Source organism: Amphibalanus amphitrite, unplaced genomic scaffold, assembly GCF_019059575.1.
Source record: "Amphibalanus amphitrite isolate SeventyFive unplaced genomic scaffold, NRLGWU_Aamphi_draft 000121F_arrow, whole genome shotgun sequence".
In the NCBI taxonomy this organism is placed as follows: Eukaryota; Metazoa; Arthropoda; class Thecostraca; order Balanomorpha; family Balanidae; genus Amphibalanus; species Amphibalanus amphitrite.
This window is the reverse complement of record NW_024881616.1, coordinates 953,336-1,021,554: the sequence shown is the minus strand read 5'-3', so window position 1 is coordinate 1,021,554 and position 68,219 is coordinate 953,336. Positions and strand designations below refer to the sequence as shown.

At 51.4% G+C, this 68,219-nt stretch overlaps 6 protein-coding genes across 17 annotated transcripts; 5 read left to right on the top strand and 1 right to left on the bottom strand.

Moving 5' to 3' along the window:
- Positions 1-1,393: 1,393 nt before the first annotated feature.
- On the top strand, positions 1,394-4,631 carry LOC122381485 (probable glutamate receptor). The gene is made up of 5 exons (XM_043365708.1): positions 1,394-1,474; positions 1,908-2,093; positions 2,564-2,759; positions 4,117-4,295; positions 4,626-4,631. The coding sequence occupies exons 1-5, from the start codon at positions 1,394-1,396 to the stop codon at positions 4,629-4,631; spliced, it is 648 nt and encodes a 215-aa protein (XP_043221643.1).
- Positions 4,407-5,955, top strand: LOC122381530. Its single transcript, XM_043365806.1, has 3 exons — positions 4,407-4,780; positions 5,043-5,308; positions 5,570-5,955. Exons 1-3 carry the CDS (start codon positions 4,631-4,633, stop codon positions 5,916-5,918), a joined length of 765 nt encoding a protein of 254 aa, XP_043221741.1. The 5' UTR covers positions 4,407-4,630; the 3' UTR covers positions 5,919-5,955.
- An 8,650-nt stretch (positions 5,956-14,605) lies between these two features.
- Positions 14,606-57,940, top strand: LOC122381526 (DNA-directed RNA polymerase I subunit RPA2-like). Of its 4 annotated transcripts, none has more exons than XM_043365791.1 (24): positions 14,606-14,862; positions 16,195-16,349; positions 16,765-16,902; positions 17,245-17,439; positions 17,727-17,846; positions 18,267-18,386; positions 18,731-18,900; positions 19,102-19,263; positions 19,602-19,731; positions 20,008-20,137; positions 20,589-20,831; positions 21,126-21,292; positions 21,806-21,907; positions 22,318-22,515; positions 23,187-23,378; positions 23,705-23,806; positions 24,111-24,233; positions 41,564-41,679; positions 47,667-47,808; positions 53,563-53,719; positions 54,019-54,144; positions 55,428-55,555; positions 56,594-56,758; positions 57,136-57,940. In XM_043365791.1, the coding sequence occupies exons 2-24, from the start codon at positions 16,248-16,250 to the stop codon at positions 57,361-57,363; spliced, it is 3,456 nt and encodes a 1,151-aa protein (XP_043221726.1). In that variant the 5' UTR covers positions 14,606-14,862; positions 16,195-16,247; the 3' UTR covers positions 57,364-57,940. The 4 variants fall into 4 exon arrangements, with proteins under 4 accessions (XP_043221726.1, XP_043221728.1, XP_043221729.1 ...); XM_043365793.1 differs by having other exon boundaries at positions 14,849-14,895; XM_043365794.1 differs by having other exon boundaries at positions 14,861-15,170.
- On the bottom strand, positions 24,980-36,640 carry LOC122381529. 2 transcript variants are annotated; one of them, XM_043365804.1, is made up of 3 exons: positions 36,458-36,640; positions 26,438-26,593; positions 24,980-26,121 (listed from the first exon to the last, which is right to left on the bottom strand). In XM_043365804.1, exons 1-3 carry the CDS (start codon positions 36,513-36,515, stop codon positions 25,898-25,900), a joined length of 438 nt encoding a protein of 145 aa, XP_043221739.1. In that variant the 5' UTR covers positions 36,516-36,640; the 3' UTR covers positions 24,980-25,897. The 2 variants fall into 2 exon arrangements, with proteins under 2 accessions (XP_043221739.1, XP_043221738.1); XM_043365803.1 differs by having other exon boundaries at positions 26,426-26,593; positions 36,458-36,613.
- On the top strand, positions 42,697-47,432 carry LOC122381525. Its single transcript, XM_043365789.1, has 2 exons — positions 42,697-45,913; positions 46,163-47,432. The coding sequence occupies exons 1-2, from the start codon at positions 42,818-42,820 to the stop codon at positions 47,141-47,143; spliced, it is 4,077 nt and encodes a 1,358-aa protein (XP_043221724.1). The 5' UTR covers positions 42,697-42,817; the 3' UTR covers positions 47,144-47,432.
- A 521-nt stretch (positions 57,941-58,461) lies between the features above and the next one.
- On the top strand, positions 58,462-67,733 carry LOC122381527 (protein disulfide-isomerase TMX3-like). 8 transcript variants are annotated; one of them, XM_043365799.1, is made up of 10 exons: positions 58,462-58,479; positions 61,595-61,670; positions 62,052-62,100; positions 62,445-62,648; positions 63,496-63,760; positions 63,988-64,131; positions 64,507-64,664; positions 64,937-65,132; positions 65,642-65,834; positions 66,265-67,733. In XM_043365799.1, the coding sequence occupies exons 2-10, from the start codon at positions 61,634-61,636 to the stop codon at positions 66,291-66,293; spliced, it is 1,275 nt and encodes a 424-aa protein (XP_043221734.1). In that variant the 5' UTR covers positions 58,462-58,479; positions 61,595-61,633; the 3' UTR covers positions 66,294-67,733. The 8 variants fall into 8 exon arrangements, with proteins under 8 accessions (XP_043221734.1, XP_043221732.1, XP_043221733.1 ...); XM_043365797.1 differs by having other exon boundaries at positions 58,471-58,511; XM_043365798.1 differs by lacking the exon at positions 58,462-58,479 and adding an exon at positions 58,947-59,001.
- Positions 67,734-68,219: the final 486 nt, after the last annotated feature.

Below are 68,219 nucleotides of genomic sequence, written 5' to 3'. Positions count from 1 at the left end.
AATGCCAGGGACGTGGCCGGATGTCACGTATACGCGTGTGTGTATGAGGGGGAGGTAAAATTCGTTTTAATTATGGGACAGCTGTGGAAAGTGGGCCAGCGGAACACCCATCACGCGGTATGAGGTGACACCCGGCCGCTGTTTTTAAGCCCCATAGGTAGTGAGTGCGTCCAATGGGAATTTGGCTAGGATCGATTGCTACAAGTCTGAGCCAAATGCAACACTTTTTATCACTATTTTTTGGTCATAGAGTGGCACAATTGTTACAAAGAGAGCACACAAAAGAAAATATGCTGCACTTTTTATGGGAATTATATTATGCCACTGCCATGGCAACAAACATCTCAAAGTGGTAGACTACGTAATAGTCCGACACACTACCTTATTATATAAAACGCTTCTTATGCATTGCATACATACCTAATAAGTGCCACATCGGACTAACGACGGAGCGATAATGCGTGGTTAGGTTAGCCGTCGCACAAAAAAAAAAAACGTTTGCTTGCAGCTCTCTGAGTTCTGACATTGGAAATAATTAATCTGCCTACTGTAATTACCGTAAACAATCCAGAATCCTTGGCTAACTAGCTCTCCTGGTAATTTCTTTATTCAGCCTCCTGACTGGCTGAAATGATTAGGTCTCAGTGGTCTCTATGGGGATAATTGCTGTCCGACGTGTCGTGAAAGTCTGGGTTGTAGCACACACACCGATCGACGATATCAGTGAATCCGATCGGTCTGCATTGGGGAGTTGGGTGTTCGCCGATTGTTGCGGAAGGGTCCGCAGAGGGTGAACGCATCGATAGTAAATATACAAAATGGGCATTTATTTGGCAAATAATTTAAAATGCGTCTTACTTTTAGTTTCAGTTGCTACAGAGTACGGACCGACATGCAGTACCTCCTTCAAACCTGGCCCTCGCTGACCGACGGAATGTGAGTGCTCTGTTCGCGATTTCTTTTAGTGGTTTAGCCCACATCTGATCCATGCTGCAAGAGTAAGTATGTTTCAAACTTTCCCGCTAGATGGCAGGCAGCGTGTGCGCCTGTTTGATGCTGCACCGCATTACAGTGTACTGCGGCACAGCATAGCGCGCGACGACCGCAGCATACAAAAAGAGCACAATAGGTAGCCGGCTTGATTTTCCATTACGGATAATGGAAGTGGCATGTAACTCATAGTAGCAATGCCGGAAAACAATGTAACACATCAGGCGATCGATGGCTTCTCTAATTGGTCAGATCGGTTCGTCTGTCGGTATATGAGCGGTGGCTCGTCAGAACCCGTCGGTAGTTACGGTTGCGGGAGACCGGCCGTAGCTCGGGGTTCCACAGTGCAGGGCAGTGGTGTTCTTTGCTCTGAGTGTTTGAGAGCACAGCACAGACCGATGTCATGGCACGCCTTCTGAGCATCAACTGGACGGCGCCCGACTCGGAGGATGCCAGCGCGGTGCTTCGTGTAACGGGAATACACGTAAGTAAGGCGATCATTTGCGTCCTTCGGTTCCGTGATCACATGACAATCCTTACCCCCTAGTCACATTCCATTGTCAAATTTCATCAATTGCACCGACTGTAAGAAAATACGACCAGCTACAGCTGTATTGCCTCACTGAATTTCACAGGCACGCCATATAGTTCGCTGTTTGCAAATGCCCAGGCTTCCTAAAAAATGACCCCGCCTACAAATCGACAAACGTGGCGAAATCCGCAATCATCTCTCTCTCTCTCTCTCTCTCTCTCTCTCTCTCTCTCTCTCTCTCTCTCTCTCTCTCTCTCTCTCTCTCTCTCTCTCTCTCTCTCTCCCTCTCTCTCTCTCTCTCTCTCTCTCTCTCTCTCTCTCTCTCTCTCTCTCTCTCTCTCTCTCTCTCTATCTCTCACGTCATTTCCGCTCACCCCTCCTCCAGAACCCCCCGTTCTTCATCGTTGGCTCCGACGGGGTCAGCATCTCGGGCTACCTGTGTGACATCTGGCGCCTGATCTCGGACCGCCTGGGGCTGCGGTACCAGCTGAGCTCGTTCAACAGCTCCGACTACGGCACGCGCCTGGAGAACGGCAGCTGGACTGGCCTCATCGGACAGGCCGCCAATAACGTGAGACCAGCTGTGAATGGGTTACCTGTGTCATGCAGGCTGTGTGTCACACTTGCCGTATGGTTTATTGTTTATTCGGCAGTCGGCAGTCGGAGGCAAAACTCATTGACAGCTGAGGTAAAAAACGTTCAGTTTTATAACAAAAAGGACTGAATTTCTCGTTTTAGCAAAAACTATGCATTGAAATGTTCTGCAGAACTTGTGAATGTAAAACGGATTCCATTATAACGCTTTTTAGCAAATAGCATATTTACATCGTTGTGCCGTTCAAAAGAATCGAGTCATTTTGTTGAAGCTGGCAGTTTTTTGCTTTCATTTGGCCTAATTTAGGCGGAACCCGGCTCCTTTTGATAAAAACAAACTTTTTATTTCTTTTTAGCAAATGCCTGATAGTGTTTGTGATGATATATATTGTAAATAATTGTAAATAACTATCAATATCGTCCACTCACAATTGCCTCTCCGGTCAGCGGGCGGACGTGCTCCTCTCGTGGTTCATGCACGCGCCCGGCCGCGGCGAGGTGCTCGACTTCCTGGACGCCGCGCCCGTGGAACAGACCGAGTACGCCTTCTACCTGGCCGAGGACAGCAAGGCAGTCTCGGTCGAGTGGGCCTCGTTCGCGTCACTGCTGAAACCGCTGCACACTGCATCGTGGGTCGTTCTCCGTGAGTGTTTGTGGAATGTCATTCAGCGGGTTGATGAGCTCGAAATAACTTCCTAGTGTTTCCCAGTGTTTACAGTTTGTGAGATCTCAAATGGCTTCATAAGTTGTCAATTTCAAGAGCTCAACATCACTGTCCCGGTCTTTATTTCTCATGAATACGTTTTGATTAGTCATGACTCCTGCACGTTTATTTAGGGCCTGCAATATTTTAACCCTCGCACGACCAGGCCAATTCTCATAACACGAACGACCAGGGGGGGGGTTGTTACGACCCCCCCCCCCTGGCGTTTCGAAACGGAAGGTCGTAGAGCTTAGCGGAAAAAACCAACGGATTGCTCTCAACGAGATCTCATGATTGGTGGTATATTTTTTTGGTCCTAGGTCAACATTTGACCTACTTATGACCGGTCAAAGGTCAAATTTTCCGAAGAAATCAAACTTTTTCAACTTTCTGCGGCGATTGCGGCAAAACGGTGGGAGATATCTACTTGAAATCTTCACTATCGTGTTCCTTGATCAATTCTCTATCGTTTGGTATGTATTTCGTTTCCCTAGCTCTAAAAATGGCGCGTTGGGAGCGCCGGAAGTCGGCAAGGTCACAGTCGGCGGCAGAAATTCGAAAAATCAAAATTTAAATTTTTGAAATCTGACTGTATTTTTGGATTTGGGAGGTCCATTTGCTCCCTATAGAAGCTAATATTGCTGCATATTCCCATTGAGGTGACAAGAATTAGCAAAATAGTGGTTCGGGCGCTTTTCAAAAATAGTACCGGACGCTGTTCCTCTTGTGACGTCATAGCTCCGTGACCTGACCTGACCCGGTCAATTTTCTTGCACCACACGATAGCCAATGCTTGCCCCAACATGCATGGGAAGTTTCATCATGATCCATCAAACAATGTGGGTATCACCGGCAGAAAACCTAGGGATTCGGCGCACACGTTTGGTAACTGTCGGCCGGAGGCTGTACCTCTTATGACGTCATAACTCCGTGACCTGACATGACCCGATCAATTTTTTTCGGCAAAAGATGCGCAAAGGTTGCCCCAGAGGGTATTGAAAATTTCAGCCCGCTACGACAAGCCGTTTAGCGTGCACTTCGAAAAAACCTCAGGGGGGGGGGTTGATACAACCCCCCCCCCCCCTAGGCGTTCTAGGGCTAACGTGATGCGTCCTTTCGTCTCGCTTAGCGGCGCTGCCAGTGTATGTTGCTAATTAATTCATGCAATTATGGTGATTTGAATCTCAGTCTCACTCATTTCACGTCTCCACTCTTTTTCCGATGTGCTGCTACCTATCATCCCGACGCATCAGTCTCTCCATCTGTGTTCGTTGACCTGTGTTCCGTCTTCTTTCAGTGTTCACACTGCTGGTCACGGCTGCTCTTCTCTGGTTCACGATCCACTATAACCACTCCTCGGCCGAGAGCAGGACCACTGTGCGTCAGTTCGGACTGGCCGACTGTCAGCTCGCTACATTTATGGCGCTCACCGGACAGGGGTGGTCGGTGGCGCCCGACTCGCTGGCAGCGCGCACGGTGGCAATCACCGCACGCTTTCTCGGTCAGTTATGTCGAGAAGAAGTCTCGAGTCGTATCTGTCACATGCTGAGTCATTTTGGCGGGAATGTGCACAAAACTCTTGCGGCTGAGCTTTACCGATTGTTAATTTAGCAAAGTCGGTGTTGTCTCGTTGAAGAAGATTGATGTTGTCTTGGAAATTAAGCACATTGCCACAATTTGTGCCACAATTTCGTGAAATATGACTACCTAATTGTGACTGCTTTTCTCCAGCTTGGGAGTGTCGGACGATATTCTCGTTTTATATTTTGCGAGGCGCATGTCATTTTCCTGTTGTCCTGCACTCAGGTCTGATGGTGACGTTTCTGTACACGGCCAACCTGATCTCCTCATTGACTGTGAGGGACCACCCCAAGCCCCTCACGTGCTTGGACGACTTCGCTCGTAGAACCGACTGGAAGTTCTCCACCTGGAAAGAAGCGCCGGCGTTCGATGTGTGGAAGGTCAGCGAAGAATGATTGAACGTTCATCATCAGAGATATGCCGGATGGTAATATCTATACGATTTCTTATCCCAACACATTACGACAGAAGCCAGCACTACTTAAGATCCGGTAATCAGACATTGACATGGCTATTTCGACTGAAATGTCGCAAATTCTAACCAACGAATCGATACAGGATCGTAAAAAAGAAACCAACCAAATTTTCAAAAGAAGTAGTATAGATGCTGACTCCTCCTTTCCAACCCGACGGCCGTTTCAGAAGAGCGACAACCCGAGCGAGCGGCACCTGTACCAGATGCGAGAGGCAGGCGACCAGTTCCTGGATATTGACGGCAGCGAGGAGTCGCACCGGCAGTGTCTGCGACCGCGCGTGCTCTGCTACTACGACCTGCGCCACTACTTTATCGCCACTGGGGCGGACGCGTGCGTGCTGCAGCCTCTGGAGCAGCAGCGCCCCTCGGTCACCAACAACTACATCGTGCTGCGGAAACGGCTCGGCACGCTCCGACAGAGGGCCAACGCCGCGTGAGTGGCCGCGGGAGCCGGGAGGTGGTGAGTGTCTGAGGGTGTCTGAGAGTGTCTGAGAGTGACCGTATTCACTATCCAATAGACGGGTGGGATGTGAATATAGCTGAATTAGTGTCTGAGGCGCTCGTGACAGTCCTCACTTGAGCTCGTGAGCGTCCCGTCAGTCATGAGTGTTCTGTCTGAGTGAGTTCCCCGCTTTACTTTACGAATGCCTCGGTGCTCTCTGACCCGACCATTCACTTCTCCTCTCGTCGGCAGGCTGCTGCGGCTCCGTGAGACGGGCGTGCTGCGGCACCTGTACCAGTTCTGGTTCGCCGACTCCCGGGTCAGCTGCGCCGCCCACTGGACCGAGGGTCTGCCGATGTCGGCCGGAGACACACAGGCCGTGCTGATGGTGGCGCCCCTCGGATGTATCCTCGGACTGCTGCTGCTGCTGCTGGAGCGGGCTATCGCCTGCCGACGTCCCAGCCACCGGCCGACGCGGAGATTCCACCCGCCGAGTCAGACGCAGGGAGACCGTGTGACTCCGGTGGTCGTCAACGACAAAATGAGCTCGATCGGTGCTGCTCTGGTTTTCCAAAACGATTCTCGGCCAGCGAGATTTTAGCTGTGAATGACGATTATGAATACATATGTGTAAACAGGTCACCGACCAGGATAGCGACCAGGTCATTGACAGGGTAGTGACCCGACCCGATCACTGACCGCTTACATTAACCCTATTAGTGGCAGGGGGGGGGGTGTTTTTATCCACCACTCAGGTTTTTCGGGAATATCTCCGAAACAGCTGAACCTACGATGCTGAAATTTTCTGAATTTTCTTAAAACTAAATTGGGCACATTCCCTGAAAATTTCAAGTTCATAACTTTACCAGGGGCGGCTCCAGAGCACTGGAAATTGGGGAGTCCTATTCGTGAAGCGAGTCATTTGGGCGAAGATCACGATGCTGCACCAGTTTTACGAACAGTGAATGAAAGGTATCATGTGATAACATATACAAAGTTATTGTGCATCCTCTTTTGACACGTTTTTGCTATAATAGGCGGATCCAGGCGTCCAAAAAAGGGGGTTATTTTTTACCTCCCAACATAGGTGCCCTGACACCGCCTATGCATGACCAATACAATTTTAGTCGTTCTCTCATAAGAAAATTGTAGGGGAGAGCGGGGCCAGTTGAAACACGGGGTCAGATAAAACATGGCTTAATTTTCAACAGTATGCAACATATGGCGTTGCCGACACCACTGCACATCCGCGCTCGACCACTTCATTTGTCAACGGCGTTTGGGCGGCAAACGGACGGTAATTTTGATTTGACACTTGTTTTTGTGTTTTTGAGGGGCGTTTGGGAGAAATCGTTCTGATGAATATTTTGTGATATCTCATATACCTTTGTTTGCTGAAAGAAGAACTCCTGGCTCCGGAATAACACCTTATTTGGCCCTTCATTCAGCATGATGCCGTCCCTCCAGCTCGTTTGACATGTGCTTTACGGCGCGTGCGAGATGGCGGGAGCGGATGGGGTCAATTGAAACGCTTTTCTGAGGGTCAGTTGAAACAGGGCCACAGGCCGTTTCAATGGACCCCGGTGACCTTTGCAATGGTTATTGTTCAGGGGCTGTAAACATTAAAGGAAATAGTCCACCTTTGAAATGAGCTTTTAAACTGAAATAGTAGTTTAATAGAGCTCAATTTTTGACCCCTTTCTCTCCAGCCTTTTGCTTGAAAGCACACTATAGCCTGAGATGTTTCTCATTTTTCTCATCCGCCCATTTTACCATAGTCTATGTACTTTATGTCACCTATTATGAGGAACTTTGCACTTTTAGCTTTCCAACGACCTATTGAATGTAGCATTTGGAAAAGTAAACCGGACAAAATATCTCCTTAAGAAAGTGGCCTTAAAGAGGAAAACATCCCATTGTTAAGGATAGGTGCAATTGACCCCATGGGCTGGTTCAATTGACCCTCGCATCGGGGTCATTTGAAACGGGCGTAGAGCTGTTTTATAAGCATGCGTTTGGCAGCAAAATATGTTTGAAACATAATTTAACATATCTTAAAATAAAGCCAAAAGAGCATATTTTTTCATGGCATTGTGCATTTTTCGATATGACAACTAGATCTCGCTGTGCATGTCAACATATAAAAAGTGGTTCAACTGGCCCCGCTCTCCCCTAACATACCTAACAAGACCATTGCCACCCTTTTTAGAAACAGTACCAACAAAAACCTTATTTACTATACTTTTTGTGTACCCCCAATCTCAATGATCTGTATCCGCCTATGATTTTTGAAAATGCATATTTTTAGGATCCACGTGAATTCCTGGTTCATTCTCTATCGATCGGCAAAAGTTGCGTTAAGATTGGTTCAGAAACCTGGCCGTAATAAACAGTCTAAAATGTATCTGCAATTTGCCCGTTTTTACCCCCCTCTACCCCCCTATTGACATTTCTTAATTTTATTTTTTTAGAAATGTAGATCTCGTTGAGCGAAATCGAATGCCGTTTGAATTTTGAAAATCGGCCCGTTAGATCTCGAGATATCAAGGGGGGGGGGGTCGTAAACAGCCCCCCCCTGCCACTGATAGGGGTAGCCAGGAGCCTGCCACTAATAGGGTTAACCGATCACTGGGCCGCTGAATGATCGGTGAACAGACGCAGTCGACAACCATCGACATTATTTAGGCACATAAATACAGTGGCGGCAATGCGGGGCAGTGTTCACTGGTGGCACCGGTCCATAGGCGTAGGAACGTTTTCGAAAGTGGGGGGGCCAAGGTCCCAGAGGTCCAAAACCTAACCTACCCCCAAAATCCGATTTCTCCTCGGATTTCGGCCACTTTGTTTTCGCAAACATGATCAGAGATAAAAAAAAAAATCGAGACAAAAACAAAAACAGAATTTGTTAAAATTTCAGGGAGACTCTCGTCCATAAACTCAAACTGATGGACGCGTTCCCCTGTCCTCCGCAGCCTTTGGCACCCATGCAAATTCCAGAGGCATCCAGCAACTTTTCATTACGACTCGAGCAAGCGTGAAACGTGCAAAGCGAGTCTTTTCAATATACCTATAAAAATCAGCATGAACGGCCCAGCTAGGCTCAGCCAGACCTATAACGTTTTTAAGAGGTTTTATATCAGCGACCACTGCAACTGGGCTGATTGACTATCAGAGGCCGGTGTGGGACTTTTAGAGGTCGGTCTGGGCCATCAGAGGCCAGTTTAACCCTCGCCGGACCGGACCTATAGGTTTTCTACATACGCGCCGGCCGAGGGGCCGGGGGCGGGACCGGGTACGACCCCCCTCGCCGTTGCGCCCCAGGTTGAGCTAGCGCGTCGCGGAAAAACGAGCGTGTGCGCCGTTACAAGACGCAGAGATCGATACCCGATTTTAAGGTTCTTGGTCAACCGGTGACCTCTGAGGTCAGGTCAAGTACCTCAAGGCACGGTTCCGTTTTTGTTGAATAACTTCGCAAAAAACGGCCGCAGAGCCGCGATTTTGCTAGCATCGTGTTCGCCTCTCTCAGGCGCGTCGAATGATGTACTTTTTGTTTGGGTGAGGTAAACTGAGGGTGTTGACCACGGGTCACGGTCAGGTCAGCGCCCCCAGGTCACGAAATTGGTCGAAGGAGGTCATGTCGCATATCATTCGATTCGGCAGGTCTTCCTGAGTCCATTGATGGCTTCCCCGACTCGCTAGCTCAATTTGATCGGTAGTTATTGACGACAAACTTATATGACCCTTATAACTTCATAAATGACGTCGCGCAAGGTCAACATTGCAAAAGTGACGCATCGAACCTTGCAAGGAGTGCATGAAAGATTCAGTGTGCTTGAGATAGTTGAAGATCGTTTACGGCGCCAGAAAAAGTTTTCAGTTTATCCCCATTGACTTGTACCTAATGGTGAGGTCACGAAAATGACCTTAGGAAAAATCCGAGATGTACAAGTTGTGAGACTCCTAATGGATACTAGGTCCTCCAAGGTTCATTTCCCTGTGAAATCTCCTCTGGCAGTGAGGGCGTTGCGAAGTTGCGACATCTGAAGACCGTGCAGAGGTTCACTTATGACCTCATGGGTCAGTGACCTGATCTGACCCGAAAATGCGGTTGGTGTCAAAAGATCCGGCTTGATTCAAAGGTCAGGTATGCAAAGCTTCAGCTCTCTATCACCGGCGTGTTCGGAGCTATCGCGAAAAAAAAACTATGGAGGGGCGGCATCCCCCCCCCCATCGGCCGGTGAGGGTTGAGGCCCTCAGAGACCAGTACAGGGCCTGCAAAGGGCAGGATGAGACATTTAGATGCCGACTTGGGCCATCAGAGGCTGATGTGGGCCCTTACAGGCAGACTTGTGATCAGCTCAGTTGAGCCGGCTCAAAAATCAGCTCAGCTCATGAGCCGGCTCAACATTTTGCCAAATTGTTGAGCTGTGAGCTGAGCCGGCTCAGTAATGCATTGAGCTGAGCTGCTGTCTGAGCTGAGCTGAATGAGCTTGAGCTGAGCTGAGCTGAATGAGCTTGAGCTGAGCTGAGCTGAGCTGAGCTGAGCTGAGCTGAGCGAGCTGAGCTGAGCTGATTGAGCTGAGCGAGCTGAGCTGAGCTGAGCTGAGCTGAGCTGAGCTGAGCTGATTGAGCTGAGCTGAGCTGATTGAGCTGAGCTGAGCTGAGCTGATTGAGCTGAGCTGAGCTGAGCTGAGCGAGCTGAGCTGAGCTGATTGAGCTGAGCTGATTTAGCTGAGCTGAGCTGATCCAGTTCTAATTCTTTTCAGTTCATGCTTGGAAATTAACTCAGGATTTGATGCTTCAGCTATGAGCTAGCTATGGAGTGAGCAATTACACTGCCTTCGTGATCGCACTTAAAAATATCAAAACTCTAAAGAAATCAATATTAATCACTAATCAAGCTTAATTTATTTCATCCATATTGCATGGAAATTGGAAGACCAGGGTCTTGGCCAATTTACAGGCTAATAGGTACAGCCAGTCTCAAGTTTCAAGTCTGACTGCAAGATGAATACCTACTGTCAGGCTTTGATGCTTCGCCTTGACACTCTGCTCCGCAATGTACAATTCAGCATTCTTCACTTTGTTATTTAAACAGTTATTTAAATTAATTTTATCGATAAGGTTTCTTACCTCTGCATAAAATATTTACAATTAGGAATTAGCAAATAATGTTCCTCTTCGTTGGTTGAATGTGGGCTAAGCAACCATATCCTATTGAAAGTGGGGTGGGGCAGAGGCGCTAACTGGAACTCTCACCTTCTGATGTCCATAATATGGGAAAAGCTCCCTTATTCACACGCCGACTATGAATTCTAATTGTGTTGACATTGCCTTGGTTGAGATCAGGGTGGTGTTTGGTTTCACTCAAGGTTTCACTGGACACTGATAACAGCACGCTGCTATCACACGTGTCAAATGGGGTTTCCATGGAGATATAAACAAACTCTTATCTCCAAGTTCCAACACTACCCCAAAATGTAACGTCAGCTCCTGGCAGGGTGCCAAGAGCGGATGGCGGCGCCCACGCGCTGCTCTCGGCCGTGAAACACCGCCTAGTTGAGATGATTCCATGGCGTTTTTTTCGTCTAGCAGATTTTCGTCCGACTTTTCTTCGTCTGGCATTTTTTCGTCTGTACCTTTTTTTCGTCTGTAAACTTTTTCGTCCAGACTTTTTTCGTTCGTATATTTTGAACTTATATGTTATGTTAACATCGCGGGTGCACACTCTGATAACATGTGATAACACTGCCAAGAACAGTCCATTTCATGTAACTATAGTCTGAGTCCAAGTAGACGCACGACTCGCAAAGTCTCAAGGTCTTAATGAGCTTATCTCTTTTGCCCATTGTGTAAGTTGCCTCGCTCCTTGTTAGAGGAGACTTACTTATGCGCCAAGAGTTGGTCTGTTTTTTAACCCTCGCCCGTATTGGTGTTTTTCCAGCCGCGAACGTATAAGGGGGCGGGGTCCGTTGGACCCCCCCTTGCCGTTTCGTCCCCATGATCGAGCTAGAGCTTCGCGGAAAAAAACGAGCGTGCTGCCCGCGACGAGAGGAAGCCGATGATACCCAATTTTAAGGTCCTAGGTTATCGGTTGACCTTCCAGGTCAGGTCAATGACCCAAAAGTCGGGAAAATCGGGACCTGTTAGAACGTCGTAAAACGTGGCTGCTATGGGGTTTTTCGGGGTGCTGATCACGAATATCATGTTAGTTATGATCACTGATGATGTCTTTATGCATTGAGGCCAGGTCGGGTCAGGTCAGGTCAACCAGTAAGGATTTTGCCGGGTATTCGTAGTAGCCTCTGACAGCTTCGTAACATGTTACGAAGGCACCAAAACTGCTTCGTTAATGTTCAAATGGTTGCTAAATTCGAATTCAGCTCCAAAAACTAGCCTAGAAACATCTAAAACTCGAAAAAGTGAACCGAGGTCATCAAAGGTCAATGACCTGACCTGACCTTCCGTTGACCTTGACACCCACCCTAATGCATGGGAGCAACATCATATCCCATGTTTGAACACTTGAAACCACAAAAAGACTGCTAACGCGCGGCTAATGCGAGCCGACATACGCCGAATCGCGATTCCGGCCAAACATGGTCTCGAAAAGTAGGTCACAGGTCAAAGGTCATTAGGGTCAGGGTCATGAAATTTTCAGGATAGGTGTAAAATTGATTATCGCGAGGGTACTGAAAGTTTCGTCGCGATCGGCCGCTTTTTACGCGAGTTATTCGCGAAAAACAGAGGGGGGGTCCGTTCGACCCCCCCCCCCCCTATACGGGCGAGGGTTAAGCATGTCCGATCTAAAAAGAACGACTGAACGATCTAAGCGTGAATTTAACTGAGCGGAAACTGAGCTAAGCTGAATTGAGCGGAAACTGAGCTGAGCTGAACGGGAACTGAGCTGAGCTGAGCTGAGCGGAAACTGAGCTGAGCTGAGCGGAAACTGAGCTGAGCTGAACGGAAACTGAGCTGAGCGGAAACTGAGCTGAGCTGAGCTGAGCGGAAACTGAGCTGAGCTGAGCTGAGCGGAAGCTGAGCTGAGCTGAGCTGAGCGGAAACTGAGCTGAGCTGAGCTGAGCGGAAACTGAGCTGAGCTGAGCTGAGCACAGCCGGTTTGAGCGGAGCGTGAGCTGAGCTGAGCCGTGCTAAACTGAGCGGGAGCTGAGCGGGAGCGGATAAAACGGAGTTGAGCTGAGCGAGCTCACTTTTTTCTTGAGCTGTCACAAGTCTGCTTACAGGCCAGCATGGGCCCTCAGAGGTCAGTGTGGGACCCTAAAATGCCGGCATGGGCCGGTGTTGGACCCCAGAGGCCAGCAGAAGGCCCTAAAAAACCAAGATGGGCCTCAGAGGCCAGCATCGGGTCTTCAGAATCCAGTGCAAGGCCCTCAGAGGCTAATGCAGGTCCTTACAGGCCTCATGGGCCCTTAGAGGTCAGTGTGGGGCCGTAACAGACCGGCATGGGCGGGACCTGGAACCTAGAGACCAGCGGAAGGCCCTCATAGGCCAAGGTGGGCCCTCAGAGGCCTATGCGAACCCTTAGAGACCGGCATAGGATCTTCAGAATCCAGTGCGGGGCCCTTAGAGGTCAATGTGGGACCCTAAAATACCAGCATGGGCCGGTGTTGGACCCCAGAGACCAGCAGAAGACCTTCAAAAACAAAGATGGGCCTCAGAGGCCGGCATCAGGTCTTCAGAATCCCGTACAATGCCCTCATAGGCTAATGACGGGTCCTTACAGGCCAGCATGGGCCCTTAGAGGTCAGTGTGGGGCCCTAAAAGACCGGCATGGGCCGGCGTTGGACCTCTAAGGCCAAGATGGACCCTCAGAGGCCGATGCGGACCTTAGAGGGTTAGTCTTGGGACCCCAGAGACAGAAATGAGGCCACCAGAGGCCGGTGTGAGGCCCTCAGACGCCGACTGGGCCCTTGAGGCCGGTTTAGGGGCCCTCAAATGAGGTCAATGTGGGTTCTCAGCGGTCAATGTCGGCGCTTGACCGCCACTGAAGTGCCCTCCAAGATCAGTGTAGGACCCTCAAAGACTGGCTTGGGAGCTGTTAATAGCTAGCGTGGGATTCTTGAGCCTCGTGACAATCGAATAAGGGCCAGAGCCCCATACGCCCATGGGGGCCCATTGGTTGTTTGGGGGGGGGGGCAAATGATATGATGGCCCCCTGATTAGCCTTTGGAGGGGGAAGGGCATGGCCCTGATCCCCCCTCTGCGACCGCCAGCGCCACTGCACTGAAAGTGGAAGGGAAGGGGCAGATACAGACATTGCTGGCCCCCAGCCTGTTTGAGCCGAGGCGGGGGCATGGTCACCCTGGCCCCCAGCTAGTACGCCTTTGACGAACTATGCCGACCCCAAGCAGATCCGGTCAAGCGTTGGTCGCTTGTATACGCATTCTCCTGCACCGTGCTAGTATTGTCTTATACCTTTTCAGTGCTCGCTGCCCCGTGCCTCGTATTCAACAAAATGCTGTCACTAGGACCCACAGTCTTGTCTCTGATATGGTTTCCTTCATTGAGTGAAGGAAATTGCGGTCAATAATGCTGTAGAAACAAAAGGGAATCTTCATTAAAGGGCAAGCTGAATTGTTGTCAAGTTACCGGGTGGTAGCACTGGTACCTAGGTACAGACAGACACTTAAGTCAGCAAAAAGTGGGGGGGCCAGTTAACATTGCTGGCCCCCCCACCTCCGAAAGTGGGGGGGCCATGGCCCCCCCGGCCCCCCCTGTTCCTACGCCTATGCACCGGTCAGAATTCCCTACCGAATTCCATTCCACAACCTACCAGTAGGCATTGAATGTCCCAACGGCGGACAAACACTCGCCCGATCAGCAGATTCGGCGAATATCTCCTTTATCGGCAGCAGCTTCGCGAATATTACTTCTACCACGCGTCTCCACTGCGTCTCAAGTATCGGTCCGAATATGCTACTATAGTAGCCAGTAGGCAAACATTCGGCTCGGCGAATCCGCTGCCGGCAGCCGGTATATTCGGGGCAGGCGAATTCTGAATCTGCTGCTGAGTGCTGGTAAGTATACAGACTTTCGGCGAATCCGCTACCAGATCAGCATATTTTGCCTGGCCGAATGTCTGACTTACTGCAGCAGATTCGTGAACTCGCGGCATATCACAAAACTACTGCAACATTGATTCGCAGCAATTAAAATTTCGTAGTCGCTTACACGGCCCCGTTCACAGTGATCTTCCATTTCTTGCGCAGCTGTGACATACAATTACGTGTTCTGTAGGTACTGAAGGTATTTATAGCATTTAACACTTTCAGTCTTTGTACTTTGTAGCAATTTGAATTCATTTCTCACAATTTATTTCTGTTTTATGTGCTTTTCGTCTTTTGTTTGATGCTATCAAGTGTGAATAAAACGCAAAATAAAGCGTCAAAGTCAAAATCAAACAGGCTTTGACGTCATTTTTGTCTATACTGCTATCGCGAGCCGTTGCACGCATGATAAGAAAAATTGTGACTTCCGACCACTGGCACTGAACCACATGTGCCTAAACCCAGCCTAAACCACGCGTGAGAAATAAGAGGATTCTATATCGATATATAGTAATCCCTGTTGTGTTTTTGTCGCGTTTCTTACCATTTAATTTTTCTTTCATCGTGCTGATTTCATGCCATGGCGGACAGTGAAAAGTTTTTATTTAGTTCAAGATTAGTTAGATTGCAGCCTAGCTTTTAAATCAATGAAATGCCCGTCCCAGGGGCCATCCACTTCAACTTTCACTTTGTTGCCCACATGGCCTGCTTGATTTTCTAAATTGTTCCAGTTCATCTGGGCCCTGTTCAACTTTTAAGTGTCTGTGGTCGCCACGGCTCCCAAGGTAAAAAAGGTGGGGCTAAATGGCCAATCAGCCCAGGTGACGGACGCTGGCGCTTGATTCCCTCCATCCCGATTGGCGGCTACGGGCTACCTAGCTAAGCCCCCGCCGTTTTTACCTCAGGAGCCGCACATCTGCAGACACTGTGTGACACTGAAGTTGATTTGCAATTAAAGCTAAATTGGGTGCCAGCTGGGTACCTAGTATTTACATTAGGTTGGCTGTGCTTCATGTATGTCAAGATGGCAACCATGATCAGTCATAGGCATATGAGAAGGAGACATGCAGAATTGACAGGATTTTAAGTCACAGATAAGGAAATTCCAAATATCCAGGCCTCAGGGCGATATTGCAATGCAAAGTATGGAAGCGGATATGATGAGCTGCAACAGCCAACAGGTCAGGATGAATAACTTGCATTAGTCTGCAACAAAAAGGCTTACCTACAAATTTAAAAGAGAAGCGATAGATTTTACTTCCAAAAAGGAAGAAGGCTTTGAAAGGTCATTAATCCCACTTCTCTGGATGACCCATTGTTTGATTATGTTTGTAATTTTCTGGGACAATGCCATGTGTTCAGCACAGTGCAGAGCTTAAGCTCACTCAGCTCCAAACAAATCCACACCGCCTATCGTTAAGTCTTTGCTGATTTTCAATGTGCTCACACTTACAACACCTGGTTGACATTAGTCTGTCCCAGATATTTTGAATATTCATTAGGTAGGTACTAGGTAGTAATCAAAGATTTAGAGTTCTGGACATTTCAGCTGTTGGCAGGACAGGATCTGCATTTTTTATGAGAATTGAGAATTTTGAGATGGGTGGGTAGTTGTATTTTTAATGTAGGTAGTAATGAATAATTATAAATTATACATTGCTAATGTTTTTGCTTATATCATGTATATATTCTGAGTTATAAATAAGTAAATTTAAGGTAGCAAGTCAGGCACTGCTTTTAGGTTTTATATTGCCTTTCAGGAAGGTAAAAGGTTCTGCTGGTTTTGCTACTTACAAGTGTTCTTTTCAGCCCAGTTGTTGCTTTAGCTGTCAAACAAGGTCAGCTGTTCAGGTGGCTCTGCCATGGCTCCGGGGCCCACACCAGAAGTCTATGTGCCTCCAGCCAAACCGTCACTGGAGAATCTCACAAAGGACTTTGGCAAAATTAGCAAAACTCAGAACAAGGTATGACAGTGATGTTGCATATTCATTTGCCTTAGTTTTAAATAATTGCTTCTTTATTCTGAACTTTTTTCTTCAGTTATGTATTTAGTGATCTATGCTAGAAACTAGCAGACTTTTTGTAGTACCTAATGATTAAAATGAATATATAGTGCTAGTGTAAATGAACTAAAGGTATGCCAACTACCCATTTTGTGGAAAAGATATAGCACATGTTGCGTTGCTCCTCTGCCCGAGAGTCGAGACAGGTCTTCTGTGCCACTTCCCAGCGGCAGACCCACACGATACCTCCAACCGAGTAGTCCCCGTCGCCACGTCCCTGCCAAACGGGCGTCCAAATGCCCCGAGCGATCACTTGGCGGTAGTACATACACTACTTTGGTGTGCATTTCTTGACGCTCTGTTTTACGTTTTCCAGGTGCTGCGGGCTCTGTCGCAGCCTCACATAGAGGCCTATAACGATGTCGTGGAGAGGGGCCTCACCATGTCGCTGGCCTCCATACCGCCGGTGCAGTTTGCCCTCCCGGACAACACCAAGGTCGCTCTGCGCGTGCTGGTGAGGCGGCGGTGTGAACTGTGGCAGAGGATAGCTGGTGTCAGGCAGCTGCCTCTGTAACACTCTGCGATGAATTGACCAACAAATTCTGAGAAATTGAAACAAAATTCATTTTTATTGAAGCAAAATAGAATCCATCGATTACCTGCGGTCAATGTTGTATTTTAGTTATGACATTTATTTCGTCTAGCCTAACTAGAGCTCTTTTTCAGTCAACCACTATCAATTGTTATTGCAATCACGATAAGAGACATTCTCAAATCAAATCGTTGTGACCTGCCCAACTCCTACTCGTGCTGTTGGACCAGCCCGTCTCTGTGACTACCCCCCCCCCCATTTCAGGGTGGCAGGATCACCGCCCCGCGTGTACCAATGTCTAACGTGGGCGCCACAGACGCCCGTGTATTCCCGAGCGAGGCACGCACCGGTCTGAGGGACTACACCGGGCAGCTGGTGGCGCACTTTGCCGTGTCGGTGAACGGGGCCACGTGCATCGCCATGGACCGGTCCCTGGGAGAGGTGCCCGTCATGGTCGGCGTGAGTTGGACGGAGGGGTGGATGGAGGGAGGGGAGTCACGGGAAGGGGTAAGGGGAGGGGAGTGGAAGGGAAGTGAAGAGGCGTGGTATTTGTGTGCCATCTCTGTGTCTGAGGACGGTGTTCCAGTGTGCAGAAAATTGCGCGCCATCACGTCATTTACGCTGTCTTTGCTTGTCCCACGAAAAAGGTGTATTGATATTCCATTCCTCTAACGACTCTCATTAGCTTGTGTTTGTACATTACCGTTCGTCTCTGACGCCTCACATTGCCCCGTGTCCCTCGCCAGTCGAAGCTGTGCCACCTCCACGGCCTGTCTCCGGCCGAGCTGGTCCGACGCGGAGAGACTGACTCGGAGTTCGGCGGCTACTTTATCATACGCGGACAGGAGCGGCTGCTCAGACTGCAGGTCAGTTAAAGAGGAGATAGTTTTCCAGTTTGGTTTTATTTAAAACCGGCTCGGCCTACTCAGGGATGGTCAAACTCGAACCTGTAGGAGAAGGGGGCAAGGGATGTGTTTATGTCGACGAGTAATTAGATTCACAGTCGACTGATTTCCTGTGTGGAGTCGCCGTGTGCATACATTTCAGTTTTCAGCTTTTGCTTTTGTGTTTATTTTGATGTCTGGATGGTGCCAGTGTGCTCGACCGTTACGTATTTATGCATGTGTATGATGCCGCTGCGTGTGTGTTCTTGCAGTATTTGACTTTGCCGACCTGGGATGTTTCCGACCGGACGTGTCTCTGCCTGTCCCTCTAAAGTATGTGTGTTTCTGTCTCAAATCCGTCTTTCCTTATCTGACCCGTGACCCCCCCCCCCCCCCGCTCAGGTGGCCACCCGGCGCAACTACCCGGTCTGCCTGACCCGCACCTCGTACAAGAGCTACGGCAGTCTGTTCACCGAACACGCCGTGCAGATGCGCTGCATGACAGACGATCACTCGCTGGCGGTGAGAGGGGGGATAGAGTGAGAGGAAATTACCGGGAGAAGGGAAAGAGTGTGAATGTGATGATAGTGGGACTGGTCTTATAGGGCGCTTGGACTGCATTAGTCATGGGCAAAAAGAGGAGCACTGTCATGGTGATCACTGGTGCCTGAATGGTGACGTTGCTTTTGTGAAATGATTGCAATTCTTGATGCTTCACTAAACTGTCCTGACGTTATTGTCGCTTTGTTTGCAAGTCATTTTTTTTTCTGCGTGGATGTACGTAAATTTATGTTGGGCGCACTGAATATGTTTGTATGCGCTGTTGCATGGAATTGACACACGCCACCCTCCGTCGCCGCCTTCAGATGAACGTGATGCACTTCCTGAGCAACGGCAGCGCCAAGTTTATCTTCCGTTACCGCAAGGAGCGGTTCTGCATATCGCCCATCCTGGTGATCCGGGCCCTGATGGACATCACCGACAGAGACATCTACCGGCGGCTGACCGAACCAGGCGACTCCGACTACTACAGAAAGTCAGTGAACGCTAAGTCGTTACACAATTGATGATTTATGTATTTGTGTGTTCGTGTCCTTAGAAATTGATGTTCCCCCTAGGAAGCCGTTGCACTACATGCTAGCATTCATTAGGAGGTAAAATCAAGCTATAAAACAGACTCTTCTTTACCACATTTCTCCTCACGACTGGCTCAATGACTGTCACCTCCCTTCGTCAGCTGTATCGCCACAATGCTGCGGGACGTGCAGTCGGAGGTGGCCACTCCTCTCACCAGTCAGCTGAGCGTGCGGCGCTACCTGGGAGCCATGTACCGGGGAAAGCTGCTCGGCAGGGTACCCGACTGGGAGCCCGATGAGGCCGTCTGCGACGCGCTGCTGCAGTGAGTGGCGGGCAGGTAGACGGTTTCGGAAGTTGAGAAAGGGTGGTGGGATGCCGAGCACATAGAAGGTACCATATGGAACGTTTAACGTCAGTTTAATGGGAGTTTAAGGACAACGAATCTCAGTGGTACGACTAACTCGGCTTGTTTACCCGTTACTAAACTCGCTACATTTTGAAGAAAAAAATGTAATTTTGATTCGATTACTCTGCTGACCTTCAGATGGCCTATACTGTCCTTGGGTGACCCACCCTGACCCACTCTGACCCCGCAGTGACCCACACTGACCCGCCCTGACCCCCTGCTGACCCCCCGCTGACCCGCCCTGACCCCCGCAGTGACACGGTGCTGATCCACCTGAACTCCGGCGAGGACAAGGTCAACGTGCTCTGCTTCATGATCCGCAAACTGTTCGCCTACGTGCGCAAAGAGTGTGCTCAGGAGAGCGCCGACAACCCCATGCTATGGGTGAGTTAGGAAATCCGCGACTGACGCGTGCTCGTCTTCTGAAAGTTGGACTGTGTGGTAGGTCGTTAGTATAAATACAGGACATGCATTTATTGGTTACCCTGGTTGGTTTTCTTATTTGTAGGCTGTCTTGGTTCATGGTTGCATATAAAAAACTTCGTTATGATCTCATGAACGTTGTCCAGCATGTGACCTGACTGACCCACCTCTAACACATGAGTTGCCACGGGGCTCAGTTGTGCTCTGACCGGTGACGTTCTGTCTGTGCCATCACAGGAAGCGCAGCAGGGCAGCTACATCTACCAGCAGGTGATCAAGAACAAGGTGCAGATGTTCTGCAGCAACTTCCGACTGGTGATGGTGAAGCGCTACAACAAGAACCCCACCGAGTACAACATCACTGAGAGTGAGTGGATGTCAGCGGCAATCAGTGTCCCGTTTTGGGCCCTTTTCAGGAAACCAACGTGATGATTGTTTCTCTTTATTGGTTCCCTACTTTCAACTGTGGACGGCAATATATTCACGACGCTTATTATTATTGATTATGGTTATGGTTCGGATATTCAGTGTTCTAAATTGTCACATGAATTTGTAAGTAAATCATCACGGGTTTGTTTTCCATTAAAATTGCGAGCCTAGTTTACTTAACCAACCTTTCGTTGTGACGGGTGCCAGTTAGTAATATGACTGAGTGCTGTCCTTTTATCAGTGTCCCCGTCACCACAGTCATAGCACGCCCGCTCTAACACACCTCCCCACCTGGCCGCTTCGCACAACCCTGCCTACTTACATTTACCCACCCTCCATCCTGACTCACTTAGGATTCTGACCGTCCCCCTCCCCCCCCCCCCCTGCAGTGGAGGTAGCCCACTGTTTCAAGCAGCTCAACCCGATCGGTGCCATGGTGCGGTCATTCGTCAGCACTGGTAACATCCCTGCTCTGCCCAACATCATCTGCTCGGACAACGTGGGCCTCTCGGTCCCGGCGGAGAAGATCAGCTACACGCGCTACATGTCGCACTTTCGGACCATCCACCGCGGCTCGTTCTTCTCCACCATGCGCACCACAGCGGTGCGGCAGATGCTTCCAGAGGCCTGGGGTGAGAGACGGGACGAGCCGATAAGGAGACGCAGACGTGTCATGGAGTGGGATGTTCTTTATATTATTATCCACAGAGTGGACATTTTGAAGAGATTTTCCTGTGATTAGCAGTCTATTTGTATACAAAATAATATAATATTTTCTTGCTTATCATTTTCACATTTTCTTCGGCTCAGCCGAAAGTGTTTTTTTTTTTTACGCAGCGAATTGTGTCAATAATCTCGATGCCACTACACAGAGGCCCTAATAAGTACGAGGCCCATCTGACCGCTATGCCGCCGGTCTCCATCAGGTTTCATCTGCCCGGTACACACGCCGGACGGCGCGCCGTGCGGTCTGCTCAACCACCTGACCACCACGTGTCACGTGACGGCCGGCCAGCCGGACCGCGCCGCCATCACGGCCACCGTCACGGCGCTCGGCGTCACGCCCGTCACGCAGCCGCGGCCCGCCAAACAGGTGCGTCACGGTGACACTGGGCTGTCACGGTAGTCATGGTACTGTCGAGTCGTCACGGTAGACACAACACAAGATAAAGCCGTATGAGAGCACCATTGCCTGAATATGAATGAACGAGGATATACCGTGCGCTCCTTTCGTCCTCTCAAAGTGGTCACCGTGTAGCATCTCGCTTTGTTCCGTCTGATCGCAGTGTGTATCAACATTGCTCTTCAAGCATTGATGTCGCTGAGGTTCCCGTGTGTAATCACTGTGCTATCCCGATTGGTTGATAATGGGCGCAGCCCCTTCTCTCGCCATGCTGACATTGACCCGCAATCATCTGATGTCCCTGAAGCTAACTTGTAAGTGTGGTGTATTACTTGTAAGTGCGTTCTCGTCTGCCTTCGCCACGCTGGAAGTGCCCAGGGCCATCAGCTACCTGAGTCGGCAAATGCCCTCGTAGTCATGTGAGCTACACGGTGCGTTTCAGTCTACGGAGGCGATCTGACTACCCTCGCCCTATGTCGGCAGTGTTACACGGTTCTACTGGACGGAGCCGTGATTGGGTTCGTCAGCCACGCCGCCGCGCCGCGGCTCGTCAACAAACTGCGGCACATGAAGTGTCACGGAGAGGTGAGAGCGGTGAATACGGAGGCGGGACGCGCGCGCGGCGCTGTGGTTCACTCTGGGGTGTTCGTGCTGTTTGTTTTGCCCGTTCTCTTCATGACTAAAGCTGGAGTGGGCGAGATGGTTTTCGCCGAGAACGAGCGTCGCGCGGCAGTTTAAGTAATTTCTGCCTGCTGTACGTAATGCGTGTGAGTAAAGGACAACTGAGAGATAAGTTTTGGTGCCTTGCCGTTTTCATGTTAGCCTCGTAAAATTTCTTAGAATCAGCTCTTCCGCTCTACATCCCCTGGCGCGTTTATACGCCGCGCCGTCCTGTCTGGTCATCGGTATCCTCTGTTATTTAGCGTAGCAGTACCCTTTGTTGCCGAGTATTGCGTCCGGTTACGTGTGCTGACGTACCCCTCTCCCCTCACCAGGTGTACCAGTACCTGGAGGTGGCGCTGATCCCGGCCCGCGGGCCCGGCGGACAGTACCCCGCTCTGTACCTGTACTCGAGCGACGCGCGCCTGATGCGACCCGTGCTGAACCTCGCCTGTCAGAAGGTGGAGTACATCGGTACACTGGAACAGGTGTACATGAACGTGGCCGTCAACCTGCGAGAGGTGCCCACGGAGGTACGTAGAGCGCAAACGGGTACCTGCTGGGATGGGAAGAGTTCCGTTTGTAATGAGCCAGAGACATAACTGTTTTTTTTTTATACAACCCTCCAAGCTGATGCACATTTCAAAGCATGTAATGTATAACCTGCGTCGATGACTTCACTAATCGTCTAAGGTTGTCTAGTGTGTACACTGTGCGCCCTACGTTAGACCTGACTGACCTCCAGGTTTAACCCCGTACTCTAACCTCCACTATCACCGTTCCATTCTCTGACGCCATACTGTCACCATGTGGCTGTGTGTGTATTGCGTGTGGTCTGACCCTCCTCTATCATCACCCCTCCAGTCTCTGGCGCTGTACTCTCACCATGTGGGTGTGGCTGTGTGTGTATTGCGTGTGGTCTGACCCTCCTCTACCATCACCCCTCCAGTCTCTGGCGCTGTACTCTCACCATGTGGGTGTGGCTGTGTGTGTATTGCGTGTGGTCTGACCCTCCTCTACCATCACCCCTCCAGTCTCTGGCGTTGTACTCTCACCTTGTGGGTGTGGCTGTGTGTGTATTGTGTGTGGTCTGACCCTCCTCTACCATCACCCCTCCAGTCTCTGGCGCTGTACTCTCACCATGTGGGTGTGGCTGTGTGTGTATTGCGTGTGGTCTGACCCTCCTCTACCATCACCCCTCCAGTCCCTGGCGCTGTACTCTCACGCGGAGCTGGCGGACACCTCGCTGCTCTCCAGTCTCGGACTGCTGGTGCCGCTCTCCGACCTGAACCAGTCGCCCCGAAACATGTACCAGTGTCAGATGAGCAAGCAGACGATGGGCACTCCGAGACACAACTGGCCGGCCTGCAGCGAGAACAAACTCTACCGGCTGCAGGTCCGTACCGCTGGGACGCTCATTGGGGTATGGATGGATTTGGGGCAAAGTACCTAGTAGTACGTCCTTCTGTCTTCTAGCAATCTTCTTAGTATAGTTAAATGCTGGCCTGGGGGAACTCTGTACGTACACTATGTCTTTCAGCCAAGCCTACTTTTTGAAATTGTGCTTTTTCGATAAGACCCTGCTTTGATCTGTTGGTAATTCGTTTCCTTGGACATGCTACTCGCTCCCGCGCCTCCGACTTTGCTACCATTCTCACCACACTGAAATGCCTTGTCCATCCCGTCGGCCTCCGCCGTGACCCCGTACCACTGTGTCCCCAGACGCCGCACGCGCCGCTGTTCCGCCCCACCCACCACGACGCGCTGGCCATGGACGACTTCGGACAGGGCACCAACGCCATCGTGGCCGTCATCTCCTACACGGTGAGTACAGGGCTGTGAATCTCCGATGTCGTGCAGCTAGAATGTTGCAGTCAGTGACTCTTGGATGCTGCGGATAGTCAGTGGCTGGTGAAACTAGCATATCACAGTGAGCTTAGCTCTGGACAGTGTACGAACAACCCGCGGTACGTGTAAGTTGATGCAAATGTTGTCAGGCTAATTAGTAAGTTCAACAGGAAAGCTGCAGGAGTGTGCTCCCGGCAGGTGACCAGTGTATCTATTTCTGATGTCGTGTCCCTTGCATCTCGTCAGTCTTCCAACACATAGTCCAACACCCTGCCTATAGGGTTACGATATGGAGGACGCCATGATTATCAACAAGCACGCGCAGGAGCGCGGCCTGGCCTGCGGCTTCATCTACAAGATGCGGGCGCTGGATCTGCGGGACCACAACCGACAGAACGCACCCGTGAGTACAGTAGCTGCGGCCACCGCCGCCGGCGATTCTCTGTACCATACGAGTGAGGCTGGTTCGTTCGGGGTGGGATGAGCGCTGTGATCGAACAATTAATTTACTTCAAAGACACAAGCATCTCAGATTGGAAACTCCCCTAGACTTGGTGCGTGGAGCTTTGTTCTTTGCAAATGACGATAACTTTGCGATTGACTGGCCGTGCGGGCGGTGATTATTGACCAGATTTGCCAGTCACCGTTTGTCAGCTAAATTAGTACCTTCACGGGGCCAGCGATCGAACCCCAGAATTTACTCTGCAGATATGGTCGTTTATGCTCGATTATCTCATGGCGGTATTTGGGTTAGCGATTCTGGCAGACCTCCGTCCGGTTGCATATCTGGTACATTCGGAGCTCATCTCGGTTTTCATCAGCTGGGGATTAATGGTTTTTGGATTCATTTTCTTTCTGTGGTTCATATCGACGGTTGATGCCCTTTTTGGATCGTTGTGTCGGTCCTCTGACGTCATCAAGCGAACCCAGCTGAACTGACTAAGCCTGTCTCTGGCAAGCGAAGGTGTTTATCCCACATCCCAGTATAACTCCCGAGATCTTTTCGGGGAGATTGCTCATAGTTGAGCTCGGCCTGCCAGCTCGTTTGGCGCAGATTCAGCAGGAGGCACGTCCGATCTGCGTCAGGTTGGCTGCGCGCTTTGATGTGTGGAGAGGGCTGGCTTCCACGCGTGTCGCACGGCTAGTAAATGGTGTGTGCGTTCTTTTATTGCCACATATATTCGTAAGCGTCATCAAGAAGCCCCTACCTTCATATCCAACTTCATACATGGATGCATACATACATTGACTTCGTAGAGGCGAAAACAACCACAATCACTGAGGTTATGACTGTTGGCAATGCATCACCACTGCGTGCAGTGTGACTGGATATTAGATCGGTGGTGCCCACTGCAAACCGCAGGTCAGCTCATATCGTCACTGGGCGCACCGCTATCACGTTTTTGTATCCGCCCCCGCCGCCACCCCGCAGCCGCCCCTGCCCTCACCACGCGGTGGAGGTTGTGGTCGGTGACCGTAGTCGCCCAGTGTCGTTCTGGGTATGCCGCATTATTCAGACCCCCCATGGCGATATCGATCCGTGCCCGCATTATTCAGAGTCAGACCCCCAGAGCGGCACGACCGGGCTGTAGCGTGGCTTACATCACCGCTTCACAGTAGTGACTTGTGACTCTTAGGTTACAGTTCTAGCTGTGGATTGTGTCTCACACACCACAGTCCACAGTCACGGTCGGTTCTTTGCCGCGTGGATGCTACTCTGTGACAGCCGTCAGCCGTCACTGTCGCGTGTTAATGCCAGTTCCGCTGTCACATATGTCCGTCGTGCCTCTGACCTCCCGTGGGTCGCTGTCCTGCTGTGGGGGGCGGTAGTCGGCCGAGGTGACTCACACTCCTCTCCCACGCAGCCGCCGCCCACGGCGTCCGCCTTTACTCTGTCTGCAGCCGGTCCCTTTGGGTGTCTGTAGACGGTGAGTGTAGTAGACTGGTCGCCACTCCTGTCTTACACTCTTATCACGGCAGTTCAGGTCACCGGTGGGTCCTTGTCGGCAGTTTTAGCAAGCTCGGGCTGCGATCGTCCTTCTGTCCCCCTGGGGCGATCTGTTCGTGTCACCGATGTGGCCTCAGAACACCCGCCCCCGCTGCTGCCATCACTGCCACAGTTAGCACTATGCCGAGGCCGGGAGCGGTCCGTTGGGACGGCGCCGCGTTACAGAGCGGTGTGTCGCAGAAACAGAACTGCGTCTGGCTGTCGGGCATGTCCGCCTCTCGACAGCCGAGCTCGTGTTTGAGTCCGTACCACGACTGCCGGGCGCCACAGCCGCGGAACTCGCCTGGAAGGAGAGCAGAGTGAGGTAGCGGTTAGATCGCGCAGAGTAACTTAGTTCGTGCAGCGTGACATTAGTTCGACTCGTTTTTGGTCATAAATGGCGTATTGGAGTATAGTCGCCATAACACACATGCATTAGCAGCTGACCTCACATTGTCAGCTTCACCATAGGTTCGACCACAGCGACGTTGGCCAGCGCCCTGACTTCCATTCCTCCCCTCCCCCCTCCGTTTTATTCCTTGCCCCGGTGCAACCATCGATTTTCTCGAATTCCCAACATTGATCCAACTATCCCCATCATGACTCACGGTCCTCCTCACCGCTGTAGAGGGACGTGGTCTTGACACAAATGTGGTCCTGGGGACAGGTGACCACAAACAGGGACCAGGAGAGCGCCTCGTCGAACTCGGCGCAGCTGCGACCGGGCTGGTCAGAGACGAGGCCGCCGCAGCTGTAACACTGCATACCGTCCGCATCTGGGGGTCACAGGGGAGGGGAGGGGTCAGCAGTGAATGCCGCCAGCGGGGGTCAGCAGTGAATACCGTTGGGGGGGGGGGGGGGGGGCACAGGTGGTGAGTGGGTTATAAGAGTCAGTGTTCCACAGCGCTGGTGTCACGTATGGGGATATGGGGCTCACATAATGTCCGCATACCACTCCACCCGCTGCGGGTCACTTTCCGGCTCAACATGCCAGTAAAGATTTAGTTCTCACCGTTGCGGGCTGCAAGGTGGCCGTGGGATGTAGTGACTAGTGCTCAGATCACTGCACGAGACACCAGTTCCTATCCTCAATTTTTCCATGAATGTTTTGTGGTAGAAGTTCAATGATAGATGATTTCCTCGTAGTCGATGCGACCCAAGGCACAGTGTCCAGTGACCCCCCCCCCCCCCCCTCCCTCCCAAAGTTCAAAGTTCGCTCGGTTTTCTATGAAATGACGCCCACTCAGGCCGGGCGGAAATGTGGTAAACGCTTTTGACGCACATCCTGCGATGGATTTTGTCATCTAGAGCCTGGAATAGCGTCGCTTCCATTGCAAACCAACTGCGTCAGTTGATGTCTCAACTGCCATTGGTCTATAGCGCTCTTACCCTGCAAAGTTCACTCTGAGTTTGAGAGGGCGTAAGTGTGAGATGAGGCCGGGATTGAGAACCAACAAGGGTAACCGTCCTCGGCTAACTATAGGATGACCTTTTCGACTCTGAGGAATGGCTGACGTGCCCTCAGACGTGCGAGTAACGTCACGCTCCTGTCACTCGCATGACCTCCCGCTAGGCGCCGGCGCTGCATCACGGGGCATCACGGTGCGATCACGCGATGTCACGGTCTGACCACATCGTGAGTCTGCTGATGTATCCCGTGACATATCAATGCGGCTGGTACCGAGAGGTTCGTCTGCCGCCCCCGCAGCGCCGTCTGCGGTGAATCCGGTGGCGGATCTCACGTTCCATGAGTGGCTACTGATGTGCCCCAGATGGCGACGTGGCGCCACGCTGTGTTTATGTAAATATTTACCCACCGGAGTCGTAACCAGCACGTAGGACGGCGGTTTTTGACACGGCAGGCGTCGCGCGTCGTTTTGGACTTCTTTTCTGCTCTGCGTCTATTTTCGTGACATCAGCTAAGTCTAAAAGTGAGCCCGAGCGACGCTGGCCTGACCTGACCTGACCTGCCTCTGTGCAACTTACAGTCATGGTGATGTTCTGTGACGCCAGCCTTGTCACGCGACCCTGACGCCGACTGTACCTCGACCCGCTGGCCGCTGGGATGTAGGCGGGCTCGAAATATAACAATAATGGCCGTTTCTGGTCAATTATGGAATAATCATTACCAGTGACTGATGAGTGTCAATGCTCACAGATGGTATTGACATATGTCATTAGTCGTTAGGTGACTGTCAGGCTCGTCGGCCGGCGGTTTTTGAGCCCATTTGGACGCCGTCTGGATGGGTGATCTGCCACACAGACCCCGTTTTTCACTGGCCCATTTTCGTTGCCGCTAACCCCGTCCAACACCGTTTTTGTGCCGGACAATACTCCTTTTGTGCTCGGAAAACCGCTCTAACAGATGACGTCATAGGTGCGCAAACGACCGTCGTTTTGTCTTCGGGCGACATTCGCTGTTCTGTGGCCAACAAATAGATCGTCAGCGCGACTTTGTTGGACGGTAGACAGTGCCGGGCGGGGCAGACTCTTTCCGGTTCGGTTGAGTAGCGGCTCGGTGTCTGCTCTCAGAACTGCGTTAGCAGCACACAGTAGGTCTGTTATTGCTGATTGCTCTGTCGCCTCGCTGTGGTTGCGCTGTCAGAGTGGAGTTTGTGCACTGACCGCGCGGTGTTGAGCAGAGTGGGCGGACAGTCTACCGCTCTCCTCCTACGCGTGGTAGTTTGTCCGAGATAGCGCCACCATCAGAGAATGCCCGACTCTGATCGATATCTCGCCGGCTCGGAGCATTGAGATGGTCGGCGGGGCGCGCCCGCTCGATTTATCCCTACCCGGCGGCGGCGGACGCAGAGCAGCAGAGCTGTTTTGACGGAGCGTTGGCGTTGGCGCGGCCAAGGTCGCCATATTGGCTCGCCGCTCCGACCCACCCCGCCCCCTCTCGCTCCCACTACCTCTCCCCACCCTCCCGACCCCCACCATGCTGTCGTGACCACTGCGAATGTCTTTCCGCCGGCCGCTGTCACTGCCACTCGACTGGTATGGTGGTGGTGGCGCCGGCCGCATTCAGCACTCGGCGATCGAGACTGATAGCGTTCGTACTGACCGGACTGCGGTGGTTGGTCAGCGTGGGTACAACCGTACACGAATTCACCTGTGGGACCACTGGCCACTGCGCTTACCACGGGCACGCCAGGAGTCAGGACCGCACTGCAGGGCGGCCTGCAGCGGGGCAGGGTTCAACTATAAACAGTCGTAACTAATGGGCGTCGCTCAAATGACCGAGCGTCTGGCAGTCCCAGTGACGCAGACCCTGGGCACGCCGGCAGGACCGGACTGCTCCGCTCCGCTCTAATTACGACGCTTTGACAGAGCTGGTCACTGCGGCGTGGTACGAGCTGGGAGCGCCAAAACCAGTCTATTGCAGAGTGAACAAGAGTGGTTGGTAGTAAAACGTCTACGCCTGCCGATTGTCCTTTGTCTTCGCAGATTGTTTGTCTGATTTATTTTGACATTACTGGTATTATTCTGTATTCTTTTGACCCACCAGTCTATCTATCCAATATCTAAAATAAGCCTCCATTTTGACCAACAACCACACCAATGCCGGGCCTGGAAGACATTTCAAACTGGCCGACATATTTGGACAGTTCGGTGAGCGTCGCGTTTGCGACTGTCGCCGCTCATACATAATGCAGACCCGCCTAGGACGCCGAGTTTGTGTGCGTCTGGGTCTCCCTGTGACCGCCTGTTGTCGGGCAGAGGTGGGCGCGCTAGGGCGAGGTCAGACTCGGGTGCGGTGCGGACTGCACTGTGAAAGGACTGTCACCGCGGAGCGATAGAAACAAAAAACGTAACGTGGGGCGGAGGCATGCCAGCATGTGAGTTTGGTGAGAGGCGGGGTTGATTGCTCGGGGAAACTGGATGTAATCATTCTGGTCACGGATGGGTGGTTGAACAAATCTGACCAAGTTCATGCCGATTCGGGCCAGCAGATCTATCTGCAGAGCCTCATTTAGAAGCTGGTATTCTGCTTATCATGTGCGTAGACCAATCGCTTTGATCGCTTCCTTCACAGGAGAGTGGATAGTCCAGTCCTCTTCCATACGCCCCTCACAGCTACTTACTGAGAGATGAAGACTCGTAATCTCGAGCCGGTCCGACGTCGAATTGAGGAGGTGAAGACTGTGAGGACTGAGGACTAAAAAGGCATTGAGCACCAGCTTAGGATTCAACTCACGCACATATTCCACAGAAAACAACTCTGTGCGGCGGCGCTACTATCTTCAGAGGCCGGCCAACGGCCTCGATCGAACGCTATCGGACGTTGCAGCCGCCCCCGCCCCCGCCGCCGCTGTCCGGTGCCGCCACTGGATGTGACCCGGGACGGGGCCTGTCACGAGCTAAGGCGGAGACTGAACGTTGAGGATGACCCTAGCTCAATTCCTGATGGGGTCGGATTTTCTGAGATCATCCTAAGTGACTTGTTGGGATGTTGAGATATCCTGTTAGAGATCCTCCATGTTACGGGCTTTATTTCACGAATCTTTCCACCCTAAATGATACCCAGATTCAGTGTTGCACTCATCACCACAATTCAGCCGGCAGGACTCAATGATATTCCGGCCCGGGCTTTGATCCTGCTGCTGATGATGATGCCGGGGTCGGTCGACTTCACCGATCGACTTTCGGGAGTTCGGGGAGGGGATCGATGGTCGATGGCGATGGGGTCATCCTGTACGGCTTCGGCTGAAGACAAAAATAGGATCTACTGACTTGGACCGAGCGAACTGCGGCATGGTCGGCGAGGGTCTGCTGCAGGTCCGGCCTGGCACCCGGACAGAGTGTTAAAGGTAGTGTGCCAGCTTTCTTGGACCGTATGGAGTTAATGGCCCAGATAAGGAGAACCGGATTTTTAGAACTTATCCATACCTTCAAAACTCATGGAAACGTCTTAAATTCTTCAAATTTTGAGTACCCCAGTGCGAAATTCGCCCCGACGGGTTGTCGGTCGTACCCCAACCACATTTCACACCACTATGAACAATAAATGCACACACTGAAATCGCTATTACCGATATGCTCATCCAATCAAGTTTCGATAAACCCGTTCATCATCATCTCCTGCGGTTTCGAACACGCCTGTTAGGTGGCTTCTGATGCTCGTCGAGGTCGGAATTTCCAAATACGCGTGGTGCGTCGGGCCGCGCGCTCTGACTTCGGCCAAGAAAAATGCGTCAGCTGATCATTGTCATTTCTGCCACTTGCGTGTGGTGAAATGGGGTCATGACTTATAAGACGGCTTTTTCATATCAATTATTTTACATAAAATCATATTTCAAACCATAAATAATGTTCGACAGCCAAATAAAAGAAACAATACCAATACGGGCTTACAGTTTAAGGCTCGACATTGTGTTGTCTACGATTAGACAGCTGATAACTCATTCCCGTACGTCGTATGGTCGTAACACTATAATGACCTTTGCTTATTGTCACAAGTGCGCCGCATTCGCGATTGTTGCCCGACGCCTGTTTGCAGGTGAGCCCACTACAGTTGTTATACATATCTAAAAACCGAAAAACTTTTAGGCGAAAAAGGCACTATTCCAGGCCCATTTTTGATTTTTTTTTTGCGATATTAGGTAAAAACAGAAGCTTCTTATCCTAGGAAAAATAAAATGGGAAATCTTTCAAAGGTGGCACACTACCTTTAACGGAGGTCTGTTTTAGGATTTAACCACTGAAGAGTGAAGGGTGTTTTTATTACTGATCCGTTGACTATTGGCCTCAAGATAAGGGCCCTGGCGACATCTAGCTTTGATGCGGTGAATACCCTTACCCCCGCCACAGCTCGGGCCGAGTGCACCCCTCCTCCCACCCGGCGCAACCCCACTCGAGTTGTGGCGAGGGTGAGGGTACTCACCGCATCCGAACTACAGGTCGCCTGGGCCCCATATCTTGAGACCAATAGTACATTATATGAAGGTCTACTGAACGACTGAATCGCCTTTGTCCAATGTTGTCTGCATAAAGGTCCAATGTTGGACTGAACCTGAGGGTCTAATTTGGACTGAACCTGGAGGTCTTATGTCGGACCAGAAAGTTCCCAGTGTGGGAGCCAGTCGAGGCCAGTGCTGAATGCCGAGCCGCAGCGCTGCAAAGTGCAGCAGCAACGCTATTGGCTGATTGGTCCGGACCGACGAGCACGGACTCGGACGGTTGAATTTGAACCATGGGCTAACGGTCCTCGGCTGCACGCCCACGCCCGCTGGCATAGAGCGCTCATTATCTAATTAGATGCAGCTGGAGTGCCGGTGGACTCGCTGTACTAATGAACGTCGCCCTGACGTCAGCAGATCCGGGTTGGGGCGATGGGGGTGGCAGGATCAAACGATGACCTGGGAGTCCATATTGGTCATCGCAGATCAGATGGCGTCCATGGTGGACTGCAGGCAGTCCTCATGGCCAGATTGAAGTAGATATGTGAATAGTGGGTCTTTCTTAGCCCTTATGGGGTAAACGTTTTTGACCATGTCTTGAGTGAGCATGAGTCTTTTCATGACCGGGATGGATGATGTAGTCAGTCTTGCTTCCATGACGCACTGGATCGCAGGGTGAATTTTGTGTCCCTACATGGTCCAGCTCGATCGGATAGTAGGCTGTAGTGCCATGATGTTTTGGATGGTAACAGCGGGTCTATCGCACCACACCCTGATTGCTGCTCTACCCTAAAACTCTGATACATCATTGACCGTTTATCGGTTGGATACCATTCCGTTGACGTTTGTGGTGGAGCTGACCGCTGGGCAGAAGAGCTGATGTCAGTCTCCCCCCAAACATATCACATCATTGGTACAGGATCGTCTGATGTGTTGATGGAACCCGTCATCGCCCTGAGGTCGGCTGGAGCCATTAGGGAGATTAGGGGAGAGCGGGGCCAGTTGAACCACTTTTTATATGTTGACATGCACAGCGAGCTCTAGTTGTCATATCGAAAAATGCACAATACCATGAAAAAATATGCTCTTTTGGCTTTATTTTAAGATATGTAAAATTATGTTTCAAACATATTTTGCTGCCAAACGCATGCTTATAAAACAGCTCTACGCCCGTTTCAAATGACCCCGATGCGAGGGTCAATTGAACCAGCCCATGGGGTCAATTGCACCTATCCTTAACAATGGGATGTTTTCCTCTTTAAGGCAACTTTCTTAAGGAGATATTTTGTCCGGTTTACTTTTCCAAATGCTACATTCAATAGGTCGTTGGAAAGCTAAAAGTGCAAAGTTCCTCATAATAGGTGACATAAAGTACATAGACTATGGTAAAATGGGCGGATGAGGAAAATGAGAAATATCTCAGGCTATAGTGTGCTTTCAAGCAAAAGGCTGGAGAAAAAGGGGTCACAAATTGAGCTCTATTAAAGGAAGACTGCCACCTTCAAAAAGTTTTCTCAGATCGGCCTATGATTTATTCCCTGGACAAAACAAAATTTTAGAATTCACCTGACAAAGTATCATCACGTGAATCGCGAAAAAAATGTCGATTATCATACAATTATCAATCGGTTAATGTCTAGCGACAATGTTTACACATCACTAGACTTCAAGGTCATAAGATTATTACATTTTATTTGAAAAAGTAAGGTATTTTATGATTTACTAATATATGATTTCATAAGAAATTGGCCATGTTTAATTTATTTTGCATTTAAGTTCGTAAAACATTTAAAAATCATGGCTCATTTGGAATGGGTCTGGCCCATGTTAAACCCCATTTCCCACACTTTTGTGGAAAAAATGAACTACTGAATATATAAGTTTAACTTTTATTTTGACACTCCAAAATTCTTCTCTGATCTCGAAACAATCAAAGTTTTGACATATATTTACCAAAAGATAAGAAAATTAATGTTTCAAAGTTATCGATAAACAGTAGAGATGTCGGTTTTCTTGGACTAAAAAAATGGCATCAAACTGAACTTTGGTCTCCGATTTCTCGCAAACGGGTTCAAATTTCGGAAAACCGACTTCAGTCTGGGACATAGGTGGCTCAGCTCTAGTGAAAACCGTTTTGTGGAAAAAAGGTGGCAGTCTACCTTTAAAGGGAGATAATGACCTTTTTCCACAAAATCTGAGTTAGGACCATTTTCTGACAAAACACAACAAGTTATAATGTAAATTAAAACCATTTTGCTCAATTCGGTACCTTGCCGGCTGCCGCAAATATCTCAACTTGAAGTCACGTTAGCGGGGAGCGCTGAAAATGACCGTTGAATAAGTACTTACATCACTTTTTGGTACTTGCATGTAATTTTGTAAAATGAGCGTATTCCTTACATTTGATCTTCATCACATCTAGTTAGTTAATGGTCGTCTATAGTGCCTTCAAAAGATATTCATGGTTTGGGGGTGGTTTATGTCTAAATTTACGCAACTATTTTTCCTGTTCATCATCTGACGCCATATGCTGCTATTTTAGTAGCAACGACTCAATTTTGAATCGGTCCCGCCGACTGCACAATAAAAGAAGATAGATACAGCACTTTTGCGGCATCACTGAAAAACTTATGCAGTACTGTTATCAAAATTCTCATAACACCGTTCGACAAACCTGAAGTCTTTTTGAAATAAATATGCTTGTATTTTTCGCTTCAGGCTCTGACGCCAAAATAATGAATTTCGTAGTCGCAATCGCAAGATTTGGCTGCGTTTCTGGCGCATGCCGTTCATTTGTGGCGCAAAATAATGTAAACAGTGTCATTTCTCGCATTTCTTTCTCGCGCTATGTACCCCCGAATTAGAATCTAATTAATTCTAAACCGAATTAACTCTAATTCAAATTAGAATCCTTACAACCAAGCACCGACAAGGCGATAACATAAACAAAAACCCAAGCGTCGCTGTTTGAAACAAAAGCGCCATATACTGCGACTTTTTTATAGAGAAGGACAACGCATTTCGGTGGGTGTTACAAGTACTGCAAGTACTGCCTCTTTTTTGCAAAAATAAAAACCTTTTTCACATACGAAAATGTGCTAGGAAATTTTCATATTTTATAGAAACTACAGTAGAAATAGTATAGATGTCGAGTAATTTTTATTTAAGAAAAAAGAAAGCTCAATATCTCCCTTTAAACTACTATTTCAGTTTAAAAGCTCATTTCAAAGGTGGACTATTTCCTTTAATGTTTACAGCCCCTGAACAATAACCATTGCAAAGGTCACCGGGGTCCATTGAAACGGATTGTGGCCCTGTTTCAACTGACCCTCAGAGAAGCGTTTCAATTGACCCCATCCGCTCCCGCCACCTCGCACGCGCCGTAAAGCACATGTCAAACGAGCTGGAGGGACGGCATCATGCTGAATGAAGGGCCAAATAAGGTGTTATTCCGGAGCCAGGAGTTCTTCTTTCAGCAAACAAAGGTAGGTATATGAGATATCACAAAATATTCATAAAAACGATTCTCCCAAACGCCCCTCAAAAACACAAAAACAAGTGTCAAATCAAAATTACCGTCCGTTTGCCGCCCAAACGCCGTTGACAAAGGAAGTGGTCGAGCGCGGATGCGCAGTGGTGTCGGCAACGCCATATGTTGCATACATACTGTTGAAAATAAAGCCATGTTTCATCTGACCCCGTGTTTCAACTGGCCCCGCTCTCCCCTATCAGTCTGCCATGCATGTCCTAGAGTGACGTGTCAGATACCAGATGTGCCGAACATCAGCATGTAAGAAAAACGCTATCAATCTTACCAAGTCCTTCTTTTCCCAGTGACATGATGATTAGGTCTTTGACAGACCGATTAAAATTATTTCTAAGTGATATAATGTTGCGCGATTTTTTTTTGCAGGTACCCTTGTTTTACAAAGTCCGGCATTTGAAGGAGGCTAGACCGTCTGCAAGATGTTCAAAAGTTTTGTTCTTTGGTGTAAGTCGTTCATATTTTTGCAGCCATTCTTTAGCAAGATAAATGGCAGTTTGTGCTTATCATCCAGTTCATTAGCGTCATCTTAATCGTACCCAACGAGCCATGAGGTCATCATTGTTGATCCCAACTGCAACGACCTACACAAAATGCTTGCAAGTGGAGGCTACGGTTTGTGAGGCGGAATTTTATTTTGGCCAGTTTTTGATCGATGCGTTTTGTTTGGACAAGACCAGGGTTGCGACATTTTGGGCCTGGAACCAACTTGGAATCGGGTGTGTTTGATCCCGTCCAGTAAGAAAAGGTCTGATCAGCTGATGATCTGATCAGCTGGGGTCAAGTCTCGTGAGTCGTGACCTCTGTTGGTGCTCGGTGATAATCCACCGACTTTTTTCACTGGGACGTCCCTCTTAGCACGGTCGCTGTCCTGAGAGCTCGGCCCGCCCCCGGTATGTTTTGGTTGGCGTGGCCGGTGCCGGGCCCGGCCGGTGTTTGGCAGCTTATTTGTAGCTGTCGGCAGCGAGCTGAGAGAGCCCTCAGCTGTGTAGAGGAGAGGTGGGCGGGCGGTGACGGATCCTACGCGGTGTGAAACCTCCCCACTCTCTCCTGCCGACCCGCAGCACCATGTTAGGCAGCGGACCGGTCTCGGCTGGCCGTCAGGCACGGCTCCGTCACCTGGTCCAAGGTCGGCCCTACCTCCGCAGTTACGGCAGGATACGTACACTAGCCCGACGGGGTGTTTGCTTTCCTACCTGCCGGTACAGCGGCGATGTGGCAGAGCAACACTAACAGCTGCAGCGCGGGCCACATGACGGCACTACTCTCACTTCATGTCGGGTGCTGGGCTCTCACTGACGCGGCTATCGGCCTGCCACTGCCGACGGCCCGGAGGCCGCGGTTGACTGCTAACTCCGGCCCAGATACGACCACCGACCGGTCCGCCGCCTGGCGGGCGACAGAGAAACCAGCCTTTGGGGGGCGATAAACGAGCGAGCGCGGTGTCAGCCCTGCACGTGCGCTAGTGCGAGGGGTACTTCCAACTGACTTGTGCACGGCACCCCACTTACCGGTCTCTTGCGGTATGCCAATTTTGAGCGCAATTGGCCTAGCCGTTCTTGAGCTGTGGGAGCGGCACCCTGCACGTGCGCACGTGCAAACTGAGTCCAAACTGACTTTTGCACAGCACCCTACTAACCGATCCCCAACTGTGTACCAAATTTGAGCGCAATTGACCTAGCTGTTCTCGAGATCTGAAAGCGCCCCCTGCACGTGCGCACGTGCAGTAGCACCCTAATCGTAACACATAGGAATGCATTGCCTGGTAGATGCCTACCCACATGCCAACTTTCGGCGAAATCGCCCAAGTAATTACCTAGCTATTGAAATGGTAAATTTGACCTTTTCCTTTTGCATTTTGCACGTGCAGCGGGGGTCACTCGCATGAAGAGATAATCGAAAGTAGCTGAACTGCTCCTGGATGACGCATTTGTTGATGAGGAGGGTATTTTGACATTTTACACCAAATTTGCTAACTAGCATCTTATTCACTGAGCTGGAATTGTAGCTAGGCACACATAATTTTCGTCAGTTTGTTAATGATTTAATTTAAGTTTCTTTTTGCACGTTAATAGAAATGTTCCTAGGCGGATGATTGGCTTCTATGAAATAATTACATGCTTCACCTCTTCAGTCGGGCATGTAATGAAGATCCCTATTTAGACAAAAGTGCGGGCGATGGGATCTGGAAACAACACACCACTGACTTTTGGGTCACAGAGACCGGTCAGCAGCTGTCTCACTGCTCCGGACACTGACCTCACACGCTCTCCAGCTGCGCTCCTCCATTGGACGGAAGTGCGCCACTTCCGGTCCTTTTCCGAGGTATCAGTGCGCTGTCTCCAGCCGGCCACCGAGCCGCGGCGGTTTGGATCTTCCGCCACACCCGAGTCGGCCCTCCGATGTGAGACGCGTGCCCTGGTTCGGGCCGGCGACTGTCTCTAAGCAGGGCAGTGCAGACGGTGGGGCATCCGGTCCACGAGAGATAGTCCTCTGTCGGCTGGCGACAGTGGATGGAGGCTCTCCCGTCCCCTCCTCCATCCGCGCTCGGGCTGGTAATGCACGTATGCCAGCCAGCGATTCCGGCCATTGTGGACAGGCTGCGGCTGGTATTCGACGGAACAAAAAATAGACTATCCACTCTAAACTCAGGACAAGTTTCCTGTACGATATCTTGTTATTGTCAGTTCGTAGTCGTGTATTCCATTCCTCACCTAGGATTTTCATCAAAAGAATATGTGGCACGTCCCTAAGATATGATGGAACATATGTGTACACTTCGTACTCAAGCACATCACTTGTCAAAAGACATTTCCGAACGAAAGCACCCCTAAAATTGACAGCAGACAAGGACGACAGTGAAGTGACGGTACGTTGGTCGAACGTACGCCGGCCTTACTCGGCCGGGGTGTCAGCGTCCTCAGCAGGCTCTGCTGGCGCCTCCTCCGCTCCGTCGGCTTCTGCTGGTGGTGCCTCCGCCTCGCCACCCTCCGTGGCGTCTGCTGGGGCCTCCTCCGCCGCAGGAGTCGCCTCTTCCTCGGCTGGAGCCTCCTCTGCCGCCCCTTCTTCAGCGGGAGCCTCTTCCGAAGGGGCTTCTTCAGCGGGGGCTTCTTCGGCGGGAGCTTCTTCGGCAGGCGCTTCTTCAGCGGGAGCCTCTTCGGTCGCTCCCTCTTCAGCAGCTTTCTCCTCCGCAGGAGCCTCTTCTGCCGCTGCTCCTTCTTCGGTGGCCTCCTCCTCCCCTGTCTCCTCGGTCGCCGCCTCGGTGTCTCCTCCCTCTTCTGTAGCCTCCCCTCCGTCCTCCGCCTGCGTTTCTTCACCGCCCTCCTCGGTCTCGACCTCCTCGCCGGTGGCCGCGGTGTCTCCCGTCTCCCCGCCCTCGGTCGTCTCTCCGACGTCTGTTTCCTCCTCGCCCTCCGTGGTCTCGCCGTCGTCCTCTCCGTCGGTAGTCTCCCCGACGGTGTCCTCCTCCCCGTCCTCAAGCGCCGTCGTCTCGCCACCGGTCGTCTCCTGCTCGGTCTCAGCGGCGGTCTCACCTTCCTCATCGCCGCTCGCTGCCGCGGCGACTCCCGTCTCCTCTCCGGAGGAGCGCGGGCTGCTGTCCTCGCCGGAGGACTCGTCCTCGTCCTCGCCTTCCTCTCCGTCCGGCGCGGCGGCCAGCTGCTCCTGGGAAGGCTCCTCTGGCGGCAGCGTGTCCTCGTCCGTCCAGTCCACGTAGCTGCCAGTGTCGTCGAAACTGTCGCTGATGTCGATCACGGAGCCGCTCTCGTCGGCTCCCTCGATGAGCACGATGTTGGGTCGCGGCATGCGCTCCTGCGCTTCCTCCTCCGACTCGTCCGGCTCGTCGAACTTGACGTTCCCTCCGACGGAGCGGCGCGGCTGGATGACACCCACGGTAGTGTAGAGTGCCTTGGCCTTGGCGCGGTCGGCATCGCGTTGCTTCATCAGCTCGACGGCACGCTGGCAAGCGGATTCCAGAGCCTTCACCTCCTGCTTGGTGCCGTGCGCGGTCGCTAGTTCGATGGCCTGGTCAAAGTGTTTGAGCGCCGCGTCCATGACCTCCAGCTGGGTCTCGGCCTCGGCGAGCAGCCACAGGCCGCGCATGATCCACGCCTGCTGCTCGCAACGCCGCGCCTCTTTGACACACTTGGTGCCGTAGAAGCGCGCCGTCTCATGACGGCCCAGCTCGCGGTAGCACGTGCCGATCTCGTGGAAGAGCCAGGTGCGCTTCTCGGGGCTGCGCGAGAGCGGGATGCGCTGCTCCCAGGCGTCGATGGCGGCCTGGTAGCGCCGGAACGTGGCGTGAGTGCGGCCGAGGTTGTCGAGCGCGCGCGCTCGCGAGTGCAGCAAGCGCGGGTTGTCCTTACTCAGCTCGAGGTCCTTATTGTGCCACTTGAGCGCCTCTCGGTAGTGGCCCAGCTTGAGGTGGGCGTCTCCGAGTGCGCTGTACACCACGCCGAGGTAGGCCTGCCTGCGCGGCAGCCACGTCAGGCTGTACGACTTGATGGTCTGCTCGGCCTCGGCGCACATCTGCAGGGCGCGCTCGTACTCGGCGCGCTGCAGGGTAGCGTCAATGTCCACCAGCAGGCGCGTCACCGTCTCGTGGTTGGCCTGCACGCGGCTCTTCTTCTCGTCGATGCGCCGGCGCAGCTGCTCATCCTCCTCATCGACCGTGGTCTTGCCCTCGGCCATCTTGCGCTGTATCTTGCGGGCGTACAGCGGCTTCTGCTGGCCCCAGAACTCCTGGCGAGTCTGCATGAACTCGAGCACCTCGCTGGCCTCCTTGACGATCTCGTCCTTACACGGCCCCGTCAGCTCCGGGTGGTGGATCAGCTTCTGCAGGAACGCCTTGTCCTTGGACAGCTCCTCCAGCAGCGTCTTGCAGCCGTAGTTCTTTTTGGCGTCGTCCTGCTCGGTGGGTGATTGCTTACGCTTTTGGCCGCGCCACGTGCTGGCCTGGATCTCTTTCTCTTTCTTGGCCTGTATTTGTCGCAGTATCTTACCCATGCGGCAGAATCGCAGCCCAGACTTATCTCCGATAGCGTTTTCGATAGCTTCGGCAGACTTTTGTATTCCCAGATTAAATTCTTCGATATCTGATCTCAGCTTCTTACCTCTGTGAAAGCAAACCAGAGCGTACTCGAACTCTCCTTGAGCGTATAGCGCTTCCGCTTTTTGCACAATACCTGTGCTCGACGTGGGATTATTTGCCAACGCATCTTCCGAATCTTTCAGCGCTTTGTCATGTTGACCAAGGAGAAGATAGCACTTGCTTCTCATCGTCAAACATGTTTCGTGATTTGGTGTAAGGGCAAGGGCCCTGGAAAAGCTTTCAATTGCCTCCTTGAATCTTCGCTTCTTCACTAAAAATTTACCTGCTGTAAGGTTAAATGAAAATACAAGCTCTTTATCTTTGAGATCTTCTTCAGACATTTCGAGCTCCTATATTTTTGTATCACTCCTTGTTTTGTTGGCCCGTCATGCCATCGGCTTATGGGGAAATATGTTGTATGCTGTCGAATAGTTTATACACTCATTTACTGGACTTCGTGTGAAAGTTATCACTTGTGTCATCTAAGTAGAAACCTCTGGGATATGGTAAATATGTCTGAAACACTCCTCTCTTGAACGCTCTGTAAATTTTTTGATAATTTATTTTATGCGATTCGAGTTTAAGATCCGTGTCGCCCGTGCCATATCTCAAACGGCTCTCCTGTGCTCTGTTAGATCACCGCGCCTGGATGCGATCTCTTTTTTCCAACACCTCCGCTCAACTGAAGGCGAACGGATGGATGGCATGAGCGGAGCGGACATTAGCTGGTCTGTGCCTGGTAATGGTTGAACGGTGGTCCGTGGTCAATGCTTTTGGCTAGTGAATTGCCAGTTGCTGGTAGAGTGAGTTGTGTGCGATACATTTTCAACATTTTTTTCTTGCGTACTGTGTAATGTCGTCTTGTGACCACTGTGTGTCTGTTGCTTAGTGCTAGGAACATTTACTTTCGGGATTCAGCGTTTCCAGTTTCCACTGAACGGAATGATTTTTCGGACTTTTTCAGATGCTACTATTGAACTGAGTAGGATTACTACTTTGAATGCTAGCTAGCAAACTGCGGAAGATTCACTGTAAGCAGATTGTTTATTGCCAGGCGATAAAGTGTGCCATTTTGCGAAAACACCGCTGCAAGTATAACTATGTCTCTTCACACACGGCTATTTGAGACAATATGTACAGATCCCCTGGTCCCGTCTATCTGCTACCCGACCCGACCTCACCCGCCTCCCTCTCCCTCTCTGTCTGCTCTCAGGTGGTGAAGGTGTTCCGGCGTGATGACGCGCACGCTGAGCGGCTCTCCGACTATCTGGACGAGGATGGCATCCCTCACGTGGGCATCCTACTGGAGAAGGACTCACCCATGAGTTGGTGAGTGGTAGGGGCAGTCATGGGCAGTCTTCTATTAACTTAAAGTCACCGTGCTATTAACCATACCGTTTTCAGTGCTGTTGTATACGTGTATATACAGGGTGATCCAAAAAAAATTGGAACCCCTAACTTAAAATGTCTGTAAATCAGAAAATTTTCACTTTATTAACAAATTGCAAACACCATTAGAAAGAGCGTTCAATTCTCTATAAAACCAAGTTGGTTGTAGTTAATTATTACTATAAATATTGCCCTAGACATATGCCTATAAAATTTGTGTCACGAAACTCAGTGAAACGGTTTTGAACATTATGCGCAAATCAATGATTGACGTTGCTGTTCTGAACATGTCGCTTGTTGGAGGTTCATAAATAAAAATAGCTCATTCACGTGCTATTGTAAGGAAAGGAAAGGCTGACGGCCTGCTGGGACCAGTTGTCCCAGAGACTGCTGACCCGCGCAGTCGGACTCGGAGCTGTCCCCAAGCAACTGCAGGCCTGCGTGACGGCCCACGGAGCTCGCGTTGAGCACATGCTGGGATGAACAGCGGAAGCTAGGACGCGTGTAACTGTTCTACTGTGTGCTTCTGTGTAAACTTTTATTTAATAACATTGAATTTGGATGTGGTTTTATTCGCAAAAAGACAACAGATAGAGTGCTAACAGATTTCAGCGCATTGTTAACATTTGACGATTTCGTTTCACTCAGTTTTCTGACGCTCATTCCAAAAGCTAATAGTGCGCCAATGCTTTACAAGCATACATGCACCAATTTGACGTGATTTTATAGAGAATTTAACGCTCTTTCTAATGGTGTTCGCAATTTGTCAATTAAGTGAATACTTTCGGACTTATATACATTTTAAGTGAGGGGTTCCAAATTTTTTGGATCACCCTGTATCTCCTTATTGGTGAGCTGGCTTCATGGAGGAATGATGATATGCTTTTCACGTGTTTTGTTGAACATTCTGTTTCTGATTGTTTTATCTCGTTGCTTCAATAAGCCTCCCTAGCCTCCCAATGCATCCACGTATCAAGGCCGGTAAATGCACTGTCTTTGAAATTATTGTGCTATTGCTCAGATAATCATCCGCTTATAATTTATCAGGACATATTTTCATTGTGTTTGAACAGTCGTCATGCGTGTTGCTCGTACAGACATAAAATTGGTCATCTTTTGTTTTATTTTATTTGTGGCGTGTAATGTTCGTCTCAGTGTTGGCGGAGACCCGATTTTCTTCGATTTCGATGAAGAGGACGAGAACTTTACCCTCAATCGTCTGGTACGGAATCCCAACAAAACAGCCGAGGCCAAGAAAATGGCCAGGAAGATGCTGAACAACAACTCGATGGCGCTGAAGCACCTGTCCAAGTTCCGTTCCACCGCTGCGACCACCACGCTGTCCCCTCTGGAGCGGCCTGTGGACGAGGATGACGACCCTCCGGAGCACCGGCCGACAGCCTCCTCCTCCACCGAGCTGCCGCCGCCGTCCAAACCCGTCCACAAGACGGTCACCACGTCCCTCTTCGAGCGGACGAGGACGATCGTCATGTCCGCCGGCCTGGCGCGCAGTCTGACGCAGCTGGCGCCGGCCAGTCAGCAGTTCTTCAAGAGAGTCTGTCTGATGAAGCGCGCCTGTACCGAGGAGATGCTGACCGGGGACCGGCTCACCTGGATCCTCCCGGATGTGTCTGAGCGCGCGCGCACCCGTCTCTGGCACCAGCTGGTGTGCTCGCTGCAGCCGGGCGCCGCGTGCCCGCAGGACGGCGGCTGGGGCTCCTGGGGACACTGGTCAGAGTGCGGCGCCACCTGCGGAGCGGTCGGAGAGCGCGTGCGCCGCCGGCTCTGCGACCGACCGGAGCCGGCGCACGGCGGTCTCCGCTGCCGCGGCCGGGCCTCCGAGGTGCAGTACTGTGTCTCCCGCGGCTGCGGGCTGGATAAGCTGGCTGGGTTTATGACGGAACACAACCCGTCTCAACAGCTAGCGCTACAACTACTTCAGAAACAGGTGCATGCTCATCCAGAGTTGGATACGCTCTGTATCCGTCAGCACTGCAGCCTGGAACACCTGCGGGATGTGGTCGGTAACGGGAGCGTCCACGCGCTCTGGGCGTCACTACACTGTCTCAAGCAGGCCGTGGCGTGCCCGATAGTGGGCGGCTGGACCGAGTGGTCGCAGTACAGCGAGTGTTCGGCTGCGCCCTGCGGAGACGGCCAGCAGCTGCGGTTCCGAACCTGCACCGACCCGGCGCCGAATCTGTCCGAGGGCCGCTGTCACGGCAAGTCGTTCTCGGCCCGCGACTGCAGCGTGCCGTGCGAGTCGTCCGTGGGCGGCCGCGCCGAGTGGGCCCCGTTCGGGCCGTGGAGCGAGTGCAGCGCCTCGTGCGGCGTGGGCACGCAGCAGCGCCACCGCCGCTGCCGGCTGGTGTCGCTGAGGAGCGAGGACTCGGACCGAGTGCCGGAGACCGATGAGGTGACCCTGCGCCGGCGGCGGCGGGTGCACCGTACCCGTCACCGCCGGGCGACCTATACAGGGCCGAAACGGATCGACCTGCGCCTGCCGCCGGATGGAATGAAGAAACGGCCGGCCACCCGGCGGCCACAGACGACCACCGCGGCCGGCGGCGGCCCGCGCAGCAGGGGAGGCAGCGGAGGCAGCGGAGGCAGTGGCGGGGGCACACTAGGGAAGTGGATGAAGGGCCGTCCAACCAGTGGGCAGAGTGACAACAGTGCTGGAGTCAGTTCGAGCGGCGGGAAATCCTCCAGCAGTGGCAGTAAGCCTGCTAGCAGTGTCAGAAAATTTGCCAGCAGTGGTAGTAAGTCTTCCAGTAGTGGCAGTAAGTCTGGAAGCAGTGGTAGCAAGTCTGACAGCAGCAGTAGCAAGTCTGACACCTCCGATGAAGAAATCGACCAGTCTGATGACTCTGGCGGCGGCGGCGGCGATGTTGATGTTGTTGTACCCAGTCCCGGCGGCGGCAGCGGCGTGGACCCGGCTCTGTGCGGCGGCTCGAGCCGCGAGGTGCGTGTCTGTGAGCCGCAGTGCGCCCTGGACGGTCAGTGGTCCGAGTGGGGCGCCTGGAGCGCCTGCTCCTCCGCCTGCGGGCCCGGCGTCAGCACGCGGGACCGGCTGTGCGGCGACCCTCCGCCGGCCGGCGGCGGACGCGACTGCGAGGGGGTCGGCTCCGAGGTGCACTACTGCTTCCAGCGGCCGTGCACGGTCGAGACGCGTCTCCTGGCGGCCTTCAACGGCAGCGGCTACCTGATCTACCGGCCGCTGTACATCCCAGCTGCGCTGCTGCTGGTGTACGTCCGCTTCCGGCCCGAGTCGGGCGACAGCGTGCTGCTGCACCGGTTCCAGAACAAGTGTCCCGAGCCGCACCACTGCGACTGGGCGCGACTCTCGCTCGTCAGTGGGTTCCTGGTACTCGAGAGCACGATGCGTCAGTGCCGGGTGAAGCTCGAAGGCCGGCCGGCCGTGCAGATTGGTCACTGGCACGAGGTGGCCGTCGCTATAGTCGGCGACCGCGCCTTTATGAGGCTGGATAACGCCGAGGAGCACCGCAAGGCGTACCTGAGCTGCGTGCCGGACGGACCCAACTACGATATGGACATGTACGTGGGCTCGGACCGCAACCGGCGCTCGGCGTTCCACGGCACGGTGTCGGCGCTGGCCGTCAACTACATGGAGTACAGTCTGCGCATGGAGGCTGACTGGACGGCCGGCGGCGTGCCGGCCATCGCCGAGGGCGTCACCACCAGCGTGGCCACGGCGGATGACGTGTATGTGCGCCTGGAGGCGGCTGACTTTTTCACGGCGCAGTGTCCGACCAACAGTAGCGGAGACAGAGCCGGCAGTCACGGCCGCCGGCTGGACTTTGTCGCCACGTTCATGATCCGCCAGCACGGTGTGCTCATGTTCACCCGCGGCATCGAGGAGGCGTCGTTTGTGTTCGTCAAAACGGGTGGTGTGTTCCAGGTGTGCGCCCAACTGGCGGCGGCGCGGGAGTGTCTGGCGTCCAGTCAGAGCGCTGAGCTGGATACGTGGTACCGACTGCGGGTGCTCATTGAACCCAAAGTGATGACCATGGTGGTGAATTTCGTCCACCGGACTCGTCTAATGCGCGGACTCGATTTCAGCGTCTGCCGTAAAATCGTATACGTGGGCGGCGGTCCCCCGGACACACTGAAAAAGATCGGCGAGAGTAACGGTTTCCAGGGTCTGGTGGAGTCGTTCCTGCTGAACGGCCGGCGTGACACGTCCCGCCAGATGTCCGTCAAAGAGTGGGGCGGCATGGTGAGCTCGGCCGTGGCCACGCTGGCTGACCACTACACCGAGGCCGTCTACCAGCAGGGCCACGCGCCGGCGCTCTCCTGCGACTACTCGGACGTGACGACCCCGGACAGCGGCGGCGGAGGCGGTGGGGGAGGGAAGAGCAAAGGAAAGGGCGCCGGGAAGAACGCCAGCTCTGCGCGTGTCCGCTGGCTGCGGCTGGACGAACTGATTGACGCGGACAGCGCGGCGGTGGAGCGCTCGCCGCCGTTCTCTGTGCTGCGGCTCGATCCTCACAGTAAGGACGTGCAGGGCTTCTACGGGTGTCTGGTGTCGACCCCGGCTCGCACCTGGCTCATACACGCGTTCGGTGTGTCGTTCGTTCGCACCACAGTGGTGGTGGCAGAGTCGCTCGCGGAGGAGTGGGTGGCGGTCATGAGCGCGCTCATTGGCTGTGTGCTGCTTCTGATGGCCGCGGGACTCCTGTATGCCAGTAAGAGTGGGCGATTTGGCCTGTTTCCCGGCCTACTGAGGATGATTTACGGTGAGCGGCTGTCCGAGAAGGACCAGCTCGACTATCTGCAGCTGCAGACGGGAGAGTTTGTGCGCGTGACGCCCTCCCGGCGCCGCCTGCTGCGCCCCTCCAAACAGTCCCTGCTGCTGTCACGGTCCCGTCACTCGCTGGCCACACCGTCACGGACCATCAGCATCACTCCGTCACGCGAAACCGAGTTCTTCCTGGAGCCGAGCAAACAGGTGCGCTTTGCCAGTCAGCTGAGCGTCAACCGCACGCCCTCGGGCCGGGCGCTGACACAGACCCCCTCGGGCGCTCCGGTGACGGTGACCGGCTCCGGGCGGGTGGTGACGGCCCGCACCCTGCTGGGTACCGACGCGCACCTCTCGCCCAGCGGCCGGATCACCGGGTATGACGTGGACGCGGCCTCTGACGGCTCCGAGGACCCCTCGCCGGACGGTTCGGACGACTCTCAGGAGGGGTCAGACGACTCGGGCACGCCGCTGCTGGCCGGCGCTGACTCACCGCCTGCGCAACTGAGCAGTATGGGCTCGACCCGGCAGCTGTCGACGCTGGGTAGTCGGATAACCTCGCCAGCCCTCTCAGAGAGCTGTTCGGAGGGCTACCCGCCTCCGCCGGGCACCGCGGACTCGGGGGATTCGGAACCGTTCTCTCCGTGAGGGGGTCTACTTGGGCGGGCCGTGGATCAATGAAGGGCGTAGCTGATAGTAACTGGAAAGTATTTGATCAACTGGGACAGAACTTGGTGCTGTTGACGGATGGGCCCGCGCTAGTGTCTTACCATGATGCTAGAATGGACTGTTTGGTGTGCTATTTGCCGTGTTTTGTACTTATTCGCAACGAGCTCTTTACTGATGAATTTGTTGGTATAGCTATTGATTGCTATCTTGCTATCTTGGTGGCAGAACAACAGGAATAAACATTCGAATACACTTGTAAATATACCTTTTCCGTCCTTTGACTCTAATATTTGAATACTGATAACGCCCGCCGTTTCATAACACGGTGCGGGAGATACGGACTTTTTTCTTCATATGCTACTCAGCGAGCACCGTGGAGGCCGGACATTAGACCAATCGCGCTTGCAGCCAAATATATTGACCTCTGGCTGTAACTGTTAGGAAGCATGAATGATACAGAACGCTGTACAAAATATCACGTGACTATCCTCCCTCTCCGCAGTTCATACAGCCTGGAGGAGGACAAGTTCCACGTGACCCGCTACATGGACGAGGAGCCGGCCCGGGTGGACTCGGTGAAACTTCTGGGTGACCCCGGCGGCTCGGAGATCCTGCAGGTCGTCATGCTCATACTGCGGGTGGAGGTGAGACGCAAACGGGAAAGGGAGAGGTGGGGGAGGGGTCCGGGAGCCCGTGCCGACAAACTAAAGTGGCAGTCCCATGAGATCGTTGCTCTATGTACAGTACGAAAACAATGGTCCAACCCGAGTGGTGACTGTTTCGCCATATATTTCTTCAGGTGACAATCTCAGACCCACGGCAGTTTCGGCATATTGGTAGCATGGTAGCCGATGCAGGCACAAACACAATGAGGTGATGACGAGTGAAGGTAACGATGGACCCGTAACAGAGACACTACGAATGAAAGCGCTGGTTTCCAAAGGCTATCGACAAGCGCAACGCTTATTTGCCGTAGCCTCTACCGTAGCCACCACCGTAGCCCCCACGGGAGCCTCCGTAGCCTCCACCGTAGCCCCCACCATATCCACCATAGCCTCCACCGTAGCCGCCGTAGCCTCCACGCAAGCCCGGCATGGGATCGGCGGACCGTTTGTAGCGGTAGCCTCCTCCGTAGCCGCCGTAGCCTCCACGGTAGCCTCCGTAGCCTCCACCGTAGCCGCCTCTATATCCGCCGCCGTAGCCTCTGCGGTGTCCGGCCACGGGCTCGGGACTGGCGGACCGTTTGTAGCGGTATCCGCCGTATCCGTATCCGTATCCGCCGTATCCGCGGTAGAACTTCCTCCTCTTGTGGGGCTCCGGCTCGCCTGTGACGAGGGCTAGCACCAGCAGAGTGAGGAGGGCGAAGCGCAGCATGGCGGCGGCGGCGGCGGGAGAGGTCTGGGGTGGGCGGCCGGTGGTCCGGGATGCCGTCAGTCCGCCGGCGCGCTGCCTATATACCGTGTCCGCGGGCTGCGGTCAGTCGGCCCGGTTTTTGTCGGTATTAGTGACCCTGGGTCAGCGAGGTCAGCCCAGATGCCAACGGCAGACGTTGATCTAAACAGAGCACGGGAGCTGCTAGAATGGCCGGTCGCCATAACATGTTAGATAGTCAGTCGATCAGTCTCTTTTTTATCAGTTTTTAACGGGTTGAGGTAGAGGTGTCAAAAGGTGAAAATTTTGGTAACCAGACTCGAACCAGACCCGACTGGACATTTCTGGAACCAGTCGGACCCGGTTTAAGTTGGCATCGGAACCAGTTGGACACGTTTCCCAAATGTCAATTAATGCAAACTATTTGTAGGTATCAATAGTTGCATCATGTAAAACAGCCTTTTCCCACTGGGAACACTTATGAGCTACAGTGTGTAAAGAAACATACACGAACAAATGTTTTCTTTTCATTCACTTCAATATTTTGCAATCATGTGTAGTGTGCAAAATGTATGGTTTATGGCAGGACCCGGTTGGACCGGTCAGCAAATTTCCAGGAACCGGTCTGGGTTCTTTGGACCGGGTCCCCGGGTCCACATTTTGCCACCTCTAGGTTGAGGCCCTCTCCGCTAACTAACAGCGCCTGACACGGATGGTTCTGATTAAATCGTACCGCATGCGGAACCGTAGCGAGTATCATATTGGGATAATACGTCACGACGTGTCCGGTCAAAAATAACTTGTCGAATGAAATGGTCCAAATTTGGACATGCGCGGTCCGTTTTTGTCTACTGGTGATATCGACTCGGTTGTATTGAATAAGTGGCAACCTTGGGACACTTTTATAGTCAAAAATGCACATTGCACAGCAGTGTTGCGCCCGCCCTGTGGAGTCAATGCCTGACATTTGTCACGTTTATTATATGGTCTACAAACGGTCTTTGAACGATGTTTGACTAAATTATGTTTTTGATGATAAAATGACGTTTGATGTTTTTGAGTAAAGTGTCACTTTCCACGTTTGTAAATCTTCATTACGAGTTACGAACACCAGCAATATTTGCAAAAAGAATGTTTGATTACATGCATAATGCAACAGCACCACTTAATCCTTAAAATCTAAACACGACACGATCGTTATTGGGAATCTTTTGAATCCTTCATTACACGCAGTGGTTAGAGAAGCTCGTTTGAAAAACTGACTCCATATCATGGATTGGTTTACAAACACTACCAAATGTGCCATTATCGATAGTCTCAATATAAGAGCATGGCCAGTGGCCACCTCCCGGTTGTTCTGAAACTACTGAGCTGGTGGGTGCTGATTTGTTGGTAGCCGGGGGAAACCTCATAATCGCAGTTGGAATGAACGAGCCGAAATGGTCGCGATAATGTGCCGTGCTCAGCCGCTTGCACTTCTGCCATGGCATCTGTGTCTGACCTCGCTGACCCAGGGTCACGAGTGGGGACAAAAACCGGGCCGACTGACCGCAGCCCGCGGACACGGTATAAAGGCAGCGCGCCGGCAGACTGACGGCATCCCGGACCACCGGCCGCCCACCCCAGACCTCCCCCGCCGCCGCCGCCACCATGCTGCGCTTCGCCCTCCTCACTCTGCTGGTGCTAGCCCTCGTCACAGGCGAGCCGGAGCCCCACAAGAGGAGGAAGTTCTACCGCGGATACGGCGGATACGGATACGGATACGGCGGATACCGCTACAAACGGTCCGCCAGTCCGGAGCCCGTGGCCGGACACCGCAGAGGCTACGGCGGCGGATATAGAGGCGGCTACGGTGGAGGCTACGGAGGCTACCGTGGAGGCTACGGCGGCTACGGAGGAGGCTACCGCTACAAGCGGTCCGCCGATCCCATGCCGGGTCTGCGTGGAGGCTACGGCGGCTACGGTGGAGGCTATGGTGGATATGGTGGGGGCTACGGTGGAGGCTACGGAGGCTCCCGTGGGGGCTACGGTGGAGGCTACGGTAGAGGCTACGGCAAATAAGCACCACGCTTGTCGATAGCCTTTGGAAACCAGCGCTTTCATTCGTAGTGTCTCTGTTACGGGTCCTCGTTGCCTTTGTTCTGTATGCCACTGTACCACAATGATATTGCCATATCGCTATGCTGCTATGCTTCGCTTGCCAAGCAACATGTCCAGACAGTGTCACTGTTGTGCATAAGGCGGCGGCCACGCCTCCAAAGACGGATTAATACAAAACCTATCGGAACACCTGTTATTTATATCTCGTCTAAAAGTTTAGGCACACCTACGTAAGCCAGAGAAACATCATGGTTGGAGCTAGCGTTTATGATGGTTCGTTGAATCACTACACCATGGATCATGAATGAGTATTATCTCAGGACATCGCCGTGATGGAGAGCAGATATCAGGGCAAGTCTGGTCCGAATATGATGGGTGATTACTGCTGGACACTGCAGAGAGAGGAACGTCAGCAGGGGAGGAGACAAAGCAAGAATCAGAAGCGATTCTAACAAGAAGAGTTGCTGAGCGAAAGGAAGATGCCAAAGTGTTTGAAATGACCAAAAATCTTGCCTCTGTGGTCGAGAGGTAGCACAGATGGATGACCATACCGTTGGTTGATTGCACTTTGCCGTGATTGTACAATATGTGATTACCTACATTGCGCTGTGATGTGTGATATACATTTCTGTTCCAACAAATTCAATAGTTCTGTGCTCATCTGTGTTGCCTGGCTGTGGTAAATATGGATTAAAAAGATATATCATCTAGATCTAAGGATATCTACAATAGGCCAACAACAATGCATAAAAAGTGAGAATTTAAGGCATCAGTATGTGCCAGACAAAAAACTGAGCCCGATGGGGCAAAACGGTGACCAGATTTGGAATCAGCGGCCTCGAATTAGGGAAAAACGAATGCTCACCTCTCTGTACATTTTTGGCTGTTGATCAGTGTAATATGACTTAGCTGCTAGTAGTTGCCGACAAGTTTGCCAAAATGAGAATATTTTCGCTCTTTTTTATTTAGTATTTCAGTTCGCTCTATTTTATGACGGTGCCAGATATGCAACAATTGTTTGTTTGTGTTGTTGTTGCTGCTTTTTTAGTTAAAATAACCCGTTTAATCGATTTTATGTAGGGATGCCAAACGTTTCCTTCTATATTATTCCTTTTTATATAGCTGTGCTCGTAATGTTGCTTCGTCCCGTTTGAAACGTAACGGAATGATATAAGATTCTCTCCTGGGCCCAATCTCACCAAGTGGGGTAAACTCAATTTGGGGTAAAATACCAAACTACCCCACTCCGTAACTACAAAAATACTACCCCGAAATTAGTTAAACTAGCTTGGTGAGATTGGGCCAAGTGCCCAACCTCACCAAGCTAGTTTAACTAATTTCGGGATAGTATTTTTGTAGTTACGGAGTGGGGTAGTTTGGTATTTTACCCCAAATTGAGTTTACCCCACTTGGTGAGATTGGGCCCAGGTGAGCAAATGGTGAGCAAAGAACCACGGCCGAAGTAGTCACCTGTCCAAAAGTCACCTGTCAGTCTGCTATCATCGACCCATCGTATTGGCTTCTGCAACGGTGTGATGTGAGTGGCGAGCATCATATTTTTACGATACCCACCTTTTTATTTGTCGCTCCCATGATTTAGTCATTAACTGTGATTGACATTGTTTATGTAAATGGCTCTTGGCAGAACAGCTATTGTTAACTTGTATTCCTGACTCAGCGACTTGGCTGTCCTTGGACAAATAGTTTTATCGTGTAGTCATGGATGATATAATGCTCATCCATGGTGTAGTGATTCAACGAACCATCGCAAACACTAGCTCCAAGTTGGAGCCTCCAACCATAATGTTTCTATGGCTTACGAGTTACGTAGAAGGTGTGCCTTAACTTTTTAGGCGAGATATACATAACTGGCGTTCCGATGGGTTTTGTATTAATCCGTCTTTGGAGGCTTAAACGCCGCCTCATACACAACAGTGACACTGTCTCGACATGTTGGTTGCCAAGCGAAGCATAGCAGCATAGCGACATGGCAATATCATTGTGGTACAGTGGCATACAGAGCAAAGGCAACGAGGACCCGTAACAGAGACACTACGAATGAAAGCGCTGGTTTATAACGGCTATTGACAAGCGTAGTGCTTATTTGCCGTAGCCTCTACCGTAGCCCCCGCCGTAGCCTCCACGGGAGCCTCCGTAGCCTCCACCGTAGCCCCCACCATATCCACCATAGCCTCCACCGTAGCCGCCGTAGCCTCCACGCAGGCCCGGCATGGGATCGGCGGACCGCTTGTAGCGGTAGCCTCCTCCGTAGCCGCCGTAGCCTCCACGGTAGCCTCCGTAGCCTCCACCGTAGCCGCCTCTATATCCGCCGCCGTAGCCTCTGCGGTGTCCGGCCACGGGCTCCGGGCTGGCGGACCGTTTGTAGCGGTATCCGCCGTATCCGTATCCGTATCCGCCGTATCCGCGGTAGAACTTCCTCCTCTTGTGGGGCTCCGGCTCGCCTGTGACGAGGGCTAGCACCAGCAGAGTGAGGAGGGCGAAGCGCAGCATGGCGGCGGCGGCGGCGGGAGAGGTCTGGGGTGGGCGGCCGGCGGTCCGGGATGCCGTCAGTCGGCCGGCGCGCTGCCTTTATACCCGTGCCGTCTGTATCTTCGTGACCGTGGTCAGAACGGGTCACTTTTTGTTACCGCTGGCGGCCCTCGAAAGCCATGTTTTTCGAGCGCATTGCTGGAGTAGCTGCTGCTCTCATGCAATGGTCGTTGAATAATCATATGCGTCTTAGGTTTGATCTTGGGCCTGGCCTTACAGACAGCATTCATGTGTATCACATCACATCATATACCGTGTATCTGCAATATTTGCTTAGCTTATTTGTCTGGACTTCTCTGTCTCATCAGTCCTCAGTTTGCTCGTTTTCTTCACACCCCTCAGTTCGTCCGTTAACAATCACTCTCCGTGTTTTTCAGCGGAAGCCGACGGTGGGTGACAAGTTCGCCAGTCGCGCCGGCCAGAAGGGCATCTGCAGCCGACTGCACGCCACTGAGGACTTGCCGTGGACGGAGAGCGGCCTGGTGCCCGACATCATCTTCAACCCGCACGGATTCCCCTCTCGAATGACCATCGGTGAGACGACGGACGGATGCCACCGCATGACTGTTCTGTACTGGCTTAAACATCTGCCATCATGTAAAAGCTTTGAACGGAATTATGTAAGACATATCACCATATAACTCTTTGCATTGTTTTCTCTGTGACTGATTCATCTACAAATGATATCTTTATCAAAATGCGTGGTGTATGTTGAACTAAAGACAAAATGATTAAGCATGCTAAAAAATGTTAATCATGCCGCCTGGACTCGGCTGTTTTGCCCGTATTTTACCGCTATATGCCCTGAACATTGACGCCTCTGTTGTCGGCAGCCATGATGGTGGAGTGCATGGCGGGCAAGGCGGGCGCCGTCAACGGCCACTGTTACGACGCCACGCCGTTCCGATTCAGTGAGGACAGCACGGCAATCGACTACTTCGGCCAGGTCCTGGAGCGAGGTGCGTGCGTTAGGCGGGGTCTGATAATGGTCCGGGATCCTGTGCGACGTTAGGTCCCCGGTGTGGTTTACATTTGCGTGAAATTAATTGGAGTTATATGCACTTGGGATGCAGGTGTGGCTTGCGCCGATTTCGCCTGGTAGATTGGTGTTGTAAAAAGTGAAGTGCGATGAAGGGTTTTGGTGACTTTTGTATCTGAATGTCTGTTAACCTTTTGTCCGGGATATTTTCGTTCAAGTAATAATGGCACCTATCCATTTAAAGAAAGCAGACCTGCTGCGCTGGACGATGCGTAACGCGACACTGGTGACACGTGTTAAAGGTAGTGTGCCAGCTTTCTTGGACCGTATGGAGTTAATGGCCCAGATAAGGAGAACCGGATTTTTAGAACTTATCCATACCTTCAAAACTCATGGAAACGTCTTAAATTCTTCAAATTTTGAGTACCCCAGTGCGAAATTCGCCCCGACGGGTTGTCGGTCGTACCCCAACCACATTTCACACCACTATGAACAATAAATGCACACACTGAAATCGCTATTACCGATATGCTCATCCAATCAAGTTTCGATAAACCCGTTCATCATCATCTCCTGCGGTTTCGAACACGCCTGTTAGGTGGCTTCTGATGCTCGTCGAGGTCGGAATTTCCAAATACGCGTGGTGCGTCGGGCCGCGCGCTCTGACTTCGGCCAAGAAAAATGCGTCAGCTGATCATTGTCATTTCTGCCACTTGCGTGTGGTGAAATGGGCTCATAACTTATAAGACGGCTTTTTCATATCAATTATTTTACATAAAATCATATTTCAAACCATAAATAATGTTCGACAGCCAAATAAAAGAAACAATACCAATACGGGCTTACAGTTTAAGGCTCGACATTGTGTTGTCTACGATTAGACAGCTGATAACTCATTCCCGTACGTCGTATGGTCGTAACACTATAATGACCTTTGCTTATTGTCACAAGTGCGCCGCATTCGCGATTGTTGCCCGACGCCTGTTTGCAGGTGAGCCCACTACAGTTGTTATACATATCTAAAAACCGAAAAACTTTTAGGCGAAAAAGGCACTATTCCAGGCCCATTTTTGATTTTTTTTGCGATATTAGGTAAAAACAGAAGCTTCTTATCCTAGGAAAAATAAAATGGGAAATCTTTCAAAGGTGGCACACTACCTTTAATGCATGATTGAGTCACAGGCTGCTAGCTCACTAGCCCCTGCATTTCATCTGCCTTGTGTGTGCGTTTTTTCACGTTTTCTCCCCGTCTCCCTCCGTCAGCCGGTTACAACTACTACGGTACGGAGACCATGTACAGCGGCATCACCGGCACCGAACTGGAGGCCAAGATCTTCTTCGGCGTGATCCACTACCAGCGGCTCAGGCACATGGTCTCAGACAAATGGCAGGTGGGTGCTGCGCGTGAGGGCTGTAATGTTACGTAATACGTGTACCCGCACCCTGGGACAGGTGGATCCGGGGCTGAGCAGCTGGTCTGGGTAACCTGGCAGAGTCCTCAATGGTCAGGAGCGGTGGGGGTTAACAGGAGAGGGGGCGGATGACATTGATGACGGGTTCGATTCCGCCCCAGTGCCGGGGTGGAGGGCGCCCGGCACATTTCCGCCCCAGTGCAGACAGAGGGCGCCCGGCAGCCGGGTGGTCACCGGTGACAGTCGCCTCAGGGACGGCCGGTGGGGCTGGGGAAGCATTTTGGAACCGGTATGGGGACTGGGTCAGCTGAGTGGCCAACACGTCTGTGACTCACTGATCGGGATTTGCCTCACACACTGTCACTCTGCCCGGCAGCCACCTAATACAGTTCTGTTCAGCTGAGTAATGTGACAAACACGTATGATTTTATCTACATAATGTCGCTCGTCAGTCTTCGATGTCATTTGTCACCCATGTGACACAGCTATCATAAGCACTTATCTCAAAGCCGTCTTTCGCTTAACTGTTGACCGTTGCTGAAAAACGGACTCTTACATTAGTGTTTACATTTGTGTAACCATCCATTCAGCTGCATGCAAAGGTCTGCTGTTCATTCACCGCTTCCCTTAGCTTTTCATGCTCCAAGATTCGGGTACTTAGCTACCCTGTCGGCCGGTATTCTACATGTGCCCGAACTGTGGCGCTTTTTACTGGCAAACATGGTGGAGCTGCTTCGCTCATGGTCACCAGATATGAGACGGGTTTTTAGCTATGCAATTTGCCCTCTCTGTCTGGCAACATGCGCTATTTGCTGATCCGAAATGCGATTATCAATGAATCAGCATTTAGTTATTTAGTTTGTCGTGTTACGCACTCCAGTGGAACATTGTCTCCAGGCGTGTTTCTTCCGCTTGTTATCTCGCTTGCCTCTCGTGCTATGTACCAATGGATGACGAGCTATCCACACTGGGCACTGAGTGCAGCCCGTTATAATAACTCCCATTCCCCCCTTCCAGGTGAGAAGCACAGGCCCGGTGAACTGCGTCACACGCCAGCCGGTCAAGGGCCGGAAGAAGGGCGGCGGCGTGCGGTTCGGAGAGATGGAGCGGGACGGGGTGATGGCCCACGGCACGACGCTGATCGTGCAGGACCGGCTGTTCAGCTGCTCCGACAAGGCCGAGGTGAGGGACGGGGTCAGGGAGAGGAGGGACTGAGGTCTAGGAGAGGAGGGGCAAGGGTCGTTGAGAGTGGCTAGGAAGAAAGGAAGTAGGTAGGTAGAAAGGCTGGAATAGAAAAGGGGGAGGCTTAGGTAAAGCGTAGACGTGTGTTACGGGCAGGGGAGGGGAGGAAGCAAGGAGTATTGATGTAGGAGGAATGTTTGATGAAAGGGAGCAGAGCTTTTCTACGGCAAGGGGCGAGTGATAGATAAATGCAAAAGATATGTGAAAAATATGGATATATAGACTCCGTAGTGTCGTGTGCCTTGTGTTTGTGCTTGCCTGCGTCCCTATGTGATATATACCACGCCTGACCTCACTCTTACCCCGCTGTCCCTCAGATGCACGTGTGCTCGTCCTGCGGCTCGCTGCTGTCCCCCGTTGTGGAGCTGCAGGCTCAGCGGAGCCGGGGTCCGCGCAGCGGCGGCACCGGCCGGCGGCCCGTCTGTACAGTGTGCGACAGCACCAGGGACGTGGTGACCGTCCACCTGCCCTACATGGTGCTCCACCTGGCCATCCAGCTGGCCGCCATGAACGTCAAACTCAACGTGAAGGTCAAGGAACAGTGAGGGGTGAAGGAGGTCGGAGAAAAGTGTCCGATCCCGGACCGTCAAGCATGGAGCTCAACTGCCAGGAAAAGAAGCGGTGAGGGGCGAAGAGGGTCAGAGAGTGAACGTCACCTCACCTCCAAAACGTCAGCCTGAATGTTCGACAAGAAACAGTTATTTTGTTGAGGGAAGACGAAGAGCGTAACGTCCATGTCCAGGGTCGGTGAGCAGCCGCCGGAAGGGTCGTGCACCGCGGGTCAGGGAAAGAGAGCCGGGGGTGGAGAGTGGCATGCCTTCTGAGCGGTGATCTGTGTGATATCGCCGGCTCGACCGCGGGCGATAACTTGTGATGCTTGATGCGTGTCGCCGTGCTGTGGCAGTCGGTTGATGAGTTAGGAATAGCCGGGTGACCTGAGAGGACCACTGCGGGAGCCTTCTGTCTCAAGTGGAGAGTCCATGGCGCTATAGAATGTCACTCGAGTATTGCTGACGTCATAAGACCACCCTGCGGCGGTGGGTTGACCTCTGGGTGTGTCGGGTCACGCTGCTCGGTGCTTGTTTGTTACGCGAGTTTACCAAATACAAATGGCCACATGAGGCATGTTCTGGTGGACCGTTCAATTAAATTAAATTCCGGTGAAAAGCTGCACCTATGATTTTATTGTGTGTGCATCTTTCCATGGCGTTCGGAAGTGCCTTACGCTGCGATTGGCGAACGACGAGCACGGGATTCTGATTATGGCTGCCATATACATAAACAGCAGCTCCCCACGGGTTCATGAGGTCGCAGACACTTGACAGTTTTTTTTCATATGGGTTGAGAATGACATCTGACTTCACTCTGCGAGAATGATACGGCAAGTGCTGTGAACTCGAACGTGCCCCCAATCTCCTCATCAATTTACGTAGTATCCAGTACCTGTCGAGTGAATGTTCAGCACAGCACAGCTTTCACTGATCATCAGAGTCCCCTTTTGACCAGTTCCGCTTTGATTACCAGTACAACCGTTGAAGTGATTCCATTATTGAGTTCAAGGAGTGATTCCCTCTCTCTGTCGTTCTCTTCAAATAAGTGTGACGTCATAAGATCTGACTGTTTTAGAATTATCTTTAATTTTCTTAGGGCACACCTTGAATGTAAACAAATAATCGCGGGCCAACTCCCATTTCAGTAGGTGGAACTATGGTCATGAGTACCCAAATATAGGAACGTTCCCATTTTTGGGAACGGAGTTCCCAAATATGGGAACGGGCGTTCCCATTTACGGGAACGGAAGGTAATTTTTCGGCCGTTCGCCCACTAAAACTCATTAGTGCATCACGTCTCAAAAAAGTGCACGCTAATTTAAGCATCTACTGAATCTCTATAAAATTATCTTTAATCTGACCGTTGAACAAGGAAATTGACCGTCGAATGATATTTTTAATGATTTTTTTGAAATGACGGAATGGTGAAAACATGGGTTATACTACATTTAACATGCAATTTAAAGGAAAATGAAGCGTTTTTTTCATTTTGAGGTCAAGTATAATAATTTTCGCCTGGTTATGAAGTTTCATACTAGCGACACCAGATGCTGACATATGCAAGCGAACACGCGGACAGTCCCGAGGTAATATTGTTGACTTTTGGTCTCGGGGCGCACGACCGCGTGGAACGTCAGTGATTTTACCGAACTACTGTTGTAAACTTAGTTTCAGTGGTTTAAAATTATTCAGCTGTATTTTATCAGCCCGGAAAGACATATTTTATTTGGATGCTAGCTGTTTAGCATTGTTTTATAAGGAGCGTCATGAGCGTGGTTTTTGTCTTCCGTGTTTCTAAGCATGATCGTTTTGGGGGAATTTCTCTTATATAGGTCGCTCTGTGTGGCTTATTTATAATTTTTATGCTGATTTCGATCATTCCTCGTGCCCATCCTACCAGGCCTTTTGCCACTTACACTCATTAAGAAAGGAAAAAACTAGATTTTCCATGGGACTAGGTGTTTTGAGGGTGTAACATATTCAGCGTTCCCATTTTTGGATACTTCCTTGTGCTCGTCAACTATCGGTGATAAACAGACAGGTGCTTGACATGTCTCCACCCTCGTCGCGGACGGTGGATATAGGTATGGAAGACCTTGTTGAACATCGCTGAGCGTTGTGAATTACGTAATCCTGCAGAGGGGGCGTGCCCGCTGCGAGATCGACGGGAATAAAAGCGCAGAAGACCGGGCGAAACATGCGACGGTCTTGCCGGAAAGGTCATCTGATGATTGTTGCTTAACAATAATTTGCGGCGTTGGACATGATGCTTGTTAATGAAAAGAGCCCCTGAAAGGCGTCGGTGAAATCGTTCCCAATTTTGGGTACGCCGTTCCCATAATAAGGAACGCTTGCAGCGCCAGTGTACGAGAGCGTTCCCAAATTTGGGTTCGCGGCCCGGATGATGGACTGCTTTAGAAATAGGGGAACGATTTGAAACTACGATGGGCCTTACAATATCAAACTCTTTCCCAACAATATTGAGACAAATATCAGGCGGTTCACGATCGTTTTATATTTTTTGGACGTCATTTAACGGTTCTTTTTCTTGTTTTAAATAATTCCTACATGGCGTTCCCATATTTGGGTTTATCGTTCCCAAACATGGGAACGAAAATGCGTTCCCGAAAATGGGTACGCTTGACCATAGTTCCGCCTACTGATTTGTCTGTAGCCAGTTGTTGATGTTTTCGGAAATTCTTGTAATTTCTTGACTGTTTCAGCTGTTGGTATACATAAACATTGGTTTGTTGATTGCTGGCTGATATTTTTGCCTTACTACCTTTCAATTTGAGAACGATTTCAATTCACGAAGCCTTCGCGACAAATGTAGCGCAGTTCAATATTCTTGCGTTTTGAGTGTTTTATGGGGATATATTGGTGCTTATTGGGAGATTTATTCTAAAAATAACTGTTTTGTATGCCATACATGCTCTACTGTGGATGGCATGACAGTTGTTTTAGTGCAGTTAAAGGAAATAGTTCACTTTTAACATGGGATTTTGAACTGGAATAGCAGTTTCGTAGCTTGAGCTGAGACTAGCACAAATCAGGAGCTTTTACGGCTCAACGATCACCCTAGACGAAGATATTCCATTTCTCGTTCCGAAAAGAGTGCCTTGCAGAGGAATGTGTGCCTTGCACAGGAATGCAGCCACTTCATCATCAGCCAATCAGCATGCTGCTTACAGCTAATGCAGCATACGCAGGTTTGAACTACGCAATATGATTGGTCAACGCGTAATAAGCTTCCGCGTCAAACATTATTTTACATAGAATATAGTTCATCCTATATTAAAATATAGAAAATAATTGTTTTTACAAAAAGGTTTTATTTTATTTTCTGATCATTTTGAGCATAAAAAATCGTAAATCCATAGCAAAATACTAATTTCAGGAAAGTGAACTGTTTCCTTTAATAGTTATTCTGAGGGCTGTTCTCGGGCCCTGTGCTTGGTAGTTGGTAGGACCGTACGCAGGCTTCAATCTCCGCCCATGGCGTCCTAGGTCAGCCTTTCATCACCGCACACAGCGACCGCTGTGGCCAGTTGGGACAGCGTTGGCTGAGTGCGGTCTACCGTACGCAGCCGTGTGACAAACTGACGCGACGACTACCCCTCCCCTGCTCCCACGCGGCACTCCTGCTGCCTCACCGCATGCAGCGGTGTGCAGTGCCTGTGAACAGCCCTCTGAAGCAGAATAGCTGGATGATTGAATGTGGATTGTGGATTCAATTCAAATTGCTAAGGCTGAGAAATGAGAATTGCAATTGTTTGTATTGCAGAATATTAAGTGTGACTGCATCATTGCAGAGCTAACAAGGTGCCCTAGACAGCTCCCAGAAGCCAAAGCTTGGATTTAGATTCATACATCAATATTATTTATGATTGAACTTTGAAGAAAGCATGAAAATGTGCACCATAGATTCAGCTTGTCTAAGTCCCCCTACAAGCGATACAAAATTTATATCCCTCTGTTGGCATATCCAAGGGGTTTATTTGAGTATTAGCCCATTCTACAGCATCTGTAAGTGGCTAAATTGTGTCACTGTCTTTTTCTCAGGTAGTAAGGACACTAAAATAATGGAAAAAATGTTTTGAACTGTATGGCCATAGCAATGCGAAAGGAAAGTAAGGAAATAAGGTCTGAAAATTTTCTACTTGTTATGCCAGTGCTTATTTTGGAGTTAGGAATTTTGACAACCTCTCTGTCCCTTCTTTTTCAGAGCTGTTGATCAAGTGTCACCTTAGCTTCATATCTAGATATGAAGCTCCTCATATATTTATTTGCTCTACTTCTAGGTGAGTTCAGAAAAAAAAATACTATTTCTGGACTAGAATGGTTTGTAACCCATGCAATAAAATAACTGATGACTGTGTTAGTAGAGTGTATGTGATACTCTACCCATCCATTGTGCAGTTGCTGAACACATAAACCAACAAATCTGCATAATATTTGTGTGTTTTAACTGTTTTTTAGATCATTTTTACATTTATGTATGATTTCAATGTGTGTGTTTGCTTTCATTCTAACAAAGACCATTTATAATTGCCTGGTTATAGCTAAAAAGAAAAATAAGTTCTCTTCATAGGTATAAATGTACACAAATTTGTTCAAGCTTTCCAATTTTCTTATCTCCATGTTTCCATACAGCTAATGTTGGTATTTTCTATTTACTGCAGGAGCTTTTCAAAGTGTGGCCAGCACACGGGTCTATGAGCTCAGTGACAGGTATGTGTTCTGATGCACCATAACACTGTACTATTTGTGGATGATTGCTAAAAGCTAATAAATAGGTAGTGTTGCTTCCCATTTTCTAATGCCTGATTTGGACAAAACTGGAGCATAACTGAAAGACAGATAGGCCAACAATCAACATTTATCAAACATTTTCTATTCTTACTTGAAATTAGGCACTTCCAGATATTATTCTTAACTTTCAACATGGTCCTTTGGCCTGGGCCTGTTTGCCTGAGGTTATGATGTCTGTGCCGTAGCAGCTGTATCATCCCATCTGTCTCGCCCCTCTCCCGTCTCCGCCGGAGCATTTCCATCATCTCCCGCCACCCCGCCAGGTTTTTGGACATCTACCAGGAGGGTACGTGGCTGGTGAAGTTCTACGCTCCCTGGTGCGGCCACTGCAAGAAGCTGGAGCCCGTGTGGATGCAGGTGGCTCAGCAGCTGGCGCACTCGGAGGTGCGCGTCGGCCGCGTGGACTGCACCAAGTACAGCGGCGTGGCCAGCCACTTCGGCATCCGCGGCTACCCCACCATCAAATTGTGAGATATGGGCAAGTTAGGAATGGAGGTGTGGTATATGATCTGTGTGGTGTCACTGAAGGGCAAGGAAATCGGGACGTTTTCAGTTGTCAGTGAATAAGTACACGAATCGATAGGTAGCATATGTGGGCATACCGACACACGAATCGAAGTGTCGGTACGCCCTGTCCGCTTCCCCGCTTGCTTGTAAACGCCTTGTACGGCTTCCATCCCCTCACCACGGCTTCCTGACGTAACTTATGATCCCAATTAACGAGTCTATTTGACTGTGTGTGACGAAATTCGTTCCTACCCCGTCCTCCACCTCCCTCTGTACCTACTTACTGCCCAGCCCTCTCGCCCACTTACAATATCCTTATATGGTCCTCACTCCTCACCTGCGACGCCTGTCCTTGCCCGCTTCTGATTGGTGCTATGATATGACGTACATCTGTATGTCTGACGTGTATATGTGACGTATGTGTGTGTGTGTCGTGAACTCGGCCGGTGCCGCACGGTAAGGCACTTCGGTCTTGGAGTCGCAGCCGTGCACTTGTCCTTACTGCTCGGCGGACCAGTCTGTCTTCGGACCTTGGCAAAGTCAATTTGTTTGTTATCTTTGGTTTCTGTGGCCGTGAATTGAATACAGGCCCAACTTTGTATTTACATTCTGTTTATTATTGGAATCGCGTGGTTGAACGGCAAGAACAACTACGGTCCTACAAATCTAGACTATCACAAACAAGAATTTGCTTATTAACACTTGTATTCTGTTACACTGTGTGGCTGGCCGGATGTGACCCATTGCGCCGCGTCTGCTCCCCTCCCTGACCCCCCCCCCCCCCCGTATGCCCTCCCCTGTCGGCAGTATTCGCGGCTCCGAATTCGAGGACACCTACGAGGGCGACCGGGAGCGGGAGCACATCGTCGAGTACGCTCTGCGTATGAACGCGCCGGTGGTGGCACCCCTGGCCGACCCGGCCGCGGTCCGACAGCTCAGCTCCAAGCACGTGCTGTTCTTCGTCTATGTCGGAGAGCACGAGGGTCCGCTGTGGGAGGCGTATAGTGAGCTGGCGGGGAAGTTCCGCGCCCACCACTACTTCTACAGCTGCGACGAGAACGTCTTTCAGAAGGTGGGCTGTGGGCCTGGGGATTAGGGCGAGGGAGGGATGGTGGTGTATACAAAGTTTTGGAATGCTGTCCGTCGCTGGGCGCGGATTTTCAATCATGCAGCCAGGGTATCATGAAACATAATCGCATTATTTTCACCTGGAAGAGAATCGAGGAAAATACCGTAAGACGATACATTGAAGTTGAGGGCTAGATGAACTTTGTAAACGGCACCATCCGCGTGTTTCAGGTGGATAAGAGCGTATCCGCTCCGTCGGTGGTTGTCTGGAAGGACGGCCGGTTCCGTCCGTTCGAACACTCGCCGTCCGAGCCGCACCTCAACTCCTCGCTCTACCAGTTTGTCAACACGGAGCGGTTCACGAGGTTTATGAAGGTTAGTGGGTAGTGAGTCAGGTAGACGACTCTGCATCTGGTTTGACAGAGAATGTGCCACATGACTAGTGATAGGTTGACGATAGAAACGAGAGGGCGAGACGAGAGGGTGTGTCTCCAGTAATGTTCCATGACCGTATATGCCTCTTTTATGCTGGTTTGTACGCCATGGGGCGACCCTAGCCTCTTACTGCATCCATTGTCGTGTCTGTGTATCGACAGGTCTGGCCGCCACCTTTGTAAATAACCGGTTAACGGCGTATTGACACCTCTAACCGCCTCCCGTGTCCGCAGGTAACTGCCGGTAACTTTGGCCAGCTGCTGAGCACCGGGACTTGTTACCAGCTCTAACCATAACCCATGTCTCTATTACCAGGTAACTGCTGGTAACTTTGGCCAGCTGCTGAGCACCGGCCGTCTGCTGGTGATCGCCGTAGCCGAGGAGGACCCGGTCCGGCGGATCCCGGCCGTGGAGCAGAAGTTCCGAGACATGCTGGAGGCGGTGGCCATCGACACGGCCGACAAATACTCCTGGTAAGAGGTATTCGTTTGGAACTAAGATTTAGATATCGCGCACGGCTCATTAGCATTTATGATACTTAACGTATGCTGGCTTATTTGGTTGAGGAGTTTTTGTCTACAGCTGGTCTTTTTGAAGAAAATATTTGGTGTTGGTGTGACTTGAATCATGTCACCACCCGGCTGTTAGTTGGCTGTCGCACCATTACTGGAAGTCTCCGTTTACAATATCTCTGCCATGATAGTCAGCCGAACGGTGCCTGACCTTCCCCCCCCCCCCGCCGCAGCCGTAAGGTTCAGTTCGGCTGGGTGGCCCAGCCGAGTCTGGTGAACGGCGTGGCGGCGCGCACGCTGGCCGTGCCCTCTCTGGTGGTGATTAACGCCTCCGATTATACCCACTATGTACCGGACGACGAGCCGGATCAGCTCACTGAACAGGCGGTGATGGTGTTCCTGGACAGGGTGATGGCTGGAGATGTGCAGGTGAGGGGACAGAGGGGCTGAGGGAGCGAGGGGTGCGATTGTTTAGAGAGGTACACCGCTTATAGAGAGTGGTTGTAGTTTAGGGAGGTGAAGGGTCTTTTCAGGAAGGGGAGAGAGGAGTGCCGCTTATGGAAGGAGAGGGTTCGGGAGATGTTTCTGACGATATAATTTATTGTAGAGGGAGGGATGTAGTGATATTACGATCCACTGGAGGGTGCCGCCCAATGTCCATTAAATAGACCGATAAAAGGGAGGGTGTGAGGGCTGCGCTGCTCGGTCACTGGCTGTTTCGGATAGAGACTGTGGTTCATTGACGAGACAGCTCAGTGTACTGACGAGCGTATCGCAACATGTAGGTACCGAATACAGAACTACCGTGTGTGCTGACTCCTGTACCTCCCTGTACCGCAGGCAGGCGGCGGCGATTCGTACCCGATGCACGTGTACCGCGCCGTGTACCAGACAACTGTACTGAGTACTGACCCGTGTACCTGTACCGTGTACCGCAGGCTGGCGGGGGCGACTCGTACCCGATGCGCGTGTACCGGGCCGTGTACCAGGCGCGCAGCTCGATCGAGGGGATGTGGCGCGGTAACCCGATCCTGACGGCGCTGCTGTTCGGCCTGCCGGCCGGCTTCCTCACCCTCATCTGCTACTCCATCTGCTGCCAGGACATCATGGACGCGGACGAGGAGGACGAGGGTACGTGCGGCGAGAGCGGTGGGGTGGTGTGGGGGGGGGGAAGGCGTGGGATTTTGTAAGGGGTCCCTAATGCTGGTGCCTGGTACGGACCATAAGGACGTCCTGTGGCGGTTTTGAGTGCTGAAGGAGGGTGCGCTAATGTCAAAGTGAACTGCTTTGTTGATTGCTAAGTGTTTTAAATATGCGCTGAGCTCCACCGTTGCATCGTAACAATAATGGTTCCGATGTGTTATCTTTCTTCCTCCTTTCCAACCACCGATGCGTACTTATCCTTTTCTGTTCTCTTCCGCAGCTCTGTTCTGTTTGTCTGCATGTTCAGCTCGTATGAATTTAGTAGTAATGGTTAGTTGGATCGCCGTGGCTACCAAAGCCATAGCATACTGTCTTCATTTAATATCTAGTGTCTTGACGACTGTTCTGTTTCCGGCAGATTACGCGTATCACGAAAAGAACGAGTAGCTGCACCGTGCCGCCCTCTGCTGGTCGTACTCTGTCCGACCTCTGCCGGCCGTGTCTCTCCGGCTTCCCTGGCCGTATCGCTCGTGCCATCGGCGTCTCATCCACCGGTCCGCTCCGCTGCTGCAGCGACACATGCAGGCAGGCGACGGGGTGGCAGCGAGGGAGCATGGAGACGGCAGGGGTGCCGTGGATGCCGTATGTCATCCGTGACTGGTCCTCTGTCAGTGTTGAGTGGAAGTCATCAAGTCATCAGGGCATATTATGTGGGTGTCTGTACAATTCGCCCGAGGCTGCTCGTGACGCCTCAGTCGCCATTCTGTGGTCTGGCTCCCCATATAATACCGCCTAGCCAGAATTCACAGACCGGTACCGATTAGTCGTGACTGTTTCTGATCGGTGCCGCATCTCTGAAACAGTGGACTACTCCGCTTTGTCTCCTGTCAGGCACGGGGATCGATCAAAGTCAGGAATCATGTAAAGTGTTCAAGTGTGCATGTGCATTGAAGACTGGCGTCTGGAGCCTGAATAGCCAATTTATCATTTATTTTACTGTACCGTTTTACGAGGGTACTCTTTTATCCAGCACTATGCATGGATTTATTGCTGTTCAAGTTTATACCAGATATTCAGTTATACGGATTTTCATTCGCGGCCACCGCTAAGGAGCGAGGTGCCATAATTATCTTATGTGTTCATCTGACTGCCAACTACTCATTCCTTTATCGTGGTGGACTCAGTCGTCATATATGAATGGCTGCAAACGGCTGCGACTCTTTTACCCATGACGTTTGTCCTGTGCGTATGTAGCTTGTGTAATGTATGCGTGAGTAATGTATCAATCGTCAGTCAATTCGCTGTTGGCACGTATCGTTGTCGCTCGCGCTGTAACGGCCGCCGTCATATGTGGAGTGTGGACTGCCGAGCGTGGCTTACATTCTACGATACACTGCACCTGTCGTTCGGGGGTCCTCGGGAGTCAGAAGTTTGAGGATGCTCAGGTCAATCGCTACGGCTTTACCGTGACATGATGATACGATGCGTAGATAACATCATGACTGCCGTTCTGGTGAGCGCGAGCTGTTTTTGAACCACCGTTCGGAATTTCTCACGAGCTTTGTCCGGCCATACGTGCATTGTACGCGTCGTGTGTGAGTGTTTCGTCCCGGGGCAGCTGCGTTGCGTTGCGGGGTGGTCGGGTCGTGTTTCTCTGTCAGTTTTTTTGTGGTTAAAGCCGGGGGGGAGGGGTGACAGTATTCTCGGTCGGGTGCCATATGTGACCTCTCGGGTCATCGTGTGACCGCTCGGGTCACTCCTGTAACCTCCTGGCTGCCATTTGTGTTACATGTCTCTCCCGATCGGTTATCTAGTCAGTCACTCGCGGACAAAGCCAAATACATGACTGGCTCCGTGGCCATCCACGGTGCCAGCGAACTGAACAAAGTTTGTCTCCTGAGAACGGCTAGTGAAGCTCTCAGTCACTGTTCACGTGGCTCGTGAGGGATCTTAGAGCTGCTTCTACACATTACGCTATTTTACAAGCCAGTGGCTGCCTTCAGCCAAGAGACCAGCCTCCCTCTAGATCAGTCTCGCAGCCCGTCGTCATAGCTAACGTCGCTCGAAAAACACACAGTTGTGTCTCGGCTTTTTTCCGATGGATGTCCCGGCTGTCCCCAGAGATTCCAGCCCCTGTCCGGTTTCTCTCCTCAGTCTGGACTGATTCGAACCGGTGATCTTTCATTTGCCGGTGTCTCTTGGGAGGGTTCATTTGGCCCGACATCTCTCCCCATCCCAATCGTCCATTTTCGTCCGACTTTGATCGGCGGTCACTCAGCGGAGAGACGACTCGGCTATGGCCTGGGTACCGTGGAAACAGACACCAAAGCCACGCTGACTGCGATTCGTCCGGGCGCTGCCTGGTCCGTTGGG

Coding starts and splice junctions, on each gene's coding strand:
- LOC122381526 (XM_043365791.1), top strand. CDS start 16,248: ATGGCTCCGGGGCCCACACCAGAAGTCTATGTGCCTCCAGCCAAACCG. Junction 23,379..23,704: donor ACAAACTCTACCGGCTGCAG/GTCCGTACCGCT, acceptor CTGTGTCCCCAG/ACGCCGCACGCGCCGCTGTT. Junction 47,809..53,562: donor TGCTCATACTGCGGGTGGAG/GTGAGACGCAAA, acceptor CGTGTTTTTCAG/CGGAAGCCGACGGTGGGTGA.
- LOC122381529 (XM_043365803.1), bottom strand. CDS start 36,515: ATGTGGCCCGCGCTGCAGCTGTTAGTGTTGCTCTGCCACATCGCCGCT. Junction 26,594..36,457: donor CATCGCCGCTGTACCGGCAG/GTAGGAAAGCAA, acceptor TGTGACCCCCAG/ATGCGGACGGTATGCAGTGT. Junction 26,122..26,425: donor CTACAGCGGTGAGGAGGACC/GTGAGTCATGAT, acceptor CTCTCCTTCCAG/GCGAGTTCCGCGGCTGTGGC.
- LOC122381530 (XM_043365806.1), top strand. CDS start 4,631: ATGGTGACGTTTCTGTACACGGCCAACCTGATCTCCTCATTGACTGTG. Junction 4,781..5,042: donor CGGCGTTCGATGTGTGGAAG/GTCAGCGAAGAA, acceptor CGGCCGTTTCAG/AAGAGCGACAACCCGAGCGA. Junction 5,309..5,569: donor CGACAGAGGGCCAACGCCGC/GTGAGTGGCCGC, acceptor TCTCGTCGGCAG/GCTGCTGCGGCTCCGTGAGA.
- LOC122381525 (XM_043365789.1), top strand. CDS start 42,818: ATGCGTGTTGCTCGTACAGACATAAAATTGGTCATCTTTTGTTTTATT. Junction 45,914..46,162: donor AGGGTCTGGTGGAGTCGTTC/CTGCTGAACGGC, acceptor CGTGTCCGCTGG/CTGCGGCTGGACGAACTGAT.
- LOC122381527 (XM_043365799.1), top strand. CDS start 61,634: ATGAAGCTCCTCATATATTTATTTGCTCTACTTCTAG. Junction 61,671..62,051: donor TTTATTTGCTCTACTTCTAG/GTGAGTTCAGAA, acceptor TATTTACTGCAG/GAGCTTTTCAAAGTGTGGCC. Junction 65,835..66,264: donor CGCGGACGAGGAGGACGAGG/GTACGTGCGGCG, acceptor TGTTTCCGGCAG/ATTACGCGTATCACGAAAAG.
- LOC122381485 (XM_043365708.1), top strand. CDS start 1,394: ATGGCACGCCTTCTGAGCATCAACTGGACGGCGCCCGACTCGGAGGAT. Junction 1,475..1,907: donor TTCGTGTAACGGGAATACAC/GTAAGTAAGGCG, acceptor CCCCTCCTCCAG/AACCCCCCGTTCTTCATCGT. Junction 2,094..2,563: donor TCGGACAGGCCGCCAATAAC/GTGAGACCAGCT, acceptor CTCTCCGGTCAG/CGGGCGGACGTGCTCCTCTC.